General features: G+C 35.3%; 3 protein-coding genes and 1 long non-coding RNA gene across 6 annotated transcripts; 3 read left to right on the plus strand and 1 right to left on the minus strand.

Moving 5' to 3' along the window:
• Positions 1-6,415: 6,415 nt before the first annotated feature.
• On the minus strand, positions 6,416-29,839 carry LOC130745435 (DNA-directed RNA polymerase V subunit 1-like). The gene is made up of 19 exons (XM_057597673.1): positions 29,682-29,839; positions 29,458-29,538; positions 28,496-28,601; positions 27,842-27,968; positions 27,635-27,750; positions 26,922-26,975; positions 25,333-25,503; positions 24,026-24,184; positions 22,049-23,941; positions 21,774-21,949; positions 21,415-21,487; positions 20,781-20,905; positions 12,995-13,134; positions 11,517-11,791; positions 9,534-9,707; positions 9,311-9,451; positions 7,692-9,217; positions 7,088-7,202; positions 6,416-6,928 (listed from the first exon to the last, which is right to left on the minus strand). The coding sequence occupies exons 3-19, from the start codon at positions 28,574-28,576 to the stop codon at positions 6,668-6,670; spliced, it is 5,607 nt and encodes a 1,868-aa protein (XP_057453656.1). The 5' UTR covers positions 28,577-28,601; positions 29,458-29,538; positions 29,682-29,839; the 3' UTR covers positions 6,416-6,667.
• A 4,902-nt stretch (positions 29,840-34,741) lies between these two features.
• Positions 34,742-36,514, plus strand: LOC130709565 (uncharacterized). The gene is made up of 3 exons (XR_009010039.1): positions 34,742-34,880; positions 35,410-35,785; positions 35,865-36,514. It is a non-coding gene; the product is annotated as an uncharacterized LOC130709565 (long non-coding RNA).
• Positions 36,515-57,272: 20,758 nt separating this feature from the next.
• Positions 57,273-61,987, plus strand: LOC130745436 (pentatricopeptide repeat-containing protein At5g24830). 3 transcript variants are annotated; one of them, XM_057597674.1, is made up of 6 exons: positions 57,273-57,826; positions 58,270-58,351; positions 58,449-58,646; positions 58,725-58,952; positions 59,801-61,379; positions 61,873-61,987. In XM_057597674.1, exons 3-5 carry the CDS (start codon positions 58,489-58,491, stop codon positions 61,224-61,226), a joined length of 1,812 nt encoding a protein of 603 aa, XP_057453657.1. In that variant the 5' UTR covers positions 57,273-57,826; positions 58,270-58,351; positions 58,449-58,488; the 3' UTR covers positions 61,227-61,379; positions 61,873-61,987. The 3 variants fall into 3 exon arrangements, with proteins under 3 accessions (XP_057453657.1, XP_057453658.1, XP_057453659.1); XM_057597675.1 differs by having other exon boundaries at positions 57,274-57,826; positions 58,746-58,952; XM_057597676.1 differs by having other exon boundaries at positions 57,274-57,826; positions 58,758-58,952.
• A 3,612-nt stretch (positions 61,988-65,599) lies between these two features.
• On the plus strand, positions 65,600-67,463 carry LOC130744566 (uncharacterized). The gene is made up of 3 exons (XM_057596740.1): positions 65,600-65,788; positions 66,046-66,833; positions 66,920-67,463. Exons 1-3 carry the CDS (start codon positions 65,600-65,602, stop codon positions 67,461-67,463), a joined length of 1,521 nt encoding a protein of 506 aa, XP_057452723.1.
• The last annotated feature ends 4,626 nt before the right edge of the window (positions 67,464-72,089 follow it).

The following is a 72,089-nucleotide window of genomic DNA, read 5'->3' on the forward strand; positions in this document are numbered from 1 at the left end:
TCAAATTTGTTTTTGATAGTACGAGGACAGATTTCAGATAATTTTCCGGCGAGGGACGGTTTTCAGATTTCGTTCAAAGTTCAGGGACTGTTATATATTTTAACCCTATAATTTATTATTTATTATCATTAATTTTTCTTATTCAATTATGGGACCCATTAATAATTTGACTGTATATAATTATTATTATTAATTTCAATTTTTTACTATCAAAATTCAAAGAGGTACTATATGATGATCATGACGAGTATGCTAGATTTGTTTCAACTGGAGACTTTGGTGGATGGGGCAGCTTTATGTGCTTGTTGGAGGCAGCTGTCGTTGGAGTTTGTGAAATTAAACACGGATGGGAGCTTCTAGGAGGACAATAACTGTTTTGGTGGTGGCGGGCTACTTCGTGATAGCTCTAGAGTTTGGATTTTGGGATTTATGAGTCATGGATCAGCGGGAAGCTCACTTCCACCAGAGGCGATAACTTTGACAGATAGGTTGTTCATGGTGTGGAACCATGGCCACCGTCGAGTTCTTTGTGAAGTGGATTGCTTTGAGCTAGTGGTGATTTTGGAGGATGGCGATATGGTACATTTTCTTGTTCATTCGCAGGTGATGGGAGAAATCTGTGAGCTCCTGGATAGAGAGGGTGAAGGGCCTGGGTGTCGTGGATTCACTGTGAGGGAAATTCTTCGGGTGATTGACTTACTCCTCAAGGTGCTATTTCTCCCTCAGTGGGTATTCGAATTATTTTCCCCCTTCTCCCGAGCTAGAGACTATAATGTTGAAAGATTCCCTAACCGTCCCCTAGTTCGTCTTTTTGTCTGTTGTTAATTTTCTGATGCACCAAAAAAAAATTAAAGAAGTAAAGATTTTGCTTTTACAATTGTATATCTTATATCAGATTAAGGTAATTATTCAAATTCAAACTATTAATTATTAATATTAAAAAAATTTGTGGACCATACTGCTTTTTTTTTGCAAGGTCTCTCCTAACCAGAAGACCCGAGACTAATTTCAGAAAGATAACTTAAGTGGTAAGAGCTGAGAGACATATGAGTTAGGGAAGGGAAAGACCAAAGATCAAACCCCTGAAGGAGAAATTTGGCCGATAAAAAAATGAGAATAATCCCCCGAGGCTCTATGTTAATTGGGTAGGTCTCTCACAACAAATCATTCTCCATATGCATTGCTGATGGGTCGAATCCTAAACTAAATCCTTAAGGAACTCAGTTATCTACTAGTTGTGCTACATCATGCAACATATTAGTTATTTTGTTTTACATAATTATTACAAATAGTTGATAATTTGCATAGGAATAAATATTCAAAATTTAACTTAAAGCAATTTCAACTCATTTAATTGTTTCAATGTGTGACATATTGCAATAAATAAAATAAAATAAAATTACATAACTTATTAATTATTATCATTAAATTTTTTCATTTAATTATGGGACTTATTAATTATTTGACTATATATAATTATTTCTATCAATTTCAATTTATGTTATACAAATTCAAGTGGTTCATACTTTATTCCCCTTAAGTGAGGTCTTGGGTTCAAGTCTTGTGGATGAAAAAAAAAACCTGATGGGGAGTTAGCCCCACCATGATGTGATGTTCCCAACTCGAACAGGATTACTTCCGAAGGAGGACACCTACCTTACACCAAAAAAATGTTTATGTATTATTCAAATTCAAACTATTAATTCTTTTTTTGGGTTGTCTACCGCCACCATTTGCTTCGCGGAGGAAATGTCGTTATTGATTATTTGGCCCAACTTGGATCTTCTACTACGAGCATTATTGTTTTTGGGATCCTCCCTTAGCAGGTGTCACATCTTTATTGCACATTGATGCCCTTGGTGTTGCCTTTTTGAGGCAGTAATTTCTTCTTTTGTTTTCTCTTTCCTTTGCTTCTTTTATCGGAATAAAAAAGCTAGTAATATTTCAATTTTCGTGGAACTTTTTAGTTAATTCATTTTAATAATTGTTACAATTAATTTACTATTTTCATATGAATTAAAATTCAAAATATAACTTTACACACTTTCAACCCATTTAATTTTTTTGTCCCTGAATGATTGGGGATGTTCGTAACCGAACCAATCCTAATAAAACTGAAAAGTCGATAAAAAAACCGAAATCCAATCAAATCAAAAGTCGAACAGACCGAAAATTGAAAAAATTGAAATTATATGTTGGATTGGATTTTGGTTTAGATTTTCAAAGCCGAACCAATCAAATCCAAACCAAACATTTGCAAATATATAATTTTATTTAAATATATATCATATGATTCACACTAACATATTACATTTAACACATGGTTTTATGTTTTTTTTTTTTCGAATAGCTTATGTTTGAATGAAAACAATTTGTACAATATAACATGCATCAAAGTAAACAATTATAATAATAATTTTAAAAAAATATTGACTATGTTATAACTATGAATCCTATATTAATGCCATAAATTATATATCATTGTATTTAGTATTTACTATATATTACTTCCTCCGTTCATATTTATCTATCCAGGAAGAGAAGGTTCACACAAATTAAGAAAAACAATTAATTGTGTTGATTTTCATCAAAGTATTATTTGATTTCCTATATCCCCCTTTAGAATGTATTTTATCTTTCTTCATTTATTGTTTATGTTAGGGCATTTCTTGGAAAAACATCTATTAATGCTCTCTTGAAACTCTAAATGGACACTTATATAGGAACAAAAAAAATTCTTTAAAATGGACAGGTAATAAGGAAAGGAGGGAGTATATATTTATAGGATTTATACACTACAATTTCAAGGTAAAAAAATTGAAACAAAAACCGAACAATCTAATCCAATCCAAACCGCTATAGATTGGATCGGATTTGAACTTAGAGACAAATTCATTGGATGATAAAACTGATTAGATTGGATAAGATGGTTTTTCCCTTCAAAACCAATTTAATCCAATCCGCGAACACCCCTACGAATAATAGATCAAGTGGTAAGAGTTGCAGACATATGGGTTGAAAATGGAAGGTCCAATAATCAATTCTTGGATGAAGTAATTTATCTTTCAGATGTACCAAAAAAACTAATTTAATTGTTTCAATGTGTGAGAGATTTCAATTAAATTAAAAATATACAATTATGCAATCTATTTAATTATTGAATCTATTAATTATTTTATTGTATATTTGTTTTTGCATGAGGAAAATTATTTTATTGTATATAATTATTACTATGAATTTCAATTTGTATTATTTAAATTCAAATGTAAAGATTTTTCATTTAAAGTTATATATCAAACTAAGTTTTTGAACTCGTACGATGCACTCCAAAGATGATTTTATTTTATTTTATTCGTTAAAGTTGTGAACTTTTACAAAATAAAATCACGTGTCGGGCCTACTAGTGCTTGACCCAGTCGTGCCATATAGCAGTAATCTTGGCATATATTTTAGCAAACCAAAGTTTAGAAAATATAATTATTTAAAAATGTGTTCATGACAAAAATGCATCCAATTACTCACTCTAATTTTTCTTTATCAGTCAAATTTTCCCTCAGAATTTGATCCATGCACCTTCCTCGCTCTTATAATACATTCAACTGAAGGTGAAATAGAGCATAGTAAGTTTAATCAATGTCGCCACCCATATCAATTAACTAAGAGCAGTGCTATATGACACGACTGATTTCTGTCGTGTCATGCACGAAATGCATTTTCTTGCGGTTTCAAACCGTCAAAAACGCACAAGTGCCACAAATTGCGAAAACCCAACTCGCAATTTCTGGCGGTTTTAAAATACAAGCGGCTTATAACCGCCACAAATTGACTTCGTGCATTACACGAGAAATCTGTCTCGTGCACTATGGCATTTTCCATTAACTAAATTGCCACTTCTAATTTGTAACAAAGTTGTCTAAATGACCCATTAAAAAGTTTAGGTTCAATAACTCATCATCCAATTACATTGAAGATAAGTGAGTTGAAATTTCTATATTTTATTTATTAATTTATTTATAAAAAATCCTATTGATCAATTGGGTTGTGGATTAGTAACCCACATAGGTCATTTAGACAACCCGAGTTTGTAACACATTCTCTAGATCCCACAAGCAAAATTAGTACAAGAAAACTTGCATAGTTAAACCATATAAGTAAGGTTATAAACTAAACCAATATAATGGCATTCTACTTCATAAAATATTCTGCAAGACCTTTAAATGAAGATCCCCCAACCACCGCAATTGGGCTATGCACTACATGCATTGACAAGATAAAGGAGATAGACCTTTAACTCAAAGTTGTATTTCGTAACTTAAATGAAAATGTGAATTCAGCTACTAAGTGTACGCAAGAAATGGGGTAAATAGCTAAGTTGGTCCCTGAAAGTGTCCACCGCCTTCAATTTCGTCCCTAAACTTTTAAAATGACGCATGTGGTCCCTGGATGTGCCAAATCTCCCTCATCAACAGTCCTCGGGTTAAAAAAAGTTCACGGCCGTTAACGGAAGACCGAGTAGGATTTTTTTTTTTTGTCAAGACTAGGCTTATGTGGCATTTGAATTTTGTGAAAGTTTTTAAAATTTCGATTTAGTCCCCATGGTTAAAAAGAAATCCTTTTTCTCCCCATCTTCCTCTACCTCTACCTCTCCCCACCACCATCACCCTCTCTCCATCTCCATCTTCTTCATCCAGATTCAATAACCCAAACAAACCAACCACTCATCCAAAAATAATACAACACAGAGCTCAGCCATTTTTTCTCACCCAGACAACCTAGATCTGAAACGAATTAACCCAGATCTGGCAGTTGTTCTCCACCTTCCTCAGCCACTCATCCAAGCCACTTCTCCATCCCTCTCCTTTCTTCTACTTCGGTACCCATCGGTGACTGAGTGCCTGGAAACCAATTTATCCCTAAAGCAACCATTTTACCAGTTAATAAAATTACAAACACGTTCTAGATTCAATAACAACACCAAAACATTGAAAATTTCCAATCTTTGAACGAAAAAACCAAATATAGAAAGAATCCACAAACCAAAACATTCAAAATAGATGAAATTTACAAGACCCATGGTTGAGGAATGCAGACATGGACATTGTAGAGGCCTTGTTGAATAAGAGCTTCAACAAGGTGCGTGAGGTCAGGGGATTCAACCCCATGACTGATGTTGCTGTTCAATTTTTTTGCAAACGCTTTCACCAACCAAACAAACATTCAGAGGATTCAGAAATACAAAAACTGATTATCGGTTTTATTCATCAAATCAAAAGGGGATCGGTGGAATTTGGCTTGTTAGAAAGAGGAACCCCATCGAACCCACCCATCACCAGAACCCCATGGAATTTGGCTTGTCTCTAGAGTTGGGGGTCAACAAACCTAGAATCCCATAACACAAAATTGTGAACAAACTCAAAAACTCATGAGCAAACCCAGAACACAATCATGAACAATCCCAGAAAAGTCATGGACAAACCCACAAAGTCGCCCCCAACCCCCAAATCGCAGCAATCAGATCTAGCAATCCACTATGGTGGTCTTTGAAGACATGTCCGAAGTAGAAGAAGAAGGTTAGAAGGGAGGAGATGGTGATGAAAAAGAAGAAGATGAAGTGGTGATTTTGGTTCGTTTGTGGAAGTGTACTGGGTCCAGTGGTGGTGTTAGGTGGAGAGAGTAGATGAAGGGAAGAGAGGAGAGTGAGAGATTAGTGGATGAGGATGAGAAGAAGAAGAAGAAGGAAGAAGAAGATGGAGATGAAGAGAGGTGATGGTGATGGGGAGAGGTAGAGGAAGATGGGGAGAAAAATAATTTCTTTTCAATCATAGGGACTAAATCGAATTTTTTAAAACTTTCTGAACATTCAAATGCCACATAAGCCTAGTCTTGACAAAAAAATAATCCAACTCAGCCTTCCTTTAACTGCTGTGAACTTTTTTTAATCTAAGGACTATTGATGAGGGAGATTTGGCACATTCAGGGACCATGAGCGTCATTTTGAAAGTTTAGTGACGGAGTTAAAGGCGGTGGACACTTTCAGGGACCAACTTGGCTATTTACCCCAAGAAATGTTCCTATGAGGGAATATACTTGACGTACATTGCATCGGTGGGTCTCTATCAGGTAGTGGATTTACCTGTCACGAAATGTTTGAAACCTGTGTCCAGAAATCATTAGCCTAGTTTGCTGTTTCCACAGAGAAAAAATAATGTTAAACTTTAGTTGTTAAATGCAAAAAAGTGGCAGGAGCTGCTGCTGGAAAGAAGCTCTAAGGGGCATCCGAGGTTGGTTTATTGCCTCAAGATACCATATCATATTGTTAGAATATATATATATATATATATAGAGAGAGAGAGAGAGAGAGAGAGAGAGAACTGAAACTAGTGGATATCTGAAAGCCGAGTGTGTTTCAGGAATATCATAAAATGATGAGCAGGGTAAAGTTTGCAATGCACATCACATGCTATCATCATTTAAGAGTTGAAATATTCACATCTACACAACTGTTTCATCATAATTCATATGCTTCAAAAAATTAACAAGTGTTGAGAAACCCAACGAAATGGGAAAATTGGTTAGTTGTGAGTTGTGATAAACTGTCTATTCAGTTGCCTCAGCAGCCAGCGCATTTTCTGTACAATATTATGGACACAACTCTTCTAATCTTCTTCTACTCATTGGTTTCTGCAGGCACCGGAGTTTGAGGCTGATCCCCCACTGGAGTTGAGGTCTGATCCTGCGTTTGATTTGGGGTCTGGTCCCTAGGACGGGGCTTCCGGAAATATTTGCCTAAGAATGATTCAGCAATCTCAGGATATTTTTTCCTTATCCAGCTATCCAGGCACTTTCGGTACGAGAAGTCTTCCCTTCGCCCATCCTTTAAAACCACATACAGGCATCTGCTATCCTGAAAATTGGTGTGCCTGCTTACCTGTCACAAGTGCTCCCAAAATTAAATGAAGGAAAGAAAGAAACCAAAATAACATCACTTGGCGAACATCCTGGAATATTTGGAAATAGCAGCTAAGATCAAATAAAGTATAACTGTTCATGAAAGCTAAAAAGGCAATGAAATAGAATCAGAGGATACCATGACAAAATCAATGCCAGCGCCCATTTTGGTTTCTTTCTCTGGATGGTGTTCAAAGACATTCTCCAGGATAAACCGTTGGTCATCAGCACCCAGCGGATCCCCATCATTGTACCTGCATGCAGGAATATATAAGAAAATTAGGATAAGAATGAAACAGCTTAAGATACAAAATTCATAGAGGAAGTAGAGGAGGGAAGGAAAGCTCTAAAGGCCAAGATAGAATAGAGAAATGTACCAACAATCAGAATTGACCAAAAATGATCTGTGATAGGTAATATGATAGCTAATGGTATCTTATTCACACAAAAAGTAACTTCCTGAAAAAACTATGGTGGCAGTAAGCAAAACTGGTGAAAATAGAGGTAAAGGTTCTAAAATGGACAGGAATAACACCCACAGCAAAACTGTTTGTTTAAGCTAAAAAAAGTGGTTTGATGATCGTATGGTTTTATGCAAAGAAAATGTTGTCATTTGATTATCATCATAAAAATGCTTTTTATTATAACATATAATTACAATTACAACATTCTATAACATAGTAAAAACCTTTTTTTTTGTCAAGACTCAAGAACCTTGTAAAGACCTGCCTTAGGGAACTTACCCTTCTTGTTGCATTATTCGTCTGATGGACTGGACAATAGGTTCAATATCCTTGAGAATATCCTGTTCCTCAGATGAATACATATCCAACCTTGGTCCAGGTGCTCTGCCAGGACGATTCTTATTTTTCATGTCACCAGCATTTGATCCCCAACCTTGACTTTTCTTAAATGATTCTCTTCCTTGCTTTCCCCATTGAAAATTTCTATCACTGTCAGAATTAGCAGAAGCAATTTGTGAGTCCCACCCACGTGAACCTGCACCTTGATTTGTCTCTTTCTGGGGATCCCAAGCTTGAGTTTCTGGAAATTTGGGTTTTCCCCAAGAGCTATTGCCAACCTTCACATTGTCAGAATTACGTTCCCAGGCTTTGGATTTAGAAGAGTCTTCTTGCACCGTATCAGCTTCAACTTGTGATTCAGCTTTCCACTTACCCAAGCTTGATGAATCATCTTGGGCTCTCTCTGAACCACCATCTTGTGTTCCATCTTTATTTTTCCCCCAGGCTGACCAATCATTTGACTTGGGGTTTGATGCCTCATTATTTGCACCCCATGCATCAACCTTAGAAGAGCTTTCTCTGGTAACATCTTTTTGAGAGCTCCAAGAATCATCTTGGGCTCTTTTAGACCCACCATCCTGTATTCCATCTCTATTTCCACCCCAGCTGGACCAATCATTTGACTTCGGCTTTGTTGTATCTTTGTTACCTCCCCAAAAGCTGAACTTGGAAGAGTCTTCTTGGGTAGCATCAGAACCAAGCTGTTTCTTAGAGCTCCAAGAATCATCTTCGGCTCTTCTAGACACAACATCCTGTATTTCATCTTTATTTCTTCCCCAATTGGAGGAGTCATTCGACTTGGGTTTAGCTCCCCAAGAGCTTGGCTTGGAAGAGTCCTGGATAACATCAGCTTTCAGTTTCTGAGAGCTCCAAGAATCCTCATCACTACGTTGCTCTATGTTTGACTTCCAAGCATTGGACTTGGAAGAGCCTTCTTGGATAACAGCAGTTTTCCACATTTCAGAGCTCCCACACTCCCCTTCGGCCTTTTCAGCCACATTATCCTGTATTTCCGATTTATTTTTCCCCCAAGCAGTCCAATCATTTGAAATTGTTTTGGTCTGTTCCACGTTTCCATCCCAAGCGTTGGTCATCTGGGAATCATCTTTCATCACATCACGAGAAGTCCAAGAATCCTCATGGACTCTTTGAGAACCACCATCTTTTGTTTCTGCTTTATTACTTTCCCAGGCTGACCACTGTGTTGACTTTGTTTCAGTCCGATCAGTAGTTGAACCCCAACCATTGGATTCTGGACCGTTCATTGCTTCAAAAGTCTCTTCAAACACAGCATCAACTCCGGAGGTATGCTGTGGGGACAAGCTGTAATCAGCATTCTCCTCTTCTAGCAAATCATCAATGTCCTCACCCAAGCAAGCATTATTTTCTTCTTCCCCATTGGTAAGGCTTTTCACCATGTGAAGAAAATTGTAGACATCCATCCCGTCAAGGTCATTTGACTTTATCTGCAAAAGAAAAATCAATATAAAATCAAGTTTACAGAACCCCAACTGTAAATATTATCAAGTCCAACATTTAATCTGATTATAATTAAATACCTCTTTCGCATCCCATAGAACATCAAATTTTGATCCTGTTCCAACTGCCACAGGTTTACCCCAGGAACAGGAGGCAACGATGCTAGATAAAGAGTCTGTATGACATTTCTCAGCAGCTCGCTCAAAACATCTTTTAGGAGTCTGCATAATCACCATGTGCTAAATAAGAGAAAAATAATGGCATGATGCATCTCATGATTTTAACAATAACCAAGGCACTTACAAAAAGAGTTGCATCAGTGAATGGCACTTGAATATTTAATTGACGAGCCAGTGCTTTATATCCACCTGTATTGAAGCCCACCAAATTCCCGCCACAAGTCATACTGCTTGCTAACAGAATGAGATGCTCTCTAAGAACACCTTTTGCCACCATTTTTACAGATGCTGCAAGACGCTACAGAGACCAAAATGGGGGGAAGAGAACAAGGAAATGTTTAGCCCTATGACCAAGGCTCTTTCATGAAATTAGGTTCAATAATCAATGTTATCATTCTCATAATTTTTAATAGCAAAACAACACTAAAGAAAACTAAGGAGGATGAAAAGACTACCAAAAGAGACAGATTACAGACAAGAAAACAAGCAAGTAAGCATTGGGGGGGGGGGGGGTTTAATGCATGAAACAAGCCATCTGCCATCCAAAAATCACAATCTCTCAGCAGATACAACTTAGCAACATTCCTAAACAAAGAATGAAGACGGGTAGAATTGGGCACAATGCTGGTTTACTATAAAACACAATAGATGTACAATGTTTACCCCTTTTAAGGCACTTCATGGCAGAGATCAATTCATTATATTCTAAGGCCCGATGTACCACTTGAATGAATGAAATATTCTGGCTGATTATTCTATGAACAATGTACAGTATATATATACAAGAGTAGTCCCACAAGTTTTGGGATAACAATCACCTAAAATAAGGAAAGAATGAAAGAATCTATCAATCCTGATTAAGATAATAAAGATGTAATATACAAATATATATATATATATATTTACCCTTTATTTACTCTATTTAGGACATTTCCATCAGCAGTGCAGAAGATTAATCAAATGATGGAAGTGAGGGATGTTATTCTGGATGTGATATGGACTAAGTTACTGTTGGCACAAACACAACGAAGACACAGCTTGACACACAGGAGGTGCATCACTAGGTTGGTGATTGGGTATTTCTCAAAACACAGACGTATAGGCTTGAGAGTAAGACTTTGGCCAAAGGAAGAAATGTGAAGCTGGGTCCGTGATTTTATGGGCCTTTTCCGATCACTAGGTAAGGCCAGCTGTTTTGTTAATTAGTTAGTCCTTTAGTTATGCTAGTTAGATAGAAGGGGAATGGGAGGGAATGGGATTGGTAGATAAATAGGGGGAAATCAAGTTAGGAATGGAATCATTCTGTATAATTGATAGTTTGAGAGTGAAACGAGAAATCCTTTGTGAAGAGAAACCCTTGGGGAGAATTTAATTCTCTCTTTTCTTTCAGTTATTCAAAAAAAAAAATGGCATTCCTTTAATTCTTTCGTCAATTCTTCATCTTTCGCCGAGGTCCTAACAATATGAGCTTGAGTTGCGGCAGGACGGCATTCCACCCTTTCTTCCATGTCTCTCTTTCAAAGAAGGCAACTTCCCCCATGGCTGTTGCTCAACGCCTCAGCCCTTGCCACTAGAATTATGCGGCTCTGTTTGAATAAATGGAACTGAGTGTATGATAATCGAATTGGCTTAGTTAGGGATAGTTGTTATAGGTAGGAGATAAGAAAGTAGAAGAGCAATTTTGGAAGTTGTGAAATAAAGTGAAGAGAGGCCAGGCTCTCAAACGTCCGGGGCAATTGTACACTTGATGGTATCCAGAAAAATCCTTTTGTTATTCATTCTGTTATTTTCCATACCAGAACCTTAAACAAAGTCAAGCACCTGATCAACAACACCAGGTACCATACTATACAAAGACTAAAGCCAAAATCAATGACTCCCTTAACTCACTAGAAAATGTAAGCATAAGCTAGTAAAGATGAAGCTCTAAAAAAACCTGCAGGAAAACACAAGTTTAGTGTTTTAAAAGAATCCAAACAGGCTCCAGTTAAATACCAAGTTCTGCGTATTCAATGCATCCAGTTAAATGTATGCTAAAAGGTGCATAATCCCAAAAAGAAGAAGCAGACACTGAATATTATATTTAATATATTATTGAGATATTTACCTGAATTGCTTGATCAAAAGTACATGATATTCCCAGTAATTCCTGAATCTGCTTTATAGCATAAGGAATAGAACGCCTGGTATCAATCAGATGAAGGACAGGAAGGCAGGAATCAAGCACTATCCTCCAAGCATCACCATTTTGTTTAATAGATTCCTTCTCAAGAATGATGTCTAGTGCCAATTCACCATTAGAAGACTTGGATGGGTTGCGCACCCAAGTGTTTGTGTCAGGATTAACCCAGATTATATTTGCAGAGTTAATACGGGGGTCCCCTATATATTTAGGAGAGAAAATAGAAAGGTTATTAAAAAGAATATATGTAATGTATGCATGGATGATTATGAATGCACTAAAGCATATGAAAGAACAACAAACTAATAAATTGCTAAAAAATATTGAAAAGAAAAGTTGGAAGCAAATTACATTCTAAAAGGATAAATGAAAGTAAAAATTTCAAACTGAATCGAAATGCATGGGTGTGCCAAAGTGACACCCATGGGCTCATGCATTTGAGTACAGGACCAGTACAACAACCTATTTGTGCTTTCTGTGAAGGGCAGTGGAGTTTCTGACAATGGATGTATTGTCCAAAGGCAATTTAAAAACTAGAGGAGAATGGTCAAAGAGTTCTATTTGAATGAGGAATCCAAAGGACGCTGGCAAGATTATATAATTCAGAAAGAATTCCCTAAGTTGTCTATTTGGACGAGTTGACACATATTAGATTTTAGAGTTCTATGTTTCTTTCTCTTGATTAGTTATTCGCAAGCTTACTCAGATTTAACTTGAGGATAAATATCTTAGGAGTCTTATTGTTACTAGTTGGTATTGACAGTACTGGATTGAGTGGATTCCACTAGTAATAATAATACTTGACCCAATCAATAGAAGAAATAAGAGCAAAGAGAATCACTATCACACCGAAGTATCAAGTAAATCACATTCATTCAAAGTATAATTTTCTTGCTTTCACCTTCAATACATAAACTCTATATTAATAAAACAACCTCAAAAACTTGTTAATATCCCGTCCGTTACAGGTACAGATCTATAAAAATTAAATTCAAATATGTTAAAATAATTTATTAATAAGAGCAAATAAAATATATATTTAAAACTCAAATTTTAAAAGACTCAATGATTCTAAATGATAGAAAAAATAATTCAATGACGATTTACAAATATTCTATTATACTACAGTCAATGTTGATTGGAAATATTAGTATGGACTATCGGAATTAAAGAAAGTAAAAATATTTATTTTAATAATTTAGATATAAATTAGGATTTATTTAATGTGATTTAATATGAAGGCTCATGACACGTCATAATATACGAAACACATGTGGCTTCATGAGAAGAGTGAATGAATGGGTTCTCAAATTTAACATGCATACATATATATTACATACATGCAAATCTAAAGGGGTGGATATAGTACTTCATATTAAAAAAACTGAGTTGTAAGGAAATACCTTGGATTATTGTATCTAACAGAGCCGGGCAGATTGTGTCAGCTAGAATTTTAGTGGTTTCGTGTAAATCGTTACCATCACCAGCTGGCCAAATGAATGTCAAGCATGGTGCAGAAAAATTTGGAGAAACGCAAGACTCACTGCCAAGAAGAAATAGATAAAATAAAATTAACTACACAAAATAGCATGCGAAAAGCAATATAGACTCCAAGTACCTTGGAGAAAGCATGTGATTACAATGACCAGAGAAGGGCAATGCACATACGTAACCTGCTATCTTCTATGGTACCCCAGGAGGGAAAAAGACTTGAATTGTTGTTCATACAAACAACAAATATAATATGTAGGGGAGATAATAAAGAAATGGATATAAAAAATCCTCATAAAAATAAAATAAAAGTCAAAATGGATTGTCTGAGTATATACTTATGTCACACTCACACTTGGATCATGACTAGTAACAACTTAGAGCTGTTAAACATCTGTTAGCTTTAGCAAAAGCTGTTATACAGCTATTATTCAGTTTGCTAGAGTAACTAAATTTACTAACTTCAGCTATTCTATATAAAGTAAACAACTCTCTCTCTCTCATGGATTGGCTCCGAAACAGAAAAAGAAATCATAGGTTTTCAACGGAAATACTAGGGAACATCACACGAATATTCAATGTGTTGCGTCTTAGTAGCAGTATTGTCAAATATCCGCCATGAGATCTCATGGTGAAATTCCAGAAAGCCACCATGGCCGAAAATCTGCCATCAGTATTTATCAAATATGACCTGTTTTGGCTTAAAGTCATCTGCATTAATAGCACTACTTAGTAAAATAGAATTGGAAAAGTCAATATATGGTAGTTACAGTATGTTGGGTACTTCATAATGTAATCATCTATTTAATGTGATGCATAAGAACACACTGGAATTCCAAGTTTCAAGTTTCAACACCATACTTGTAACAACCAAAAAACTGCAAACTCATGAGACACAGGTATAATATAAAACTAACCCAAGAATATGAGAAATTTCTTAAAATTTCAAGATCGGATGTCAACTAGATACGTTAATACAAATTTATAAATAAAAACATATATGTTTACACAAATGGATAATTTTGTGGAGAGAATATTTCTCATTATATGAGCATATTCATATCAATAGCAAGTCATCATATTTTACAAAAGGATATCTGTGTAATAACAAAAGAGAATAGAAAAAGTCTTTCCCTTGCCCATATCATTATATACTCTTCCACCGACGAACATGTAACAAAATTACAAATTATCCTCGTATGTCGTATCCCAAGTGAAATGCTAGCAACACACTCTTTAAATGACACACTCCAACACTCTTTAGTGTGTCCATTAAAGAGTGTGTTACTAGAACTCCTCATTATCCTAATTCATGTAAGAATGTCACATACAGAAACCCTAGTTCTATTCAACAGAAGTTTAGCTCCATCAACTGCCTGTACTCTAACCGTATCATTTTCATACCCCTCCCCAATCATATCATCCCTAAAAGCACAGCTTCTAGTTTTAACTTAAACAGGGAAAACTCTTCTAATTCTATGAAGTGGATTATGTCTCTCTACTAATGTTCACGATCTAGTCTCTGCTGTAGTTCATCTTTCTTAGACAAAAGAAACAGGTTACAAAATTACATATTTTTCCAAATCTACGTCAGAATGTCACATACAGAATCCTTAGTTCTATTCAACATAAGTTTAGCAGCATAAATTGCCTGGCATTTCCTACTTAATAGTTAATACTAACTGTACTATTTTCATATCCCGTCAATCCCATCATCCAAAAAAGCAAAGCTTCTAATTTTTACTTGACCTATTAGAGTACATTGTATGAATGTGTACAGAGTTACACTTTAGTAGTTGCTGACTGTACTAACAGTCAGCACTAGGGTTGTTATAATGAGCTGGCAATTCAGTTAGGCTATGCGGTTATGCTTAGCTGTCAACTGAGTCAGTTAGATGCTTAGCTGCCAACTGAGTCAGTTAGAGTTTGAGTTTGTTAAGCTTGTTGAACAAGCTATAGAGTTCTATATAAGTTGTAATCAGTCTCTTGTATCATTAGCTTTTCAATCATCAATGATAAACACTTTTTACAATTCTGAGTTTCTCTAACATGGTATCAAGAGCCTTCTACGATCCTTGAGATCCTTTTCTGATTTTTCTTCTCTTCTTCATCATCATGGCTGATGAAGTTCATGCAGATCATGCTTCTGCAATTCCTATGCCAGTTCCGGTTGCTGTTGCTCAATCACAGTTGAGTTCTTCTACGTTGGTTCACAAGCTCACGCTGAAGCTTGATGACTCCAATTTTCTCTCCTGGAAGCAACACGTTGAAGGCATTGTTCGTACACATAGGTTACAGAGTTATCTTGTTCATCCAGAGATTCCACCGCGGTTTCTCAGTGAGCAAGATCGTGAGAATGCAGTCGAGAATCCTGCATATCAGGTTTGGGAGCAGCAGGATTCAGCGTTGTTCACGTGGCTTCTCTCTTCACTCTCGCCTTCTGTGCTTCCAACTGTGGTGAATTGCAAGCAGTCGTGGGAAGTGTGGCAAGCTGTGCTTGATTTCTTTCAGGCTCAGACGATTGCGCAATCAACACAGCTTCGATCTGAATTGCGAACCATTACCAAAGGATCGAAGAGTTCATCTGATTTTCTCAAACGCATCAAGTCGATCGTGAACGCTCTTGTCACGATTGGCGACCCGATCTCGTATCGCGAGCACTTGGAAGCGATCTTTGATGGTTTGCCAGATGATTATAGCTCTCTGATGACGATTGTTTACAATCGCGATCAACCTTGCTCGATCTCGCAGGTTGAAGCGATGATCATCGCGCATGAAGCGCGTTTGGAACGCACGCGTGTGCGTCAGATGCAAACTTCGTCTCCAGCGGCGTTTCTCGCTCACGCATCTGCGCCACCACCGTCGCCTCAGGTTGCGCCATCACCGGCGACACCTATTGCACCACCTCCGACGACAGTTGCGCCTCCACCGCCGGTGAACTCAGAGGTCAACTACGCTGCTAGTAGCGTTGACTCGTCAGGATCTGATGATCGCAATCGCTCCAGTGACTCACGCGGTTATGGCGGCGATCGTGGTGGCTACAATAACTACGGTGGACGTGGTGGTCGTTCCAATCGTGGTGGACGTGGCAGCGATCGTTCCGTTCAATGTCAGATCTGCCACAAGTATGGCCATGACGCAAGCATCTGTTATCATCGTGGTAGTTCTTCTTCTTCTGCGTCTCCTTCACACAGTGGTGTTCTACCACAGGCTGCCTTAGCCTCACTTCTTGGTTTCAATCCTAATTTTGGCATGCTACCACAGTTTGGTTACTCTCCTTTCAGAGGCATGTCTCAGTTTGGTTCCTCTGCACAGTTTGGAGTTCCGTTTACTGGAGCAGGATTTGGTGCTGGTTTTACCTATCCTTCAAGTGCTATGATGTATCCTACTGCACCTGCCTCTCTTCCCTTTGGCATGTTTCCTCGTGCTTCTGCTCCACATCCTCGAGCACCACAGGCGTTGCTCACAGGACCAACATCTTCTGCTTCTAACCTTGGCACTTGGTTTCCAGACTCAGGAGCAACACATCATGTCACTCATGATGCCTCTGCAGTTTCAGATAGTGTGTCTGTGGCTGGTAGTGATCAAATCCTGATGGGAAATGGTAAAGGTTTGGCTATAAAATCTGTTGGTTCTGCCTCTTTTCCTTCTCCTTATCACACACAAACCACTCTTACTCTTAAAAACTTGTTGTTAGTGCCTGATATAACCAAAAACCTTGTGAGTGTTAGCAAATTTGCCAAGGACAATGGAGTTTTCTTTGAGTTTCACCCTTTTCATTGTGTTGTTAAATCACAGGACACTTCTAGAGTTCTTCTTCGTGGCTCACTTGGCAAGGATGGCCTGTACTCCTTTGATGGCATGCACTCTTCCACATTTCTCAAGAATTCTCTTCCTGTTCAGTTTCCTTCTGTTTTTGCTGTTTCCAAGAATAATTCTGATGTATCAAGTCCTAGTGACTCTGCCTTTAGTATTGTACCTAGCCAAAGTTCTTATGACTTATGGCATAATAGATTAGGGCATCCTCATCATGAGGCTCTGCACAATGCATTGTCCACTTGTAAGATTCCAATTCCTAATAAATCAAAATTTCATGTTTGTCATTCTTGTTGTGTTGCTAAGTCTCATCGTTTACCATCCTCATCTTCTACTACTAGTTATTCTACACCCTTGGAATTAATTTTTACTGATCTTTGGGGTCCTGCATCGGTTGAAAGTACTTCTGGTTGCCTTTATTTTCTAACTTGTGTAGATGCCTACTCTAGGTTTACTTGGATATATCCAATTAAGAAAAAGTCAGAAACCAGCTCAGTTTTTCTTCAATTCCAGGCAATGGCTGAGTTAAAATTTGGTACAAAACTGAAATCAGTACAAACTGATGGAGGTACAGAGTTTAAGCCTCTCATTCCTCACTTTGTCAAAACAGGTATAGATCATAGAATTACATGTCCTCACACACACCATCAAAATGGAAGTGTGGAAAGAAAACATCGTTATATAGTGGAAACTGGTTTGTCATTACTAGCTTGTGCTAACATGCCTTCCCAATATTGGGATCATGCTTTCCTTACAGCTGTCTTTCTCATCAATAGGCTTCCAACACCAGTTTTGAGTAATCTCAGCCCTTATCACAAACTGTTTAAAGTTCCAGCTGATTACTCTATCTTGAGAGTGTTTGGAAGTGCATGCTATCCTCACTTGAGGCCCTATAATTCTTCCAAGTTAGAGCTCAGGTCTAGAGAGTGTGTGTTCCTTGGTTACTCTTCTTCTCATCAAGGATACAAATGTCTAGATAGTGATGGAAAGATTTATATTTCCAAAGATGTAAAATTCAATGAATTCAGATTTCCTTACACTACATTGTTTCCTTCCTCTGTATCTGACTCCTTTTCTTTGGGAATTTCTTCTTGTATACCACTGGTCCCACATGGTCACACACTGGCTCCTCTCCAAGAGCAGCAACATTCTGCTCCAGTGGTTCCTTCTCCTCAGCCAGGTACACCTGTTTCTGCAGTTGGGTCTACTGCGTCTGTTGAGACCATGCCCTCTTTGCAGACTGCTTCAGGTGCTTCTCCAGCTGTTCCAGGCACTCCTACTTCCTCAGGGTCCATATTTCAGCAACCAGCAGCTGTTATTTCTCAGGGAAATGTTCATCCCATGCAGACTAGAGCTAAGTCAGGGATTGTGTTACCTAGGCTTCACCCTACATTGCTTCTTACACAAGCTGAACCTACAACAACTAAGCAGGCTTTGAAGGATCCTAAATGGCTTCAGGCTATGCAGGCTGAGTATGATGCTCTCCTTGCTAACAACACATGGACCCTTGTTCCTCTTCCTTCCAATAGAAGGGCAATTGGTTGCAAATGGGTGTTTAGGGTGAAAGAAAATCCAGATGGTTCTGTCAATAGGTATAAAGCTAGGCTAGTGGCCAAGGGGTTTGATCAAGTGCATGGTTTTGATTATGCTGAAACCTTCTCACCAGTTGTAAAGCCAGTCACAATCAGGCTTATTCTTTCCTTGGCTGTTACTAAACATTGGCATATTCACCAACTTGATGTGAATAATGCCTTCCTTCATGGTGCCCTTCAAGAAGAAGTTTATATGGTACAACCACCAGGTTTTCAGCAAGAAGATAAGCAGCTGGTTTGCAAGCTTAATAAAGCTTTGTATGGTCTCAAACAAGCTCCAAGGGCTTGGTTTGAGAAATTGAGGGCTGCTTTGGTCAGAAATGGTTTCAAACCTAGCCGTTGTGATCCCTCTCTCTTCACTCTCCACACAGCAACAGATTGTGTTTATGTCCTAGTCTATGTTGATGATATAATCATCACTGGGAATTCTCTTTCACTGGTTCAACAAATTGTTACTAAACTTGATTCAGAATTTGCTTTAAAGCAATTGGGCAAGTTGGATTATTTTCTTGGTGTACAAGTCCAACATCTTCAGGATAGATCTCTTCTTTTAACTCAGTCCAAGTATATTGGTGATTTGCTGGAAAGGGCAGATATGGCTGATGCTAAGGGGATCTCAACACCAATGGTTAGTGGTGCAAAACTAAGTAAATTTGGTGCAGATTATTTTGAAAATCCAACTCTTTACAGATCTATAGTTGGGGCATTGCAGTATGCTACCTTGACTAGGCCAGAAATTAGCTACTCAGTTAATAAAGTCTGCCAGTTTCTTAGTCAACCTCTGGAAGAACATTGGAAGGCAGTGAAAAGGATTCTTAGGTATCTCAAAGGGACTATTCATCATGGTTTACACATTAGGCCCTGTTCTCTATCTTCACTAGTGTCTTTGGAGGCTTTTTGTGATGCTGATTGGGGCTCAGATCCTGATGATAGGAGGTCCACTTCCGGATCTTGTATTTTCTTTGGTCCTAACTTGGTTTCATGGGCTTCCAAGAAACAAACTCTAGTAGCTCGTTCTAGCACTGAGGCAGAGTACAGAAGTCTGGCCAATACATCTGCAGAATTGCTTTGGATTCAATCCTTACTTCATGAGCTTCATGTTCCATTTTCTACTCCAAGAATTTACTGTGATAATATGGGAGCAGTGGCCTTAACTCATAATCCTGTGTTGCACACCCGCACCAAGCATATGGAACTTGATATCTTCTTTGTCAGGGAAAAAGTTCTCAATAATTCTCTTCATGTGCAGCATGTGCCTTCTATTGATCAGCTTGCTGATATATTCACCAAGGCTCTTTCTCCTACTCGTTTTGAGGCTCTTAGAAACAAACTCAATGTGTGTGAGAAACTGGTTTCCCACCCACCTTGAGTTTGCGGGAGGATATTAGAGTACATTGTATGAATGTGTACAGAGTTACACTTTAGTAGTTGCTGACTGTACTAACAGTCAGCACTAGGGTTGTTATAATGAGCTGGCAATTCAGTTAGGCTATGCGGTTATGCTTAGCTGTCAACTGAGTCAGTTAGATGCTTAGCTGTCAACTGAGTCAGTTAGAGTTTGAGTTTGTTAAGCTTGTTGAACAAGCTATAGAGTTCTATATAAGTTGTAATCAGTCTCTTGTATCATTAGCTTTTCAATCATCAATGATAAACACTTTTTACAATTCTGAGTTTCTCTAACATGACCAGAGACAACTCTGCTAATTCAACCAAGTGGATTATGTCCATATTTACTAATGTCTCACAATCTAGTCGCTCCTATAGTATGCCCTTCATCTTTTCTAAACAAAAGCAGAATGTTCGAATGCACATAAACCAAATCCCCGTCTCTTATTAGGTTACTTTGTTTACCTTCAAAAATGTAACAGAGTATATACTCTAACTCCTCACACGAGACAAAGAACAAGGCTGTGCAACAAACTTGTAGACAAAAATACCCTTATTTAATTATTTAATACTACTACCACTAAATGAATCACATTAATTCCACTCTCTCCCTTCCCATGCTTCAATTATGCGTGTAAACTATAAAGGGTAATCTTGTAAAGTTAATATATGTTATTATTTTATCAAATTCAAGTATATAAATTGAGGACAAATTTAATGCTAGCAACTACATTAACTATATTTCCTAATATAGTTGAGGTACTTATTTGGATCTTATAATAAAAGTGAGGTTCAACGTCTAAGGGTATTGATCATATGTTCAGCAATTAATTACATCAGGTAAGCATGAAAGTTAAGAACTCAGCAGCCAATTAAATGTATATGGTCAAAACTAAAGATTCACCTGAAAAATAATTCAGTTCTCTTGAAAATTTGATTAAATTTCCTTTTCCGATTGAAAGAATCAAGTTTTTCCTGACATCTTTGAAAAACTTCAGCCATATTGATCTTAAGTTCCTCCAACTTCACCTGATAAAAAACAAAAGGTTAATAATCAAAAACATTAAAGCAATAATAGTAATAATAATAATAATAAACGATGGTTACAATATTAAGACAAAAACAATCAACTTCAACCCACAAAGTGCCATCATTTGCCGCTATGCTACATCAAAATCATACTTCGCCTTTCAAAAAAAAAATCAAAATCATATTTTCAAAAGGTAGCATCTTTTTCAGTGGTTACTCAGGTTTTCTCTTAAGAGACTAATTATAGGAAAATCTTGTAAAAGCAAAAGAAAACATTAGAAAAATAAAATGCTTGCTCACATCTGCTTTCCAACACCACAGCATGCCAGATAAAGAAAACACATTTTTATGAAGCAAAGAAAAATGTTCAGGCATGTTGGTTAACTATATTTTAGGAGGAAATTTCAGTAAAAGGCATGACTAAGGGACATGGATGCACCAATATCTAGATTCAAGTAAGTAGCAAAATTTAAATAGGCCGAAATTTGACATAAAAGAAATCCAATAACCTCATCCAAATGAATATGACCAACAAGGCCAGCATCAATTTCAGAACCTTTACGTTTCCGCTGTTGTTGGTATCTGCAGCCAAAAGACAGTTGCCAAAAGAAAACATTAATACATACCATCCCTAAACTATAACAACCTGTTCATTTCATGCATAGATTATATGTTTTACAACCAACAAAATAAGGAGTCGACAGGTATAAGTGCAATTGACAATATTTACAGACAACTCATACCATAAGACATAAAGTAATAAATAGACAATGGTTGATCTATTCCTAAACAATAACACAATTATTCTTAGATAAAAGATATGTGCAGAATAAAGCCGCAAAGAATAACATAAAAAGAGGAAACTTACTCAACAATGAAATCTACAGCTGTGTCCTTAAGGCTGACTTTTCTCAATTGATTTTTAACCGCATACGCTGCATTTTCCCGGCAATAACTCCTTCCACAATCACAGTCATTCAAGTATAAAATTACTCGGCGATCAATTGGTTCATTTCGAAAGTGGACCTTGCAGAGTAGTATTTCCTGAAGATAAAATGCATTGATAAAAAAAATCAAGACTAAACTCTATTCCAGAGATATGAAAAAAAAAATGTCCATAAAACGCATAGATGAAAATATTACCTTCATAAGTTCCCAAGAACAATTGCTGCTAGGACTAGCATCAAGAACTGCCTTATATGCAGGATTTGACATTGCAGTTGCAGCTAAGACACCTACAGGCTCACCAGCAGGGAATAAGTAGCTAGCATTGTCTCCGGCTTTTAACCCATACTCGAACTGAATGATGGAATTACTACATACATTTCGCACAGTTCCATCATAACAAACTACAACATCCCGAAGGATGGCCATCAAGTTTTTAAATAAAGTTCCAGGCTCAGACAATCCTCTTGAAGAGCGAACCATTATCTCTCTTGTGGAAATTGAATGTACTAACTCTTCAAATGGGTCCAAACCATGGAAAAAACAACCTCTGAGTAATCCATATTCAGCTGAGGGATAACCATCTCCATCATAGTCACATTTTAATTTAAAATGTGACGCAACATCCTCCAACAACCCCTTGGAATACAGTCGCCCTCGCACAAAGAGTTGCTGCCCAAGGAACCCTATCTGTTGTGTCACCTTATCAAGAGCTGATTTACTTTTGGAATCAATCATATCCCCAAGTCGGGATGATTTTGAAGCAAATTTTATAGCAGGAAGTTCAATGTCTTGCATGTGCTTCTCTAATTGCTGTGCCACCAACTCATTGTATATAAACCTCAACTGATACAACAGTGGGGAAACTTTCCCTATGTTTCTGTCTGTAATCCTTTTCACGGCCCCAGATATTGAAAAGTCATGTAAGCCAACGCTAAATCCATTACTGAATATGCATTCCATCAAAAACGGTTGTAACACATCAAAGAAATTCAATGCCTCTTGAGGACCCTTCCCAAAGAACACTGACGCTGCTATTTCATTTATAACTGCAGGAAGAACATCCCTACCCAAATCAAATCCTAAGATATCACTCTCCCTAATCAAGTAACGTCCCCCAGTACAATCAAAAGATAAAGGCAAAGCACACTGCAAAATTTGGGTTGATGTCCAATAACAATCACCAGAACCGGCCTTCAGCAAAGCAGGCTGTGGCAAAGGCAAGGAAAGAAACATTGCCAATTGATTAGCTGCTGCTCTATCCATAAAACCTTTCTTCACTAACATCTTCAGTGACAATAAGGAATCCGAGGATAATTGTAGGTTCAGATTACCACTGTGAGAGCTGAGGAGCTGTTTCTCCACCGAGAATAGCTCCACTACTTCAGCCTTAGCAGCAAGTGACTGTGGATAAAATAGATGGACACAGTCACCATCAAAATCAGCTCCAAGGGGTCCACAAATTAAAGGATTTATCTTCACTGTGTGGTCATCATGTATGTAGACTACAAGTGCTTGTAATGAGTGTTTGTGAGTTGTAGGTGGTCTGTTAATGAAGACGATATCCCCATCCATTATCCTTCTATGAACTATCTGACCAGGCTTAAGATATGTGTGCCCCTTTGAGCCCTCCCTCAGTGAGTAAGTTGACACACCTTCCTTGTAGGCCAGACACAAATTTTCATCAACCAACTTCTGTAAATAACACATATTATGGGAATTTACTCTCTCTTCAAACGTTATCCTCTGAGCAATTTCATGCGGAATTCCTACTTCATTTATCCTCTTGTACCCATCTCCAGTTATCACACTCCTTGAAGAAAAACCTGAACCCTTACTTATAAATAGACTTTTCATTTTATCAAGCCATGCTTTGTTTGATGCATCACTCAGCTCTTTATTGACACCGAAGTGTGTTTCTATATCACGGGCAGGTTTAGCACAGCCCCTAATTTGAAGATACTGATCAACCACAGACTGCAAGTCATTTGCTTCCACTTGATGAGACTCAAAGTTTGGTTCACCAGATCTTGAACTTCTGATGACTTCAACCTTCCTGAGCAATTTTCTCAGAAATGTCATGGAAGGATCCTGCAAAGCAAGAAAGATAAGTTACTTTCAAGAGCACTATAAAATAATTTTACAAAGCAACCAATCACATTCTCATTTCCTCACCGAAGACATGACACTGACGCCATCGGAAACAACAGGCACAGACAAGCAATTTGGTGGTACAGGAAGATACTTTATTACATATCCATCTTGAGGAAAATATCCTTTTCCAGCTAGTTTTTTCTTGGTTTCTAGAGGAAATCTCTTGATCATTTCCATCACCTGTTAGATATGTAGTGAGTCAACTATAAATCAAAAGCCAATGACAAAGTTCCCCTGAAACGTATAACAGCTAGAACTGAAACTCTCAAGTATAGACCTCAGACAAAGCAAAAACATTTTACAAGTATCAATTTCAAATCATATCGAAAATGCAAATACCAATTCAAGCTGCGAGATGAAATCAAAAAATAAAATGGTCAAGCTAATATCAGGTCCCACTATAAAGATCCGTGAATTAAAAGGAGCATTACACCGTTCGTAGGCAACAGAAGAAATAAAGAACAGATAGAAAAGAGATTAACTTTATCGAGTCTGGCTCTTCTCTATGAATCTGAATCAAATACAATTGCAGAACCAAAAGATAAGATGTGGAATGGAAAAAATGAAAAACACAGAATGGTGTTTCTCACAGTTGACAGCTCCAGGAAATTTGAAAGTCCTGAGCCTCCAACCAATCTCTACTTCAAGTATAAAACCTAATTACTAATATTTCCCTCCAATCATTTATACCCTATCATCTCTCCCACTCGAACTAAATTAAATGTTCCAACTAACTATTAGAGTCTAAATAACTATTATGGTCTGCTAAAAGATATCTTTGAATTACCGAGGGTGAAAATGACCAAGCCCAATGATAATGTCACATCCAAAATATGCAATTTATAAATGACTCACTTTGAAGGATGCTTGTATGTGGATTGCAACATGACATTTTAAAGAACATTGTTGGAGTATGCAGTTACTATACTCCTGTTGAACAGAATTATGAACTCTGTTACTATTAATTAAGCTGCTGTAACAGCTTGTATTAGCACATGGATGCACATAGAAAGTTGTGATTCGTTAGTTGCTCACTGATTAGTATATAGTTGAACACATGGTCTCAAGGTTATTCATTCAATAAAATAAGAGATTCAGTTCATGGTCTCCCTTTCTCTCACTCTAAATGAAATCAGACAAACACATACATAGACAGTCATGAGGACATGTGAAAAGGAAAAAGAGAAAAATATGAATCATAGATGCCAAAAAATAGAGAATACTGAAAGAAAAAACATAAAGTAAATTAGATATATAAAACCAAACAAGTAAAAGAAACTAGCCACTGTAAGAACCACAGCAACAATGAAAAGCAGTAGAAATCGAACCTCACAAGGAAGCAAAGCTCGAGTATGATCAACCTCATAACGATAGCCATATTTGTCCAAAAACCTCCAAAAACCATCCTGCATCTTTGACTTAGACACTTTAAGTACTAAGTAGCAAGCTCCATCACCTGTTTTGACTTCCCGTATAGAAACTTGTGCAGCATTAGGCTCCTAAAAGGGAAGAAATACAGATCTCAGGCACCTTGGATAGGAAATAGTGAAGAACTAGTTGAACAATAAATTGATCATTAATAAGAGAAAGCAGCATAACCAAAGCAGAGATTAAGTAAACGGAGGACAAAGAAATTTATAGAAAAACTGTTTTCACATCCCTTCGGGTTCTACATATGACACCTTTATAAGATAGAGCAAAGGAAACAAAACGCCATTTGGATGCAATGGACAATCTTGTCCCGAAAAAGGCCGTATTATAGTTAAGATATAGTCAAGATCAATATCCACTGCTAGAAATGTAACTAGAAAGAAGATTATCAGAGAGAATTCTGTATTTTCATTTTTAATGAATACAATAGTACAGTGCTACTTATAGGAAGTAGTAGCTGGCACTATAATCTAGGTTTCTGTTACAAGTTACAACAGAGTGCTGAGTCAGCATAACAGAATCATAACAAAGCTATTCTGTTTTAACTATAGCATGACTTAGCACTAACACAAATACAACGGAAGCTTACATAATAAATACAACGCTAAATAAACTCTAACATTCACCCAGCTGGAGGACTTTTAGCTTTGTTCTGAGATCAGCAAATATTTGCTTGGAGAATGCTAACATTCACGCAGCTACATGTACATGAGCTGGAATATGAGATGATGAGAGTCTTAGACTGAAAAGCACAGCCATTGTGCTTTAACTGAAAACAACTGGGGTAGAGTTAGCAATACCAAGTTCACTAAGAAGTGATTGTATCCATACAATCTCAGTTGCTGTAAGTGCTAAATTTCTATATTCGGCTTCAGCACTGGATCTTGCAACAAGGGACCTGGAAATATTTATTGGGGGGACCAAAAGCTATAAAAAAAAATTGAGGGGCCAATTTAGGTGCGACCCTATATTACAAGGACCTGGAGCGTATTTAACCCTACAGAAATTTAGTGGCAAACAATAATATTAACAAAAAGCACAAAAACTAATCCCTACAGAAAAGGAGGAAAATGTCATAATCAACCGTAAGAACACAAAACTCATTACAGAATATCTAATTCCAGGGAACATCTGCAAGAATAGAATCTATTTTTAAATTTCTAATAAAAAAGAAGTGTATTTAAATATTGACAGCTCCTGTCCTGCCTAGTAAAACCTAAAGATCCAAGCATTGTACAGGACTGTGTTACCAGGGCCTAAAAGGAAAAATCATTTACTTGTCTGTCCATGTTAAAGGAAAAAAGAACAATATTATTATCATCTTAATTTCACACTTCTCCGGTGCAATCTAAATACTCCCTAGCCTTAATCCGTGATACAATATTAAAAATGTACCCATTTTAAAACAAATTCAAATATGAAACTATGTGACAACGGACAATATGTCAATAAGAAAAAGGATATTATATGATAGGTTCATGCTAACCTGACAGCAGGGAGACAATAACCTCTGTGCCAAACCACTGCTTGAAGATGGAAACTGAAAAGTTGTGAACCAGTACGATCAACAATACAAATGGCAGAAACAATTTACAGTACAGTACTACAAACAGTTTTCTGTAAAGAAAAGTATGCAATATTTTTTTCTTTAAAAAAAAAGTTAAGGCAGAAAATGGGTTATGTAAAACAACTAATTTGCAATTAATTACTTAATTAATTATTGACTACTTATGCACATAAAGGACATTTAGTAACTTGAGTATTAAACTTAATTCATAAACTTAAACTAAATTGAACCAAATTTGTTACAAAGTAGCACTATATGCTGATATGCCAGCCTAGGTTGTCAATCCCTGCAGGATCCCGCAAGATCCCGGTATCCCATCCCATCTCAGCCAAGTACTAGGATGACCACCACCGTCCCATCCCACTTTGCTGTCCCGTCCCCATTATCGGCATTTCCCGCACAATCCCGGAAGGGTCTGACGTTTTCAAAGATGTACTCCAATTTTAAACATTGAAGTTTTTTTAGGGCATTTCCAGTTTTTTGTGATGACAAAAAATGCTAGATGGGAGAAAGAGTTCGACCCTCTCCTCACTTCCGCTGCACTCTTTTCCCTTTTATATTTAAGACATAAAAGCTAATAGACATGGCAAAAAGCAGAAGGATGTCAAGTTCATATTCCAGTTGAGTGATACCTTGGTTTTCTTCATCTTTAAACAGTTTAAGCAGACCAGGCTCAGCATTTTCTTTAATTCACTAACATGACTAGGATGATATATTGGAACTGGAAGCTCAATATATCCAAAGTGACCTGAAAATTAATATTGATACAACATTAGTTCATCGCAAATGCATCCTTTTTCTACCATTGACATAAAAATACCAAAAATAAGAAAACAGACCTTCACATTTTCCTGCTTCAGAAGTACCACAAGATTCACATCTGCCATATTCAAGGGGTAGCCCAAGGAATGGATTTGAAAGCTGACTAGCATGACTAATTGAGGAGTCACTTATCGATGCTGTACACTATCAACCAAGAAAAAGAAAGAAATTTGTCAATAAATTTATCGAATCCAATAAATTATTAAATAGGGCATAACATCATAGTAAGGCTTATATACATATACGTTTATCAGAAACTATTTTTAAGTTTGGTGAGAATTTAAAAAAAAAAAAAAAAACTGACTGTATCCCCAGAGAGAGAATAGCATTTTTAGTTTATGTTGAAGTTTTAACTAAAAAGCCGCACTGTAGATTAACAATGACAAAAACATTCAAGAAATATTAAAAAAAAGTAACAGTCCAAGGCAACCCAGCAGAAAAGACCATTAAATTTTTAGTAAGTATTTCCTAACATCCAAGCATGCCATCCTCCATCCTCAGCACTTATCACAATGACACTGTCTAAAATTTATACTAGTTAACCTCAACCATATCACCAAATAGATGGTGCTTTCCATCTGCAGAGTACCACAAAGAACTCAACTGTTCTGGGGTGCAGAATCTGATAGTCACGCAATTTAACAGAGAAATATAATACATTATGTACTCACAATTTCCTGCCGAGTAGCCATACCAAATTGGATCCCCACAACGTTCCCATCTAAAAAGCTCAAAGTTGGATTCTCCTCCATCACTTTCTAGGTAAATCTACAGTGCCTGTGAACAGATAACTCATGATCATGGTCGTCATTTGTAAATATTGCAAAACTTCAGCACAATTCAGACAGGAAATCAAATAACAAATAATGGAACGGAAAACACTAGAAAGGCAGCCAAGTGTAGACACACATAGTCTCCCTTTTACGAATAATTTGACAGAATTAAGCAAATAAAACAAATCTCCAAAAACTGTAGAGATAACATGTTCATAATAATTAAGTACCATAAATGTCTGAAGGGATTGCTAAGATATCATATAATATCCAGAATATCAAGCACCCAAACAAAGAGGATATGCTGCCATTCTTACTTGGAAGTACCAGAAAGTGTTAATTACTTCAAATTTCAACCACAACTACATGAGTAATAATCTCTTGTGAACAAGATTACCCCTTTACATGGTTTTGCATACATAAATAAACTCACTAATCAACTTCTCTAGAGAACACAAAGTAACCTAAGAACTCATCTACTAAGTAACACCCCAACAGACCCAAAAATACATAACATGCAAGATAACCATCATCTGACCCAACCATCTAAAAAGACACAGCTCCCCCGACACTTCGAATCCCTTTTCACCAAAACAAAAGCTCACTCGCCTACGCTTCCATTTCAACGAAGCTAGACGCATTCCGAAAATTTTAAAAAATAAAATAAAATCAAAAGCAAAGGAGTGTGAATAAGGTATTTAAGAAAACAAAAGCCCTAAAAAGAAAGGAAATGAGTAATGCATTGAAAATTTCCCCCAAAATGATGATGATCTCCGAAGGAAACACAGCTAGTCAAACAAAAAAAATCCAGGAAAACAAACACAAAATACAAAATGAGCATAAAATATTTCGATTTCGACCTGTTTTTCTCGCTTCTGAGAAGCGAGAATGTGTGGTGTGCGTACTCTGAGCGTCTCACAGAGCTGGCTGAACGAAAAACCCTAAACCCAAACAAAAACAGAGAAATGAGAAAGCGAAATGCGAAATGCGAAATGCAAGAATCGGAACCGAAACGCGACATAGATCGAACCGATTTTGCATGAAACGAAAATGCAGAAGCATGGAAGAAGGAAAATCGAAGTACCGAGTCGAGAGCGTTCGATTCTGCAGCTGCTGAGAGAGAGAGCTTGAGGGTTTTGCAGAGAGAAGTAGAAGAAGGGAAATGAGAGTGACTGAGAGAGAGTGTGTGAGTGAGTGAGTCAAATGGGTTTTGTTGTATTTCAATTTCAATTTCAATTTTTGTGTGAATTTTTGTAATTTCAATGAATTAAAATTGGGGGAAATTTGTTTTTGCGTTTTGTACTTTTTGCAGATTTTGCAGTCCTGGCTTTCAGGAGCGGGGTTTTGGTTCAGCAATTATGCTTTTGTCCCCATTGACTCTTGGTTTCTATGTTTGGTTGATCCTTGCCCTATGTGCATGATTGGAATTTCGTTATTTTGGTACGTGAAAATTATGATACGGTGGCTACTAACCATGGTTAAAAAAACTTTCACTTGGGTTACTAAGCTAGTAGTTAAATAAGTTCTTGCATTTTTTTTTGAAAGTAGCATTTTTTCTAAAATGCGTGTTATTTTTTTATTTTTGTTTATATTTTGTTTCCTCTAAGTTTCTACTCCACTTACCTAAAACTTAAAAAAAACTCCATTTCATTACTCACACCTCACCACATCCGACCACACCACACTCTCCGTTACCTTCATTTTCCTTCCTTTATCCTTCAACTTCTTCTTCCTCACTCACTCCTTCTCCTCTTCCACTAACTTTCGCTTCCTCATTCACTCCATGTCCTTACCACAATCACTTCATCTCGATTTTCTTTATCGCGTTCTTCGTCAAATCATTTTGAGGTTGACTCATATCTACGGGTTATCAAGTTCTCGGTACGTAATTATTTTTGACTTTTAACTTTCAGTATGTATTTTGAGAAAATGTAGTTGAAACGTATATCGGATTTTTAAACTTGGTATTGTTGAAATACAATACTGCTTTTTCAAGATCCCGATTTTTTTGGCTATTTACTTCGAGAAGTGAAAAGCTCAGAACATATATTTGAGAATTTGTACGTTCGAGTTTCCAAGAACCTGAAACAGGTAAATGTGTCATACCAGGAACATAAGATCCTGAATCGTAATCTTCAACCAACCTAAAGAATTGGTCTCCAGAGAGACACTTTCCCTAGGAGCTTGGACCATTCCATTTAGCAAGTTTAGGTACTTTGAATAACCAAGGATGGTCACCCATACATTAGCCAGTTTGGCACTCTGAATTTGAAATATCACTTTCAAAGTCCACAAACTTACTAATGTTGGGGATAATATCCGCATCACCCCAACCATTGAAAACCCAAAACCATAAGAGGTGTGACAAAAAGAAAAGCATAAGAGGAAGAAGAGAGAAATTTGTGTGAAAATTAAGGATTGGGGAGCCTATTTATAGAGCTCCATCAGCCATAGGATGTAATGAAAAACATAGGAAATATCAGATGCATTTAATGGCTTTTACCGGTTGTTGAGTTATGGGCAATGGTCGGTGCATTTTCACCGCACTCTCAAAGTGCGTCTCCGTCGCATTGACAAAATGGGGTCTTAAGTGCGAAGGTGACGCTCTTTAAAGGTGCGTTCGACAAGGGTAATTTTGGGTTTTAGGATTTTTCTTGGGTCAGAATAATAATTCCCGAGTTTTAAACAAGGCATTTACTAACAACAAATCCTACAGGCGCTAAGCAAGATCAAGACTTTAAGCGTAAAAAAGTAACGGTTGAGTAAAAATGGGTTTTTAGCTCATATTTCATATCTACGGCACTACGCCGAGAATCTAAGGGCATAGATCATGAATATGAAGTGTATAGAAGGTATAGAAGACATTTGAAAGAAGAAATCAAATTTAACGGACCTTTTTACAAAAAGCTCAAAACTTTGAGCACAGAAAGACATGTGAAAAGACACGAGAAAGAAGAAAGGGATGCAAGGGTTATGATCCTTACCTCCGTGTCTATCCAATACAACTGAAATCACGACGATCCGGCAAGAAACGACGAAGTTCTCCCTTCTTCTCTCTATCTCTAGTCGCGGCCTCCCTTGGTGGAAATGAGGAGAAAATGTGAGTTTCTCCTTTTATAGGAGAAGGAAAAAGAAGAAAGAGAAAGATTTCGCGGGTCCGATTGTTTTGGTACATTCATCTGCTGATAAAAATTGAGTATTCGGCGATAAAATGTCGAAACTCATTTCAAATGAGAAAATGACTTAAACGCAGTCTGCTCCAAAAACTACTGCAAAACTACTTTTTGCAATTAACATCGGATGAGAAAACTTCCTTCACAAGAAAGATTCCTAGCAGCGAAGGAAATTGGACTACGCAGGTGGAATTTCTGAATGGAGCAACCTTTTGTATAGGGTCTCGCTCGAGTCACCTGCGGAGATAAAATCTAACTTAATCGAGTTTCTAGAAAGTGAAAACTATCGAGTGTACAGTCGAAAGTTCCGTAATGGAACACATGTCAAGGTAAAAATACCCTAATGGTATAATCTTTCTGGCGATTTGAAATATAACCTAAACGGTGCTTTAGAAGCGAAAATAACCTTTTTTGGACACTCCGAACCATAGTCGGGTGCGAAAACGGCTCGTGCTAACATTCAAACTGGCTATAGTCTCATAATCAAACATATTCTAAAATTAATTATCATATAAATAATTTCCATGACTCGCAATTAAATTCGAGTCCGGAAAATAACATAAAAATAATAGAATATAAACACTCAATTAATTAATAAAAAAATAAAAAAATATTCTCGTTATTTATTTCAGGGTCTTACAAGCTTCCCCTTCAGACCTCTCTCTCGATCTTCAGATCCATGCAGTGGCTCTTTCTTCTCCTTGATTCAGGTAAGATTTCTAGGTTCTCTTCACCAATCTTTGCATTAGTGTTGTTGTTATTGATTTATCGAATATGATTTTGTTTTTGGAGTTGAAAATTTATGTTGATTACTATACGAACTTGCAGGTAGATCAATGTTTTTCTATTGCTGCTTGAGGGCTTGTCATGTAGTTTTCCCTGTTTAGCTTGTTAGAATTTAGTTGGTTCATCATGTTTGAGTGTTAGTGGTGTTCAGTTTTCTACAGATTACGAAACTAAACTCAATCATTTTTCATTTTCTATTCTTAATTTATGATACCAGTCTCAGTCTGAACCTAATTTGGAAAAGACACTGATCCAAACTTGCCATAATGTTTCAAATTACTTATCACTTCTCTATATTAGTGTACTGGTGCTGAGTATCTGTGTGCCCCAATTGAGGGAGTTGATTTTATGCAAGTGTGAAATCAATAAATCAGAACCATTATATAATTAAAATTTGAACTAAGTTGTTTAAGTGGTAGTTTATTATAATCTTGGTAAAATTATTTTTTATATTTGTGAATCTCTTTGTATCTGGCCAACACTGAAGAGTACATTGAGGGACAGTTTACTTGAAATTTAGGAGAGATATAATCAGGTAACTTGCATCCCGACTATTCTATATGCTATTGTTTTTTGTGTATTTCCTGCATTTGCATTGATTTAGTATAGTCTGTAGTTATCATTCCGTGGTCACTCTTGATGGGTATTGTTGCTGACAATACATCTTTTACCTAAAGGTTCTGAAACAACTCCTATATCAGTTTTGATTGTGGTTTTTCAGTGTCTTCATAGTTACTGGCTTCCTTTTTTTCTATGCATGATATTAATATCAGGCACTTGTTGCACCTGCTGTAAAAGTTGTTGAGAAGGTTCCTAAAAACCTTATGAAAAAGCTGCTGAAAAGAAAGGTAAGAAAGTAGAACCAGTGAAGGAAGAACCATTGGATCCCTTAGTTGAAAAACTTCGCCAACAAAAGTATATTGTTTACTGTGTTCTTTCTACTTTGTCTACCATGTAGTTCCTTTTGGAATGTATTACTATGGATACAGATATCATATATTATTACACACTACAATAGTGCATTTGATAATGTGTGAGTTTTCCATGTACACTGGTCTGGAAAACATGATTATGAAAAAGTGTAAATTGATACATGTCCATTCACTGAATCTTCTTTCTTGTTAAGTTGCATTCATGTACTTTTGATGGCAGCTTGGTTTTGTTTGCATACCATGGAGAAGCCTAGGAATAAGTTCATTACTCTATAAGATCAGAAGCCTAGTCGATACCATGGAGAGGCATAGGAAGAAGTCCATACCATGGAAAGTTCAATATATCTAGTGCATTACCAATTTACAATAGGACTTAGACTTAAGCTAGAAAGTATAACACCGTTGTTCTAGTGAGTGTGTTTGCTCACTTGGGAGAGCCTTGTTCCCAAGCTTGTTATCCTATTAATATTGGCTATGTTTGGCATGTCATTTCAACTAGCTTATAGCTTATTTGACTAGCTTAAAACTTATTTGACTAGCTTAAAAGCTCTTCAAAAGTGTTTGGCAAATGAGCTTATTTCAGTAGCTTAAAGCTTTAAGCTATAAGCTATAGCTTATCTCAGGTAGCTTATAGCTTATTAAATTTATTCTCATTTTTATCCTTATTATTTTATTAAAATTCCACCACTACCCTTATATATTTATAAAAATACTAAACATATTTTCCCCTCACACTTACGTATGCAGTTCCCGTCACACCGCTGCGCACCATAAGTATTAAAAATATTATATCAATAAAAATAAGTAAAAATCAATATTATATTTTTAAGATGATAAATAACTTGAGTTAATAAAAATATTTAAAGTGATAATAATTTTAATATTAATATCATATAGGTATTAATATGAAAATAAAGTAATGTTAAATATAAAAATATTTATATAAGTATGTCCTTTTATATCCTTTTACAATTTCAGCTTGTTTAACAGCTAGTTTTACCAAACACTTTGTTTCAATCACGTAGTTTTTCAGCTTTCAGCTAGCTTATCAGCTTTCAACTATCAGCTAGCTTATAAGCTTTCAGCTAGCTTTTCAGCTTTCAGCTAGCTTATCAGCTAAACATGCCAAACATAGCCATTATCTTCATCTTTCAGAACTAATTGTGTCATACTTTCTAGCTTCAGTGCAACATGGCATTGCCATGTTCTATTGACTATTTACTTGTTATGCATCTATTTACTTGAGGAAGGATATTGTATTATTTATATTTATGCTAAGTGTCTAATGTTTTCTTCACTTTGTTTCAAATCAGGTAAAATATAGCTGTAATTGGAGGTTGTCGTGAGTATATAAGTGCCCCATATTTTGCTGCAATTTCAGCCTTAAAAATTGTTAGTACACGTGCTCTCTTTTATTTACCATTTCCCCCTTGTATTGATGTCTTTCTTTGAAATTTTCTATTTGAAATTTCACTTTCACTGTCCCACTTAAGGTCATTCTTTGTAGTTAGCAGCACTTTTAAAATCATGTTTAGGACTCGTTTATACTTGCTTGGTTTTTAAGCAAACATAAGCATAAGTTGGTATAAGATACCTAGAATTTGTTAGCACTCTTTCATTGAAAATATGTGTCCTGTGTATTGTTTGTTAGCGTTGTTGGATAGATTCTTTGGGAAGAAAGCTTGTGGCTTATCTTTTGACAGAGTTTAACTTCAGGATATTTATGATTAAGTTATTCAACAAGCTGCAACTTTGACTGGTTTCAGATTTAGTGTTGTTCTTTGGTTACAGATTTCGTGGTGTTTTTATTTTTCAATTGTGAATCAGGTTTCTTTGGATCAAATTTCTTCCAGTTATTATATAGTCTTACTTGCTGCTGATCTTAAAATATTAATTGTCTAATGTTTGTCTATGTTTGAAGGACTAACTTGGAGATGAGGGGAAAAAGGAAAATGGGGGAAGCTAATAATGAGGATAAGAAAGATGATAGCAAGGCTTACTTTGCTTGGAACTTGGAGATGGAGTTTGCACTTGCTAATATACTTAGAGATCAAAGAAGCTTGGGAAACAAGAGTGATGGTGCATTGAAAGCAATGGCATATAACACTGCCGCTCAAGTGTTGTCTTCACGCTTCAACGTGCAACTTATTGGAGAGAATGTTAAGAACCGCATCAAGCTATGAAAATCATGGTATGTAATTGTTAGTGACATCCTTAGTCAAAGTCGTTTTGATTGGGATGGAACTAAACATATGATTTGTATTACAAATGAAGATGCATGGAATGAGTATGTCAAGGTAATCATTTTTAATGTTATTTCTATTTAATTAAATTAATGTTGTGTTATTATTAATATGCTTCTTGTTTTCTTTGTAGTCACATAATGACGCTAGGAGGATTCGATTTAAGGTGATTGCTAATTGGGATGACATTGTAGACTTGTGTGCTAAAGATAGAGCAGCATGAATTGGAGCGGAGACATCATTGGATGCAGATGACATCATGAGCAAAGAAGCAAATTAGGAAGGATCTTACATTGTGGATATTGATGTTGATGAACAAAGCTCTACAACAAGGAAAAGCAAACAATCAACTGGTATTGAATTCAAAAAGGGAAAAAATGGAGGAAAGAATGAGATAATTACTTCAATGAATAGAGTAGCTGATTTATTGAGTGAATTTGAGCAAGCAATTAGAAAAGGGGTGAAAAATGTCCAAGAAGTGGTTCATGATGTGATGAATGAGCTAAAGAACATTTCTGGCCTTAATGACACTCAGTGGCTAAAAGCAATGAATTGGCTTTCTGAAAATCCAAATAAGTTAGAGATTTTGAAAGCTCTTCCGGTGGAGAAAAAGAAAGACTACATATTGACTTTTATGCATTGATTCACAACTAGGAAGAAAGACCAAGTTCTTCCACATTTCGATTTCCATTAGCAATTGTTCCACCTAGAATGTTTTGTTTGTTTGAATACTAGTCATTTGCTATAGTTTATGGACTCATTTGTAGTGTTTCTATTATGCCACTATTGAGACTTTTGTTTGGATTGCTGTTTGTAATTGTTGAAAACACAATTCTAAAATTAAAGTAAGAAAATGTGATATCTATATAAATTTATTAGGAGTTTGTGATCCAAATTTAAAGTTTATTCAGGTGTTACTCGTTTGGATTTTGGGATGATTTTAAGATAAGTTTTTTTTATTATAATTATTTAAATAACATTAATTAGATTAAAAAAATAAAGATAAAAATATTAAATGAAGGAAATTCAATTACATTGCCCAAACAAAAAAATTTACAGGGATTTCATCACCTTATCCAAACAAGGGAATTTGAATATTAAGGGACTATTCATTCAACTATCGCCTAGCTCTCATCAAAACGAAAATTAATTAAAGAACTACATTATCGAAAATGATTCAAGCTTCTTCGTCTAAAAGGAAAAGGAAAACAGGGAATGATTTTAACTCTCATCTCCCGTCGTCGTCTGTTTCATCATCGACTTCTATTGTACAACTTCAGAAGGTATCATATTATCTGCATCTAATTCAGTGTAGCTTAGTTTCTGAATTTCCTTGATGAAGCATATTTTCAAAGACTAGTCCTTTTTGGCGTTCTGGATTGTGGTTTATTGAACAATGTAATTTGGGATTAAACATTCAATGCTTACACTTTTGCTCTTTGGACTAATTCGATGAAACATATTTTCAACTTTGCTTGTCTTTTAGAATTGAAAACCCAGCTAGTGTGCTTAGTTTCTGAATTTCCTTCTCAAATGTGGTACCTTCTCTGAATCTGAAAGCAAGGTGACTAACTCTAAAACCCTAACATTCCTTTTTTTTCATTGTGAATGGATACTGCTTCATGTAGAGATTACTTAATTTTACTTTCTCTGCTGTGTTTTAAGTTTTATTGATTGGTGTCTTTGTTTTTCTTTTCTAAAATTATGAGTTTTATTGATATATTCTTCCTTAACAACATTTAGATGGATTTGTTCTAGTAATGATGTGGATCAAGTTCTACTCTGCTCGATCTGTTTCAATCATTATTTGCTATTGAGAATTTTTCTGTTTGATATTGATGGTTTCTGAAATTGCACAAAAGACTTAATTATCTGCTTCAACAGAAAGCTTCTACCTAGCTCAATCTATTTCAATCATTATCTACCATGGGCGGATCTACTTATAAGTGAGGGGGTTCAATTGAACCCCCTGAACAATTTTTTTTTTGCACTTATACCCCTATATAATATATTTTTTGAACCCCTGAAATTTTTAAATTATAATAGTAGACTAAGTTGTGCACCTATTTGCACTAAAGACTTACTCCTCTCACTCTCTCACACACACTCATCCTCTTTCTCTCGCTACCCTAAGTCCCACCAAACTGACATGTGAGAACTGCAATCAGAATCATCATATGCAAAATAATTCAATCTCAAATTATGCTTCCTTTGTTCAATTTTTCTGTTTCGAGTTAGTTACTTAATTCTTGAAGACAATCGAATTATTCATTTATCTGATCTTTACTGAATTGGAAACGTTCAATGTGAACAATATATTTTTCTGGTGTTTTCAGTTTAGATTTCTCACCTCAGTTGGTCAATTTAAACTAAGATATTTTGCATGTGCATATATACATAAATATTAATGAATCATACATACATATACATGTGCATATATACATAAATATTTGCAGATACAAAATTTCAAGTGACAGGTACTTTTTCCTCTGTTTTTACTTATTTGGGCTGCTATTTTCGTTAGTAAGTAAAATAATAAGAGAAAGTCGCTTTTATATATTTCTGCAAGTTTTATGTAAGATTTAACTTTATTTAGTTTTCCTTCGATTGAGGGGAGAAAAGAATCGCTACTGTTAGTGTAAATTGTTCAACGATTTCATAATATGAAATCACGTAGGGGACAACTATGACTTGTATAATTTATGATGTATAAACATATTAAAGTTGTTTTTAATTATATTTTTACCGATGTGTTCATGTGAAAAATTTGAACCCCCTGGCCGGGGGGTCCTGGATCCGCCACTGTTATCTACTATTGAGAATTTTTCTGTTTGATATTGTTGGTTTCTGAAATTGCACACAAGATGTTTGTGCAATTTCAGAAATGTTAAATTAGTTCTGAATTGTGACATTTGTAATTGTTAGAAAAGGTGCAAAATGAGTAATAGAGAAAAATAAGATGAATGGACTGAAGCACAAGACTTAATACTTTTACAAACGTTCATATTGGTCAATAAATCAAGAGGTTGTTTTGAAAACATGAGTCCTACTACGCACGATACATGAGAGTCAGCAACCCAGTATTTGAACGATTCATGTAGTGCCCTATGCGAGACTGGGTATACTACCAGAATAATAGATGATGTGATGAACAAACTCAAGAGGTTGAAATCAAAAGGCAAGAGATATAAAAGTGCATGTTTCTTTTCTTCTTCTTTCCTTCATGACAAACTACACGCTACACACTGTTTTCTTTTTGGAATTTAGCATCAAGTTTCTTTTATGTAAATTATGGTAACTTATAATTTTATTTTTTGTTTTTTTCGATCAACGTCTTCCTTCCCGTGCATGGGGTCTAATGGACAAAGCCCCACAGTTGTTTGAGAATTTGAATATGACTTTCCCAAAGTTTCACACCACTCAACCTGAAGCTCATCGCCCCGATTCGGACACGAGGAGCAGAAGCATGAGCCCACCAAGTAGAACTTTAACTGATCTTTCAGAGCCATATGCATGTGCCTCTGCTTCCACTGCTTGGACAGGAGATGCCCTCGATAATCTAAAAACCCGTAGCGATTTTGTTGGTTTTGTTCAACTCAATTCAGTGAAGATAGGATTGAAGAGTTTTCCTACCAATTGCTGGATAAGTGTTCTCAGGACCAAAGGGAAAGTATGGTCCTCTTTTGTACATAACGTTATCTACAACATTTTTTTAGAAAGATGAAATATATTCAGTAGTAGATGCGGAAATATGCAGGATACACAGTCCTTCTCAAAGGGACCAAAAAACTGGCACATCCATAAAAATACCAATCCCAAAGACTAAAAAGCTTAAAAAACTACCCATAGAAACAACAAAACCCCAATAACCAACTAAGAACAACCGAAAGAACCAAAGAAGAATTCTAATTCTGATTCTAAAACATTTAATGACATATCACAAAGTATTTTTTTTCTTATGATTCTAATTTGATTTGAAGGGTATTTTTTCTAATTTGTTTTTTGTTTTGTTTTCTATTGTAGATGAGACCGTAAGATGAAGGCAAAGATGGTGGTGGTGTGGTGTGGAGATGGTGGTAGCATGGCTTACTCTTTTATGAAGTTGTGTTGTGATGATCTTTATTTATGTTGTTTTTTTTATTGAATTGTTTGTTCTGTCTTCTAGATTTATCTTAGAAAACAAGTAGTTTAATGTGTCGATTTCATTGGAAATGTATTTGCATATAGGAAATATAGCATGCAACACTGCAATCCAAACAAGACATATATTGGGGTGGCGTCATAACATATATTAGGGTGGTGTCAAAACTATCACCTAATTGATTCAATTGAATTTCCTAGCATTTAAAATCTCTTGGATTTCTACAATCCTCCATCCAAACACAATGTAAAGAATCAAGTTCATTGTTTATTAGCATTTGTTATTGAGTTTAATACATATACATTGTCTTTACATTATCATAATTAATAACATGTAAACACTAGTAGTTAGTTAGTCTCTATGAATTGATAATATAATATTGGTGTTTGTTGTGTTACCTTATTTTAAATGAAGGTATGGTACCTTAATTAGGTGGGCTAATATGAGACAGTCACAATTATATAAGATGAGCAACTTATTAATGAGTAGATTATATCTAAAACCTCATATTTCAAGGTTTCTAATGACACTATTCATGCAGGAAAATGAGACATAAAGAGGTTCAAAATGGTACTATTCATTCAATTGCAATGCACCTAAGAAAGTTTTTAGGCAACTGTTCATCCAATTTTCGGAATATGCACCGGATTTTTGTTGCCTTTGATGTTTGGTCTGGCCCAAAACACTCTTTCTGAAGTCATGTAACTGAAATATCATCCGTCTTCTCAAAATAAAAGATATCCAACCTATACACACTATCAGATCTTCGATGGATATCTACAGGTTCAGTATCTCAACCAGATCTTCCATGGATTTCCTTTAGGGGCTATTAAATCCAAATCTGTAACGTTATGTAAACCTTTCCTCCCATCTCTCCCTTTCCTCTGTTTTTGACAAGTTCTTGCCAAATCTCAACCGAATCCTCCATGAATTTCCCTATGATTCACCCAAATCTCAAGCCCTAGCCGCCCCCTACATCCAGTTGGAGATATCATCAGGTACAGGAACAGATTTCATTTCGCTTTGATGCATATTTTTATCTTCCCTTCCTCATTCCTCTGATTTATGTTTGAAATTTATTTAGTTGCAATCAGAGCTACCTGTGATATGGAATCAAGTGGCATTTGTTGCAATAGGAGCTACAATGGTTGGTTGCATTACTTTTACGAAGAAAAATGGCGATCATATGTCAAGAATGGAGATGAGGTTTGTACATGTTATAGTTGATTATGGTTTTTCCAATCTTAATAATATATTAAGCCCATCCACCAAAGTGGGCCACATTGCTACATAATTTCCACATGTTTGCATTCTATTGGTTGTTATCATTGAATTTCCAAATGTCTAATTTTGATTGGTCTATATTGTTCACTCAATAAAAATAGGAAATGAAAATATTAAGAGAAATGATTTAATCATCCAAATCAATCCTCCAAAACAATCTTCCGAAATCTATGTTTGACATGTGGCCACTATTGATTTTTTAAGTTGTTAATTAATTGTGACGGCTTTTAGTTTTTAAAGTTTTTCCAATCTACTATTTTTAAGTTTTACAACCCAGTACCTTTATTTTCACTGTAGTTTACATTTCTTTTTAAGTTTTATGATTAAAATAAATTATTAACATAAATAGAATAAAAAAACATTAATTTTTGTGAAATTATTTCTAACGTTATACTAGCATTACTTATTTATAGACATTTGAAATTATTTAATTGATTTTTCCACATGAATAACTATACTTTTATTTTAATTAAAATTAAAATTAAAATGTAAGGTAATCATTGGTAGTATAATTGAGTTTTAGTGTTCAAACAAAATCTAGCACAACTGATAGATAGCTGAACTACTTAAGTATATAGTTCAGAATTTGATCCTTAAACGATACGTATGAAAAATAATTTATTTAATGAGCCCCACTCATTTAACGTATTCTCAGAACCTTAGAGATACTTTGAGAAATAAATTGAGTGTTAGTGTAAAATATTCTTACACTATAAAAATTAAACTATTTAATCAATTATTCATTAAATAAAAAATTAATATTCAAATGTTTTTAGTATTTTTACGTTATAATTACTTAAATTACTAAAAAGAAATAGAACTAAGAAAGAAAGAAAGTGGCATTTGATTTTTTTAACTTAAACATTCAAGGCGTATATTTGGTAAAAGAAAAAAACTCAAAAGCAAATTAGTTGATATTAGTTTGTATCTTGAACCAAGAATTCTACAAGGCTCATTAACGCTTTTTCGGAGATAATTCGACTCATTGTTTCGGAGGATATAACAATCCTCAAATATTAAATTATGGAGATGACGCCTAATAATGTGTTGGGCTTTAGCATTAGCATATAATATACTAAACAATATACTTCGGTATTATAGTTAACATACAGTTTGAAAACATAGTTAGTTTTTTTCAAATATATTGGGGGAAATACCATATTAATTTTCTTTTTAGATTCAAATTTAAGTCAAATTAGTTATTGTTTCAAATCAGCATCAATATGCTTTTCTCCTGTAACAAAAAAAAATCAACATCAATATTTTTGAATTTTGAATTTTTCAACAATATTCAAAACAAATAAGAATTTCCTATTTTAGATATCCAAAATTAATTAATAGACTTAATTAAAATTTTCAAATTCAAAATCAGAATTCAATATTTACTTTAAATTTTAATATTTTCAAATCAAATCTTGTGGGTCATATTGCAACTTAAATGCCACATGTTTTAATCTTCTTGGTTGTTACAATGATTTTCCAAATGTTTAAATTTGATTGGTTTATATTAATGCATTTTCATTGATACATATTAATGACTCAATAAATAAAGAAATTAATTTGTTTCTTGACTTCTTATTCCAAACTTACCCTTTTCAACATAATAACCGTATGAACAAATCTTTTCGTTTAAAAAATAACATAAAATAAACAAACCATACTTTTCAATTTCAAACAAAAAATCAAACGTGACTTCCTTTTCAATTGCTGTTTATTTTTAATAATTTAAATAATCACTAATCTTAAATATAATTAACGTTAAAAACATTAAATATAATTGAATACTAATGTTTTATTTATCCGACGAGTGTTAATTATAATGGTAAAAAGTCGATGTTTGAACTCTTAGTTGAAAGTTCGATTCATAAGAAATCTACTCTTCGGAGATCTTTGACATTCACCACATCAGGATTGAAATTGAGAGAACAGTTTAACACAAAAAAAATATTTGATGAAAGTTAAAAGTCTCTCCAAGATACATAAATATTTGAGATTAATAACTCTTTAATAATTATAGTTAATTATATTTGTCAGATAAATTTATAAATATCTAAAAATTGTAGATTTAGAATTTCTAAATTGAAATGATGAGTAATTTTTATGATTTATAAAATTGATCTCATAATTTTAATTTAGGTGTGATGAAAGTTAAAAGTCTCTCCTAGATACATAAATATTTGAGATTAATAACTATTTAAATTATTAAAAATAAATAAACATCATTCAGGAGCAAAGAAAGTCACGTACTCCCAAGAAAGTAATAATGTTTGTTGACACTCTTATGAGGTTGAAGGGGTAAGTTTGGAAAAATAAAAAAAGAATTAATTGTATCAGTTATATCGTGATCCAAGGAAAAAAATAGCAATGCCAGTTGTAAACAAAATAAAGCTTTCGGAGGATGATTCGGAATGTTACTTTGGAGGATATATCACATCTCTTTGAATCCAAAAACTTTGTTTAAATTTCAAATTTCAAAAAAAAAAATTATTGATGAGTCAAAGAATGATGCTTCGCTTCCTATGTTCAGTTTCTCACGGCTCTGAACTTCGATCTCTTCTACTGTCCTCGAAGAAAGAAGGATCGAGAGAGAGAGAGAGAGAGAGAGAGAGAGAGAGAGAGAGAGAGAGGGGAAGGGAGAATATGGGTGAAGATCACGAGAGAGAGAGAGAGAGGGTTGATCGTGCATCATGTCCCTTCTCTTCTATTTTCGACCCTTTTGGTCGTGGGTTTACAGTCTCACTGCTATTTCTTCTACATATTTGATTTCAGAAGCCTGCCTTTTTCGCAATTGACATTGCCTTAAGAATCGTACTACACTAATCGTCTTGGCGAGAGGGTCAGTGGCGGGGGGCCTGTGACGTGTTTGAGTTGACGGAGTGGACATCGTCTATGTGATTTTTGTTAATGAATCAATCAATTGAGGTTGTGGAAGAGAAAACTGTATGGAATCAATCACAGCCTTAAAATATGTATTTGAATTTTGTTATTTAATAATGATGTTCTCCAGGAAGCCTAAATCTTAATTTATGATCTGGTAAGCCAACTAATGAAGTCAGAAGATCAAAAAGAGCAATTGGTTTCTCTCAACTTCTAATCAAACACATTGTTTGCATAACATATGCTTGGAATAGTCATACTTCCAATGAGGAGATCATGAAGAATTACATAGACACGGCATCTGACAGGGAACTAGATACAACTGATGCCTCTATAAATCTTTCGAAGTATTATGTTCATTTGGAGAATTCTATATCTTCTGCACATAGTTTTATGATTCAACCTATTTCATGCCTCTACGAATCTTTCAAAGTAATATTATCATTTAGAACATAGGTCATAATTAGTATAACGAAAGCTTTATTTGTCAACGGGCATTTCATCTCTTGCAGTAGCTACAAGAGGTGTTTTGTGTCCTGCTTAGTTAAGGGTGGGTGCACTAAATTCTTTCCAAAGAAATTTTAAAACACCACCACTATTGATGAAGAAGGCTACCCGCAGTATAGAAGAAGGCAAACAGGGATTATAATCAAGAAAAAATACATTGAAATTGATAATAAGTATGTTATTTATTACAGTAGTAATATGCATTGTGAATACAGTGAATTGATACCAATTTGAAATAACATAACTTCGTGAAAAAGTGAAAGATAACTCAGATATGTTATTTATTAGAATTGTAATCTGCATGTGGCATGTTCTAGATTGCAGGTATGTTGTGCCTTACAATCTCACTCTCTGTATGAGGTATCAAGCTCACATTAATGTGGAGTAATGTAACAAGTCCAATGCTATAAAATATTGGTTTAAATATATCAACAAAGGCGCAAAACGAGAAATGCTTGAATTTTTAAATAAGGACAACGATGCTCAAGCGAAAGAGGCAGGGGACGAGGTAAAGCAATATTATGATTGTCGTTATTTTTCTCTGTGTGAGGTAGCTTGGAGAACATTTGGCTTTACCATACGCAAACGATGGCCGTTGGTGCAAAAACAAAAATTTCATCTTCCAAATGAATAGACGTTGGAGATGTTCTTGAAAAGAGTGGTACAAAATCCACAATTTTTATGGCTTGGTTTGCAGCTAATGACAAATACCGGGACGAGCATAATCTAATATATGCTGAATTTCCCAGTAGATTTGTTAATTATGAAAAAGATAGAATCTGGAAACCAAGAAAGAGATGTTTTTAACTTGGCAGACTACAGTATATCGCTTCAGGCATTGGAGAATTATATTACTCCCTCCGTCCCTAATTATAAACTAAAGTTGAAACTTTTGTTTTGTCACTAAATATAAGCTAAAGTTGTAAAAGCTAATATTTATTTCCATATGTATCCTTGCATTTATTGGTAGTGGAGCACTATTAGTAGTATAATGATTAAAAAGTGTTATCTTAAATAAGGGTAGACATGAAAAGTTGTATCTTTTTTTTAAAAACCAATGCATCAATTAAGACTTTCTTAATAAGCGTGATTTTTACAACTTTAGCTTATAATTAGGGACGGAGGGAGTACATGAGAATCCTACTAACTATGAAAAAGGGTTTTACATCATATAGATGTATCAGAGCGGTAAAGCGAATAACATATGATACTTTTAAGTAAGCATGCGATCAATTGGGGTTGCTAACAGATGGCAAAGAATATATAGATGCAATTAAAAAAGCAGTGGCGGAACTTGGGTGAAAATCTTGAAGGGGCTAACATAAATTTAACTATATAAATTAAAAACATTTTATATATAACAGGGAAAAAATGTCATTGAGAATGAGAGTAATTTAGCCCAGGTACATAATTAGGTACATGATTAATAAGCTACAAATACACTGTGTTGTTCTTTGTAAACTTCAAATACATAAAACAATTTATGAAAAAACTCCCCAAAGATTGTTGCTAGAGCCCATCTTGATGCATTCGTGTAGTAGAAATGTAAGAAAATGTTTTGGTGGTGAAAATTCAGTAAGTTGTTTTTATAGAAAATACATCAAAAAAATTATAATCTACTATTAGATTAAAGTAGTCTTAAAAAATAAACAAGTCATTCATGTTATTTTAGACAAGAAAAAACTAATAGAGTTCGATGGCACTGCACCACTAACTTCGTTGATAAGTTTCGAGTTTGGATGATGATGAACTTGTGAACCTGTTCACAGAATCATAGTGGAGATGAGTCTTAAAAGGACAAAGCTTAAAGATATTTTTTTAAGGAAATGTTTTGTTCATATTTAACCACCTTCATTTCTCCATGAGATATTTAGATAAATAAGAAGTGACGAGAGAGAAATAAGTATATAAATGACGTAGTAAAAAAAAGATAAAAAATTAAGTAGAAATGAGATGAAAGAGATATTGAGTTGTGAATATATTAAATTTTTTTTTATTAACTATGTTCATCTTTTGTAAAGCTTTTTGGTAAAGTTTCCTCTGTTTTTAACGTTCTAATTCAACTCTTACATACAACACATACTCATGTAATATTAAATTTAGAGACTATATTATGTTTTCTATATATATAAATGAATTTTGCAAAATTTTTGAGGGAGCTACAACTCCTCTATGTCATATCAAAGGTCTGCCACTGTAAAGAAGTCTCTGTTTTAGCTTCCAGAGAACAAATGAGGAAACTCTTTGCAAGAATGTTAATGATGATTTCAATCTCAAAAAACCTAATGACGTTTGGGACGTATGTTGGCTTCTCTTATCAGAAGACATTCTACACCATAGAAGAAAAACATTTCATAATCCAGGTATGTGGGTTTTCAAGTTATATTATTAAGATTTGAAATGTTGCTCTAATAATATAATTATTTCTTGGATTTAATTTAAATAAAATTCAAAAGATTAGAAAATCATGTTGCGCATGAAAATCATGCAAAGTGTGTGAACAACATTAGTTATATTCGATACAGGTAAAAAACATTAGATAATCTTCCTTCTCGACTGCAGAATTATGAATCGCAAATGCTGATTTGAAAAATTTATGTATCATTGAAATTGAGAAGTTGCTCCAAAGAAATGGTAGATCATTAAATGATTACTCATCTTTGTCATCTCCAGAATATGATGAAGTACTGGAATTTGACAATAGATTTATTGTCGATAACCTAAACTATGACAAAGATGCATTAAAGGTACAATATGAAGAGTTGCTTAGTATGCTTACACCTGAGCAAAAGTCTTTATATGAGAGGGTTGTCAAATATGTGCCGTCAAACTCAAGAGACTTCTACTTTTTAAATGGCTATGGTGGAACTGGAAAGACTTTTGTGTTGGAACACTTTATCCTCCTCACTTAGATTCAAAGGATTAATTCCAGTGGCATGGCATCATTATTCTTCCTTGGAGGCAAAACAACTCATTCTAAATTTTGCATTCCATTAGATGCTACTAAGACCTCAACATGCAATATAAAGTAGAGAATTCTACAAGCAAAGCTTCTGCTTGAAACAAGCTTTATTATATGGGATGAAGCTCCAATGTTGAAAAAGTTTTGTTTCGAAGCTCTAAACGATACACTCCGAGATTTAATGAGGTTGAAAAATGAAGACAACGTACATAAACCTTTTGGAGGAAAATTAGTAATACTTGGAGGTGATTTTAGACAAATACTACCTATAATAACTAAAGGAAGTAGACAAGGAGTTGTGGAAGCTACTATACACTCTTCATCATTGTGGAAGCATTGCAAAGTTATGAAATTGTCCAAGAACATGCGACTAACCGCAGTTGAGACGGCTAATGAAGCAAAAGAAATCAAAGAGTTTGCAGATTGATTTCTTAAAATTGGAAATGGCGATCATCTTGATTCCGGAGCAGGAGAGTCTGATGTTCAAATACTGCCGGATCTGCTTATCACAATTAGTCCTGACTCATTAATTGAATTGATTAAATATACATATCCTGACCTTCCGCACAAAATGAAAGACCCGCAATTCTTTGAAGATAGAGCAATACTGGCTCATACATTGGAGGTTGTTGAAATGATAAACACTTACATGCTTAGCATGATAGCTGCACCAAAACGTGAATATATGAGCTCCTACTCTGCCTTGCGATCTGATGAGGACTCTGAAATCCGAGGTGAGTGGTTTACCACATAATTTTTGAATGATACTAAAAGTTCAGGAATCCCTAACCACAAATTATTATTGAAAGTTGGTACTTCAATCATGCTTTTGAGAAATATAAACCAAGCAGCAGATTTATGCAATGGAACCAGTTAATTATGGATGAAATTGGTGAACGTGTTATTGGTGCAACTGTTATCACGGGAACAAATGCTAATGAAAAAGTGCACATTTCAAAATGGACTTGGTTCCTTATGATTCCAAATTTCCAATTAAATGCAGAAGAAGACAATTTTCAATTGCAGTATGTTTTGCGATGACCATAAACAAAAGCCAAAGACAAACACTATCTCAGATTGGGATCTTCCTTTCGAGGCCCGTTTTCGCTCATGGTCAATTATATGTAGCTCTCTGTAGAGTACGCTCAAGAAAGAGTCTTAAAACTTTGTATGTTGGATGAGTCGGACATACAACAGACCAGTACTGAAAATGTAGTGCTTAAGGAATTTTTTAGAAATGTTTGATGTATACAACACAATTTTATTTATTTATTCCATTTTTCTCTTCATATGTTATTACACGGTTAACTTATACACGATTGAATTATTTATAATTTAAAAGTTACATATATATGAAAACTAATTTATTTATTAAAAAATTCTATCATAAAATTTCGTGCAGTGCACGGGTCATCGCACTAGTTTTATATGTTGTTTTTGTTTCTAATTAGCATGTGTTTGCTTATAGTTCGGATATTTCTCATTTGGTAGAAGCACTGTCATTTGTATTTTTGAGAAGGTAGGTATAATTTATCCATGTTGTTCATTTTTTTCCAGGTAGTTCTTTCTTTGTTTGAAATTTATTTCGCTGGTTCTGATTTTTAATTTCACTAACCTTAATTTATATTTTTAATATGACTTGTCTATAGGGCACCCATAATTCATGCCAAATCATGAAATACATGTATGTAGTGACATTTTCTTTCTTTTGTTTTACAGAATTCAATTACAATTGATGAAGACCTTCTAATAAATAGCACCAAGCTAGAAATCAGATCCTAATATTCCAATAAAAGCTTTGATTGCTGAGACTAGAAATCAATTCGAGGTTTCTGTTACATATAGAAAGACTTAAATGGAAAAACAAAAAGCAATTGGACAATTATTTGGTGGTTGGGAAAAATCGTACAGTCTTCTACCGAGATGGATAAATGATGTTCAACACTTTGTACCTAGTACAGTTGTTAGTTGTGATACTTATCAATCAATTGTAGAAGATATGTGAGATACTTCTAGCATGATCCTTAATCGAGTTTTTTGGTCATTAAAGTCATCCATTGAAGACTTTCAGTATTGCAAACCCATTATTTAGGTGGATGAGACATTTCTAACAGGGAATACTATGGCACATTATTAGTTGTAGTGACTCAAGATGGAAATCGTGACATCTTTCCAATCACGTTTGCAATTGTTGAAAGAGAGACAAAATAAGCTTGGATGTGGCTTTTATACAACTTACGCATGCTTGTTACACCACAACCGAATCTTTGTGTGATATTTGAGAGAGGAAAATGGTTGTTAGCAGCTTTGCAAGATCAGGGAGTCGGGTGGCTTCAGCATAATGCACAATCAGTGTTTTGCATTCGACACATTGCTAGTAACTTAAACAAACGATTTAAAAATGTAGAGCTAAAGAAAAGATGTCATTAATATGGGTAAGTAGTTTTTAGTTTTTGTGCGAATAGACTCTGACTTTGTGAATACATACCTTATATTTTGAATGTTTTTTTACAGGATTTGAGGTGAGACAACCAAGATTTGAAGAAAAGCTAACTGTACTAAGACCAAAGAATCCACAAGATGTAGAGTGGTTAGATAATATTCCAAAGGAAAAATGGACTCAAGCTTATGATGGAGGGAAAAGATATGGCACATGACTAGGAATCTTGCTGAGTGCATGAATTATGTATTAAAAGGAGCTCGAGCATTGCCTATAACGACCTTGGTGAGGACAAAATTTTACAGGATCAATTCAATGTTTGAAGAGAGAGGATTCAAAATACTCAACATGATTCAAGCAAGACATGAGTACTGCGAAGATGTATCTGCAATGCTGCATAAGAACCGACAAAAAGCTACTTCTCATCATGTTCGAAGATTCAGCAGGGATTCAGGGGAGTTTGAAGTGGAAGAACTTGTGAACCCAAATGTTCGTAGACGTGCAATGGTATGCACTGTTAAGTTAAATGAGCAGTGGTGTGATTGTGGAGCGTTTCAAGCATTTGGGATCCCTTGTTTGCGTATTACAGTATGAATTTTAGTCTGTTTGTTAACCATGTGTACAGACTATACTACATCCACAAGGCTTACAAACATGAGTTTCACCTTGTTGGGGATGAAGAGTATTGACCATATTACTTAGTTCCCAATTGCATGCCAAATCCTCAACTTTGGCGAGATTTTGTAGGTAGACCAAAGACTTCTCGCATCCATAATGAAATGGACACAAGTGTTCCTCGTAGAGCAAAAAAAAATGCAGTTTCTATCGATCTGAAGTACATAACCGAAGTCATTGTCTGTATAAGCAAACTAGTAATTAGTGTTTGGTTTGTTTAGTGTAATTTTAATTATGTGTGTTAGTGTAATTTCAATTATGTGTATCCGTGTAATCCGTGTAATTTCAATTATTTATCTATGTCACTGCCATTAAACTGCTAACACTATTTTTTTAGTTCCTAGACGAGTTCAATTAGAGAATCAAAATAATAGAAAATAATTAAGAGATACTAATTTCTAGTTCTTAGCATGTAGACTTTTAAGAAAGCTTAAAACATCATCGTTGGGAAAAAATTAGGATTTGCAAAATGTAATTTTTTTTAATTAATCATGGTATATAAAAGATCTTAATGTAAGATGTTTGTGTCAATTCAACTTACTATGACGTGCCATAATGCAAAATATAAAAGATCTTAAAATATGAATTTTTTTATTTTCAACTCAACTTCTACAGGAAGAGAAGCAATACAAGATGTTTGTACCATCACTCAATGTGCAATAATGCATAAGAAGAATAGAAATAATGCAAGGAGTCTATGACATGTTCAGATCATGATGCACGTAATCTTTGAAGAGAAATAAAAATGTAAGGAATCTATGACATGTTAAGATCATAATGCATGCAAGCTTTGAAGAGAAATAACAATGCAAGGAATCTAGATATTGTTCAAACTATAACTTTGAATGACCATTACATTGGTGGATTAGGAAACACGATTCTTATTTTGCTCAATTTCTTTATCTTCTTACGCATGGCCATAGTTCAATTGGTTCATATATCTCATCCTCAAAAGCACAATGACCATGATATTTTAAGACATTAAAAACATAATTGACCAACGTATAAATCAATTAATAATAATAATGCCAAGTTTTAAATGCATAGCCATGAAACAGTGAAAATCAAGTTGCATGTGTCCATTTGCATGAATGACCATTGCATGTCAACTTTTGCATGAATGACCATTGCATATGTCCTTTTGCATGAATGACCATTACATGCCTCTTCCATCAAAGCCAAAAGGTAATATGGCAAGAATCTTGTGAATTATTTCAAAGTGAATAGCAAGAATATATATTAGTCTTCAAGAATATCATGACCATTGCATTCAGACCAAAGCTTTTTTTAATTAGCAAGAATATATGTAAGCTACTCGTATAGTTACTCAATCTCTCTTGTCTTGCAATTCCACTTAAAGTACCTACTAGTCTTCTTCCTCAATCTCCATTGTCTTGCATTTTTCCTACTTCTTTAGAAGCTACTCTTATCTTATAAAATATGGAACCTGGCCCTGTAGATGGATCATTATTGCACCATCAATATTCACATGTATCAAATTCAATATGGGATACAAAGAAAGGTTTGTCAGGATAAGACATCGTCGCTTTAGTGAGTTACATTACAATCTAGATGGTCGTGTAATGCACTTAATAACCTTGGCATGTTTTGGTTTGGCCAGTTCTATTGAAGATGTCAATATTGATCATCACTTGATAAATGCACTAGTTGAGAGGAGGAGGTCTGAGACCCATACCTTTCATTTTCCTTATGGTGAGGCAAGTGTTACATTACAAGATGTCTGCTTGCAACTTAGCCTTCCCATAGAGGGCCAGGTAGTTATTGGGTTTCACATTGCTGATTGGGATAAGAAGTGTCAAGAACTGTTAGGTCTCGTTTCTGATGATGATAACTGTAAAGAGAATTTGGTGAAAACTAGTTGGTTAGAAAGCAAATTTGCAACACTTCCAGCTAATCCTACTGATGTTATCCTCGAACAACATGCTCGGGCCCACATCATGATACTAATTGGTACTCTTTTGTTACCAGACACATCAGGGTCTCGAGTCCACTTGCTGCATCTTCTACTTTTAGCAGATTTATCATATGTTCGCCAATACAGTTGAAGTTCAACAGTCTTGGCTTGCTTATTCAGAGGTTTGGATCGAGCTAGTATTTCAACTACAAGCGACATCGGAAGATGCATAATATTGCTTCAATCATGGGCATGAGATCGCATTCCACGTATTGCACCACATATAGATAAGAGATTGGTTAAGGACGTGTCTCTAAATGAATTCTTCCCTCTCTTACGAAGGTTATTACCATCAGCTCTACTTGTTATTGAGTAACACTATTTTTTACAAAAAACTATACTCTATTTACATATAAGTTTGCTTATGTATCAGGTGGGGTCATCCCCTATGTGCAACCAACATCTCAAACCATGCTGTGAAGATCTATAGAACCATGTTTGATCGAATGAGCATAAATGAGGTTTGTGATTCAATTTAAAGTTGTACTAATGTTTTATTTGTTAATAATTTGTAATAATGTTTTAAAATTGTATAAACAGTTCACATGGACACCATATGATGCACCTAAAATAAGGAGGATGATCAACGATTTTTGGGTGTCTGATATCATATATGCAAATGAAATGGTACCACTCATATGCTATGTCATTGTGGAGTGACACCCAGTCGATAGGGTGATGAGACAGTTTGGATTTAAACAAGGCGTTCTGGATCCCCGCGAGATTTAGGCAAATTCCACAACATGGATTTTCGTGGAAAAAATGAATTTGATTACGGTGACTATCATCGTGCTTTTATTTTAGAATGGAACAATTGAAATAATACACTGATTCACGGGTAGCCATATACCAGTTTGGAACATGAAAACTAGGAATATATGAAGTGGTATATCGCACACACCCGTCGATACATATCTTGTGAGGGGGGTCATTTTAGCACTTTCTACAGTTGCGATATGTTTATATTGGCCATTTTATAAATGTTAATGTCTTATAACATTTGACTGTATTTTTGAGTTTTTAGTGTTTATATTCAGCATAAATTTGCGCGTTCAGTCATAAATGCCATCAGATCATCCAATGCCTTCAATTTTCCTGCTCAAACAATCCAAGACATTAGGGAACAAGCCCTCTCCTTTTCAAGAACTTTACAATTGATGAGTCCATCACCTTATGCAGCAAATGATGAGGAAGCTGGATCCCCATCGACATGTGCCACTCAAACACAACACTAATCACCACCACCATCTCCCACTCAAACACAACATGATTCACCTATGCATGGAGTTCAGTATGAAGGAGAAAGTTATAGTTTTCAGCCTCAAGTGCCTTCACAGTTTGACCCAAGATCATTAATGTTTGCGACATCATTCGCCACCCCTCAGTCTGCATTTCAGATGCCATCGTATTCGTATCCAATGCCATATATCATACTCGATGTCATCACACCCGACGCCATCGTATCAGTCGCCATCATACCCGACACAATCATATCAATCCCCAACAATCACAACATTTCCACAACGAGATAATGATGCTTATCGTCTTGTGCTTCCAACCGAAAATGAAGGAAATGAAAATCAAGTGGTGGAAAAACCTCAAAGGCATCGACCCTAACATGTGCGGAATCTATTGCTGCTCGACTCCACAACAAAAATAACTTTCTCTTGAATATATATATATATATATATATATTATGTAAAGCACACTTGAACTTTTGCATTGATTACTTTACATTTGTATTAAATACATTAGATAATTAAAAAAAAAAAACGCCTGTAAAAAAAACAAAACTAAAAAAAAACAAAACTAAAAAAAACAAAACTAAAAAAAACAATATCTACATTATTATTCATTATATTAATTAATAATTGTTAAAGTTTTCAATTTCCCATATTTTAAAATAATTTTTACTATCGATTAAATTTTAGTTATTAATTATAACTTGAGGACAAATTTTCAAAGATAATAATAATTTAAATTGACTACCTTTACATTAATAAAAATATATAGTAAAAACAACTTTTACATTTATAACGAATTGTAAAAAAATTCAAATTCTTATATGTTAAAATTAAAATTATTTAATTATTAATCATAAGCTGATGAATTTTAAAAATTAACCAATAAAACTTATTACTACTTTTTACGTATAAATAACAAATTAAATACTAAAGTTAGATATCATGTTAATAAGTTTATATATATATATATATATATATATATATAACAGAATATTTGACTTGAGTTCTACATTACTGGCAAGATTAATTAATTTTTATTTTATTTTCATTTCAATTGATTATCAACCTGAGGTTGAAAAAAATAAAAGATAGAAAAATAGCACAAACTAATATCTTTAAAATAAAATAAATATGTTAGATATTGAAATTAATTAATGGTTGAATGCTTTTTATAAATATATATTTTGAAATTTACTTTTAAAATATGAAATGATTTTGTATGTTGTTTAAATTAACTATAATGTAGTTGCGTGTTATTTTAAAAAATAATTTTAAATTTACTTGTGATTTGTCTTAATAATGATAGTAATAATTTATTGATGAATATTTTATGTTATTTACTTTATTAACTATTAATTGTCAACTTTTCAGTTTCTTATACAAAAGAATAATTTATGAAGTAGTTTTTAACAATAAACTATCAATCATAAATTGAGGGGAAAAATAAAAAATAAATTTATAGGTAGAAAATATTAATAACTTAAATTAAATAATAGTCTAGATAAAATTTATTAATGAACACTCTAGAAAAATAGTTAAAAAATTAAATAAATGTCTCTATAAGATATTTACTATTAAATATATCGATCGCATGCGTGTATTATTTGAAAAAATACTTTCACATTTTTTTGTGTGACCTATTACATAGTAGTAAAAATATATTCTTAAGTTTTCTTATGTTATTAATAAGATTTTCCTTTTCAAAAAAAAATTAGAGTTATTGGTCAAACTAGTCCCTGAGTTCGTAAGCGAGTTTGATTTTAGTCCATCTGAAAGAAAAATTACTTTTAGTGGCGTTTTTTTATTATTAACCCAAAAATTTATTAAATTTCAGTAATAACATTTACTGACATAAAGATAACTCTAATACAAACAATTTAATGCACAAAAAACTGTAATACTCTCTATTTAGAAGTCTAAACACAATAATTTTTCTATTATATTTATATTGAAGAAATATTTTAATATTTATTATTTATATAATTACTCTATAGTAATTTTCATGTCATATTAAAAAATATTGTAAATAAACCCGTGCAACGCACGAGTATATTATCTAGTTAAATTATGTAATGCATGTGTTTATCTTTAAATATTGGTTCAAATATTTATGATCATAGTGTTTCAAAAGTGAGTGATGACACAAAATTGTGTGTGAGTATCAATTGATTATTTACCATTTTAATTGCTAATTTTTTTTTTAAAAAAAACCAACCAACAACGATTAAAAAAAAACCAAAAAAGTAAAAAACACCAACATATACTATGTTGGCGATTGTTAGAAAAAAAAAAAAAAACACCAACCTGGTTGGCGATTTAGTTACAAAACGAAAAAAAAGTAAAACGCCAATGCTATTGTCGAATCTATAAAATAAAATAAAAAATAGAATCGCCGCTGTTAGAGGCGATTTATATTAGATTGGTAAATAAAAAAAAAGTACCTCAAAGGTGTAATTTTGTTACAAAACTATACTACTTGGGTACAAAAGTCTCGCAGAAGTATGCAGGGTGTTCGTTGACCAAGGTAGCTCGACAATCATCCTCTTCAACATCTGTTTTTGAAGAATGAGCTGAAAAAGATCCGATTCTTTCGCCTAGGATTGGTTAGAGTTCAAAGGAGAACACATTAATCCCCTTGGAAATATATTATAAGACTCAATTGAGATTTAAATTCGCCATTTTTCATCTCTCACTACAAGAAATAAGAGTTGGTAAATGTGGCAAAGTTTTACGCTATAAAGAATCCTTATTTCATGGTATTATTCTAGAGTTTATGTGTCAACGTGAAGGTTTTACGAGTTGAAATGGTACATGAAGAGAGTCAATTTACGAGTCTTAGTTTCCTGGTGAGAATTTCAAGCTGACCTGGTTTTATTTCCATGATAAATGTTGGACCCAAATACAATTTGAGAAGCTTGGGGAGGGGAGGCGGAGGTTGAAGAAGTCATCGAAAAATGGTGGAGCCCTAGAGGTACTGTTAGGGTTTGAGGAATAGAATGAGAAACAGGAAGAAAATGAAGAGAAAATACCAAAACTGATTTGGAAAAATGTGCAGGGATCTAAACTATGCAAAAGTTCATGTACACAGCTAGAGTTGTTACTTTGGATTCCAATCTCAATTGACCATAGAGTACCATGTGGCATAGGTTTTCTAGAAGAAAACCTTATTTTCATATATATATAGATATAGATATAGATATAGATATAGATAGTTATATCATATTCTAGAAATTAAGTAGTATTTCATGCTCCAAATTTTTATGCATATTAGCAATGTTTAGAAAATCATACCAGTCATTGAGGTATCGATTCAAGTTTCAATCCAATCGGGGTTGAATAGAACTTGGTTGAACAAATAGTAATTAAATATTTCAAAAATGATTTTTCCCATTTATATCACGTCCTAATCCTAACATGTCCCAGCTTCTAATTTTTAGTCAGGTAACACGAAAAAACGACGTCGTTGGCAGTACAGCACTATTTCCCTAGCCAGAGCACTTGTTGTCCACTGCGTTTGGTGCAAGCGCTTCGTCTAATTTTTTTCCGGCGAAGGTGCGCGTTTTTCCGATCATTAACTGCACGGTGATTGGAGTTTTGAGATTCATTCATACATTTTTCTCCTTTTTTTCTTTTTGATTTAGAATAAAAAAATAAAAATACTTTTAACACAAAACTGTGCTCTTTGAAAAACTGCAATTTCTTTTTTCTTCTTATCCTCAAATCGAGTTCCGGAAAATAATAAATGAGGGTGAAGAATAACTACAAAATATGCTGCACCTTGATGCGGTTTCCCTAGGGTTTGTTTTGCCTCCGCCGCCAATCAAATCGCGCAAACCAACCGCCCCTCACCACCGCCAACCGTCGTAATCCTCGCCGCCGATCCAAACCTTGTCCCTCCTCCGCCTCAGCCTTCAGTTTCCGGCCTCCACCGTGCAATCTCGTCGATCTTCTGCCACATAGCAGCTGAGGGTTATGCAAATGTTCGTTTAGGTATATACATTTTTGTTTATGTTTGCAATTTTCTGTTATTTCAACTTAATTTGTAGGTGGATGAAATGATTTTTTATAAATAATTTATAAGCTGATTTATTGATCCGAATATGGATTGGGCTGAATCCCCCACTGTTAAAAAGAATATGGATTAGATGCCAAACTTGAATACAGAGAGTTTGATGATTTTGTCTCATATTGGATGATGCACATTTCTGCTTTTCTGTGATTGTATGCAGTAGAGAGGCTTGTAGACTTGTTATATATATATTCAGGGATATATGTCTTGTAATGATTATAATTTCATGATGAATGATGCTGATAGATGATATAGTCGCGATGTCTTTTTCTTCCTATCGTTGCCCCTCTCCCTCTTTTCTTATCTGCGATTAACGTTTGCTTGCCATTGTTTGGTTCTGACTTAATTGCTCTCGGTTTGGAAGGTTCCTGTTGCTAGGTGAAGGAGGACGCCGAGGGATACGAGGAGGAGGTCCATCTTCTCAACCATAAGCTCACAATTGGGAGGTAGGCGGGAGGAGATGCCAATTTTGAAGCTTTTAATATAGTTATTGTCTTCACTATTTTTTATACTGTTTGCTTTGTTTTTTCAAATAATTGTCAGATGGCTTCAACTTCTATCTGAGATAACTTGGGTAAGCTGGATGGCAATGAGTGCAAGTTTATATGTTACCTGCGGTGAAACACATTTGTTTCCTTCGCATAATGTTTTTCAAAGATTCTTGAATTCTGCCATTCAGTCCATCCAGCAATGTGTTGCTCAAATTTTCGGCTCCGAACACGATATTATCGAACATGCCAGGTAATTTTCCCACTTGACTAAATTATGTTACATTACATCTTTTTCGAGTTTGAAACTGAGATGTCTTTTCTGGAATAGTGTTGGTGATACTGGGCTTAGTTTTTGTGGTAGGATTTGCTGGGAAGAAGATATGGGGCTCTCATCTACTAATTATCTAATGTCAGCTATTGGGAGAAATTGCCAACTAAACTCCAAAGATTGTTCGTCCTATGACATGAGTTCTGGTCATGAGAAGGGCCAGCATGCTGTTTTCAATGCGTTGGATAATATGCTAAAGGGTAGTTTAGAGCGTCTGAAGATGATGAGGTTAGCCTTGATGTCATAAAATTTCAATTAATTAGTATCCTTTGTATGGCATGTCATTTTTCAAATTTAAAACTAGTATAGAATAAATATTTGAGATATAAAATATGTGAAGAGATATGTATGAAATGTGGAAATCAAACTATTTTTCATGAAGAAAATTCTGAAAGTAAATTACGTGAACAAAAAAGCACCATCATTTGTGTCTATTAATTTGATCTGGTGTATCAGAATTTTAATTTGTAACTCCAAGAAAGTTGACATTGACAATTGAAAAATTCCCATGGTTGATTAAATTTTAGTGGAATAAAAATATGTATGAAAAGAAGAGATATCTGATATAGAATGAGTCATGTTGTGCAGTCAGGAGGAGATTAAATTAGGATAAATCTTGCGTTAGACACATTTAAGAGTGATGTCTCATTTAATATATATGGGTTGATTTCTTTCAACGAGTCAAGTTTGAACAAATTTATGCTAAGAATTATTGCAGAAATATGTTTCTATTTGGTTTACAGTGGCACTTTGTAATTACTAGTGAAGAAAAAAAATGGAAACAGAAAGCATTTTCATATGCCAAATGTTCCAACCCTGAATGATGTTCTGTTTTATTTTTTGAGCGGTCAGATAAAACCTTGTTTGCATCCCATTCTACTCTATATTTTGGCTCTAATGTCCAATTTTGCAAGTTTTTGGTAGAGAAATTTTATCTGACAATATTATTGAATAACCATTGGCATGCATGTATGTACATTTGCTTTTTGTTTCTATATGTTTGTATTAGTTCTCAGAAGAATGATGCCACTGATTCCAGAACAAATGACTATTGGGTTTTACATGAAATATTGCAGGGAAAATATATCTTTGGTAAAGATAGGTCTTCGTGGATATGCATGTGAGTATAGCTACACTGAACATGCAGCCACTGTTAGGTTGTTGTGCTTGGAAGGTAAGTTGGAAGCAGCTATACGGCTTCAGAGAATAATGGTGCAGAAAGGTTTTCTTCCTGACGTCTTTACCCACAACCATATTGTAAATGGGTTGTGCAAAGTTGGCCTTATGGAGAAAGCGCATGATTGGCTTGTTAGAGAGATGCTGGAATTTGGTCCTCTTCCCAACCTTGTCACTTACAACACTTTAATTAAGGGCTATTGTACTGTTAATAGTGTAGATAAAGCTTTGTATCTGTACTCCAGCATGGCAGATACTGGTATTCAGCCAAACAGGGTCACTTGTAACATACTGGTACATGCATTGTGTGAGAATGGTCATCTGAAGGAAGCTAAAAAGATGCTTGAAGAAATACTAAATGATGATAAGGACATACCTGATTTAGTTACCTCTACTGTATTTATGGATCACTACTTTAAAAATAGAGAATTTATTCAGGCTTTCAGTCTTTGGAACGAGATGCGTCAAAATTCTATGGAAGTAGATGTTGTTGCTTATAATGTTCTTATCAATGGATTATGCAAGAATCAACTGATGAATCTTGCATATGGATATGCATGTGAGATGCTTAAGAAAGGTGTACTTCCTGATGCTTTTACATATAATATCCTTATCGGTGCTCTTTGGAAGGAAGGGAAAACTAGAGAAGCTTGCTATATTCTTGGAGTTATGTCTAAGATGGGAATTGTGCCAGATGAAATTTCATACAAGGTTATGATTCGAGGCCTTTGTTTTGATAGAGATATTGTTAGAGCAAAAGAGTTGCTTTGGTGTATGTTGAACAATTTAATGGTGCCCAAGCCTATAGTATGGAACCTAATAATTGACTTGTATGGAAGATGTAAAGATGTCAGTAATGCCATTTTGACAAGAGATCTGATGCTGAAATTCGGTGTTCACCCAAATGTCTTTACTTATAATGCTTTAATTCTTGCACACGTGAAGAGTGGAAATATCTATAGGGCTTACTCTCTGAAGGAAGAAATGCTTACAAAAGGTCTCTTTCCTGATGTGGTTACTTATAATTTGTTGATTGGTGCTGCTTGTAACTTACGAAGTCATGATTTTGCGCTTCAGTTACGTCGTGAGATGGTTCAAAAAGGGCACAGACCAGATTTAATAAGTTATACTGAACTTGTTAGGGAGTCCTGTATTAGAGGCAACACGAAAGAGGCAGAAGAGCGTTATGCGAAAATACTGAAATCTGGTTTAATGAATGATCATGTTCCAGTGCAGATTCTTTTTAATATGTACTGCAAATTGAAGGAACCAGTCAAGGCATTTAACTTATTTCAAGACTGGTTGGAAAGTAAACGGGATAGTTAACCTTACTAATCCAGTATTATGCTTGTTGTGACTTCAGACATCACAGAGCAAGCCATGTTTCCTTGAAAGCTACTCTTCACTTTTATGAAATTCAGACTTTCATTTAAATGTTGGTTGTTTTCAGGCTGTGGCTCATGATAACAAACACTCCAGGTACATGATGACATTTTCTATAACAATATTTGCTTTCAGTGAAATAATTGTGTTCTAACTATTGCTAAATTTGTACCTAAAATCTTAAAATAGATTGTGTTACATTTTGCTAAATTGTTTGGTTCTGAGCAAATTGCATTTATGGAGGTTGTACGACATAATTGATCCTAGTGGGGGCACAATAGAGAACACCAACTAGTAATATAAACTTCCATGTTTTGATTTTCATCGTTTATAAAATCTGCCTTGTCATAATATCTTTTTTGGTTTGGAAATTTCTTTTTGCCAAAATGAAATTTGTGCTTCTGTTACTTGATGAGTTTTTTTTTTGTTTGGTCCAACGTAGTTATGCTTCCGGACACAATTCTCTGTTCTGTATTTTGGATTATAATGTTAAACAATTTAGTGGCTTGGTGTGAAAGGTATCCTGTATTCTAGGGTCATTGTTTTTAACGATTTCAGTTTGCTAGTTACTTGTTCGTTCTGTTTGCAGTGACTTGTAGGTCCTTTTAATGGGATGCAGCATTCTTCCCAACTTCAGAAGATGTTATCAGCAGATAAAAGTGGAAGTATAAAATGAGTTTAAGGTTCAGTATGCTTCTTCTCAGGTTGGGTTTTAAAACTTACTATTCTTTTATTGCAACAATTTTTTTAAAACATTTAATCACATAATTAATTATTATATGGAGGGAAGATGAAAAGACACCAATAGGATTCTAGAGTTCCGCATAATCAGTTGACTCGGAGGTTGCGTGCTCTTTGATAATACTGCTTTTCTTTTTCTTCTGACTGTTATATATTCACATTGCTGCTCTCATTCTCCTTATGCTTCTACATCTTTTTTTTGGTACTGTAATTTCATCTCACCATGCACCCATGTATTGCCTTCTCTTGCAGACAAAATGCCACCTGTCCCTCTCCATGTGTGCTTCCTGTTATGGTTGTTGTATCATGTCACTGCCTATCAGAGGAGGCGACTTCCTGGAGAGAACCATGAACACAACAGCAGGGAGATACTACCGTAAATACAATCCTATCCAATAACAGGTTCTGGGGCAAAGAAGCATCCTTAAAGAGGAGTCCTAATGCATTCAGACACGAAATGTCATTGAGCACACTACTGAGAAGGTTAGCTTCCTTGTTTTTGGCTAAACCTTTATAACAAACCATCATTAGTTTATCCACTCTACCGTTACTTCTGCAGCTGTTTATCTGTTTATTGGTCTATTTAAGTTCTAAGCTCTACCAGATCTTTTACAATTCTTGGGCTCTGCATCAATGATGACAGTAACCCAGGTCTTTAATTGGAATATATTGATGCTACATACCTTTCTTGGCGCTAATTTCCTGTATTAAACATACAACATATATAATTGACCAGAGATGACTGAATTTGCAAATTCAATTGTCAAATCAATCTTCTTCTTAAAAAGGCAAAGAAAGGTTTGCCAGTGCTTGCTTCATTTCTGTATTAGAGTCTTTATTTTATTTTTATATATTCATATTTGTATAATTCCTAATTGTGATGATCATTATACATTTAATATTCTTTAGGAGCATTTGGAAGAAGTGCTGCATCTTTTTGTGGAGGTTACCATTTTTATGCTACCTGCACAAATAGTCAAATTGAGTCGACTTTGCCTGACCAAAAACCTGAGGAATTAAAGGCACTGCTACTCTGGCTCATAATGTTGAATGGCTCAGACAGCAGCTTTAGGTGGGTGTGCTAATTTTTTTTATTGTTTGCACGTGTTTGTTAAGCTGCGGCGGGTTTAGCTACTAGAATTGCTTGTAATTTTTCTTGGTTGATAAATAATAGGGCGCAACTGAAATGTAGCTTTATCTCGGTAGAGTCCTTTCCTTGATGAAATGCTTAAATTATTTACATTGCCCCCTCTCAAATTAAAGTAATGTATAATGTAGATAACCTTATTATGAACTTTTCCTCCCTCTGTATGATTCTCAACATTATTGACATTTAATTTTGAATACCGTATTAACTGTGGAACCTGTGAAGATGAAAATTTTGAGTGAAAGGGTTACTGTTGATGTGATGACTCTGAAAGTTTAGAGAGGAAAACTGTTCATGGGAAGCTTCTTTGTAGTTCTTCACCATTGCCATGATAATTGTTTATGCTAAAAAGGTAGTATAAGGTTTTATAGATTTCATCTGTGAGGAGAAAACATGGAATTTTTGAGAATTAACAAGAAGTTATTTGCGGCAGCAAGGGATTGGTACCCGGTGGCAGTGACCACCTATTCTTCAACTACATCCTAGCTATGATGGGAATGATTAATGACGCACTTGGAGGGATTAAGGTTAACTGTTGTAGGGCTTTTGCTTTTGTTTTGATGTATTTTCAGCCTGCTAAAAAGATGTCCAAATAAATTCCATATTAGTAGATTTACTGCGTTTTTACTGCTCGTTAGAACTGGCTAGACTCGCTTAAAGTTGCTTAAAGCTACTCACAATAGCTCAAGTTCTTACGTGATTATTGCGGTTCTTGACAGTCACATTTTCCAAACCTGAACTTGAAACTGCCTTTAGGCCCAGTTTGGAAGAGCTTATTTGAGTTTATCTGACAGCATAAACTCTTATGCCAGTGTTTGGGAGGGCTTATGCAAACAACTTATGGTTTGTCATAAGCTATTTTCAGCTTATTTTCATAAGCTACTCAGGATAGCTTATGAAAAACAGCTTATTCTTATATACAACTTATTTTTAATTTATTTCAATAAATTTTTAAGAATAGCTTATGTCATAAGCGCTTATGGTCATAAGCGCTTAATTAAGCTGTTTTTCCAAGCGGGTTATTATATTTCAGTAGCTTTTTCTGAGTTCCAACTCATGTTAATATCTTTCTTACTTTTATGGTACTTTTGTAAACAAGTAGTACATCTTTTATCTCCATGATACCTCAGTATTATTATAAATTTCCTTTAGAGTCTACAAAATACGAAATTGAATGTAAAGACCAAAATTTAATTCATTTAAAATGTAAAGTCTAGCACTCCAAAAATACTCCTAAAAATTCAATTCATCCTAAAAAGTGAAGTCATGAGTATAAACATGTAATTTTTATTCCAAGCTAAAAACCTTTTTGTTAAAATTAGTTTTTAGTTTGGTTGTGTTTTTGGCTTTTTATAATTTTGTATTTATTTATTAACTATTTAATTTTTTTATTAAATGTATTAGTGTATTTTCATTTATATATGTGGGGCGGAGACTAACTCCTATCCTTGTTCCTAAATTTGTCTTGAGGAGATTTTTATCCTTGTCCTTATCCCTAGAAAAAAAATCCCCAAACTGGTCCCTAAATTGAGCAATCCCCGCAATGATCTCCAGATGCATGTGAAAACCGCCATCTCTAGATAAATCAATATTTTGGAACGGAGGAAATACAACATCTGTTCCATAAAGATTGTTGTTTAAGGTTATGACATAAAGTAAGATGACAATTATTAATACTAGTATTTGACTAAAATACCATTGTTTATTCTTTTCTAGTAATCAGAAATAATAAATATTCCAATAGATAAAGAAGAGTTGTGGTTGATCAATATAAAATGCAATAGGTGAGATAAATTTTAATTAATGAGATTATAGATGGAAAGCAATGGGAAAAATTAGGGGTGTAAGTGGGTATCGTCCAATCCGTGAACTCGACCAAATCGAACCAAACCAAACACATTATGATGGGTTGGATTGGATCATTGGTTCGTTTTAGATTTTGTTTACTGCATGCGTACACCATCGGTTTGGGCACCAAAGTCGATGATCGAATATCCAATGAATCCGAACCAACCTAATGGTATCAGAGCAATTTTTTTTTTACCATTCAGTCCAAAGAACACCCACCCATTACACAATGTTTGTTTAAGTTAATGACACAAGTTACTTTGAGTTTAATATTATGTAGTCTATTTATATTTGTAGTGGACATGTTGGTTTTGGTTTGTTTATGTTGGAGATATAGATTATTGAATGTTTTGTTCTCTTGAAGATGTTGAATTATTGCAGTTTCTATAAGGGTTGGGTGGGATGAAGGGTGAATGGTGAAGGGTTCGAACCCTGATGATGACTAATTTACTAACATTACTAACAACTAACAACTAACATTTGTCTAAAAAGTACCAAGACCATTGCGAACAGAATGAAATTGATCTTGCATAATTTAATTTGTGAGGCTCAGAGTGCGTTTGTCACAGGAAGGTTAATCATGGATAACGCTTTAATATCATTTGAATGTTTTCACTATATAAAGAAGCGTATTTCAGGTAGGAATGGTATGATGGCTCTTAAGCTAGATATGTCAAAGGCTTATGACCGAGTGGAGTGGCCTTTTTTGAGGAGTATCCTCACTCATATGGGTTTTCCTATGCATTGGTTTAATTTAATTATGGATTGTGTGAGTTATGTTATTTTTTCTATTATGTTAAATGGGAAACCGCAATCGAATTTCGCATCCCAGCGGGGTTTGCGACAGGGAGATCCTCTCTTTCCATATTTGTTTATACTTTGTGGTGAAGCTTTTTCAACTTTGATCCAAAAATCCATTTTGAGTTCTTTTTTGCATGGGATTAAAGTTGCTCGTTCAGCAGCACCTGTAATTTCTCATCTTTGTTCGCATATGGTAGTGTTCTTTTTGCCCGGGCTAATGTTCAGGAAGCAGAATGTATCAAATCCATTCTGACAACCTACGAACGAGCTTCTGGGCAGGTAATCAATTTAGATAAGTCTTTGTTGTCAGTTAGCCGGAATGTGCTAGAGAATTGTTTTATTGATTTGCAACAATTGTTGGGAGTAAAAGCGGTAGATAGCTATGACAAATATCTGGGGTTACCCACTATTATTGGGAAATCAAAGAGTAGAATTTTCAGTTTTTTGAAGGAACGGGTGTGGAAGAAACTTAAGGGGTGGAAAGAAAAAACTTTGTCTCGTGCAGGTCGGGAGGTGTTAATTAAGGCAGTGGCACAAGCCATCCCATCCTATGTTATGTCATGTTTTATCTTACCAGATGACTTGTGTGATGAGATAAAGATTATGATATCTCGTTTTTATTGGGGTGGAGATGTTACTCGTCGTGGTATTCATTGGACTAATTGGAAAACTTTGTGCCAGCCCAAACGTATAGGGGGTCTTGGCTTTAGAGATTTTAAATCTTTTAATATGGCCCTTGTGGCTAAGAATTGGTGGCGCATTCAGAATTTCCCGGAATCACTTTTGGGGCGGCTTTTCAAAGCTGTTTATTTCCCTTCTGGTAACTTAATTGATGCTAAGAAGGGTTATCGTCCGAGTTATGCTTGGAGTAGCATTCTTAAAACTTCATCTATGATCCAGGAAGGTAGTTGTTGGAGGATTGGTGATGGTGAACAGGTTCGAATATGGAATGATAATTGGCTGCCTAGCGGGCCTCCCATTAATTTTCGTCATGAGGCTGTTGATGAGCATCAGTTGGTTAAGTTGGCGGATCTCCTGCTCCCGAACCATGGTGGATGGAATATTCCTCTTGTTGAGTGGACGTTTTGCCCTACCACAGCTGCTCGAATTTTATCTATACCTATTCGACTGCGATTGATTGTCTTTTCTGGTTGGGCACTGCTGATGGTGTATACACGGTTAAAACAGGTTATGGGTGGCTCCAACAGTTGGCTACCCAGAATTGTCTATCTTCATCACATGAAGTGGGACTTGAACCGGTTCAATGGGAAAAGTTTTGGAAAGCGCCGAGTTTACCAAGAGTACGAGAAGTAGCGTGGAGAGTGTGTACAGAGTTGATTCCGGTGCGTGTTAAGCTCCGCCGGTGTGATGTTGATGTGCATCTTTTCCTGAGTTGTAATGCGAGTCGTGGTTGCTGGTTTGCTAGCAATTTGGGCTTGAGATCTTTATCAGGTATGAAGATGGCTGAGTTTATGGGTTGGGTTGTGACAGAGATGGAGCTAGAGGTGGTGGCTGATGTGCAACGGATATTGTTTGCTATGTGGGAGGCCAGGAATAAGCTGATTTTTGAGGAGAAACCTTGGTCTATGGCTTCGGTTTTGGCTCGGGCTGCCGCGCTAGTATGTGTAAGGCCCAAGTTTTAAAGCTTTGGATAAGTGAATAAAATAAAAGAGTTTATTTGATTAAGATAAATTTGTGAAGGAAAAAGGTTCAGGAAAAGTCCAAGAATTTATCGAAACACCGATAAGAGTTATCGCACGACTAACATACGCCTAATCCTAGGTCAAAGGTATTAGTGAATAGTTAATTTACACTTTAGGACACGATGGAAACTAATTCCAAAAATCTTCAGAGAAATGTTAGAATTTCTATTTTTCGTCCTTAAACAAGTGGTTCGACGCGGAAACCTGGAAAGTACGAACGTCAAATTCCAATTCTCGGAAGTTTGCCGTAACGGAATCCCTGATAGTTCGAGAAACCTAAGATCGACAGACGATGAAGACTTTTTCTATTCGGAGCTTCAAATGAAGATTCCACCCGCGTTCTCCTATTTCTATTGTTATTTCTAATCTTTCTTCAGAAGGAAGTTTTCTCGTCCGACGATCACTGCAAAAAGTAGTTTTTCGGGATAAACCGACTTACACCGACTCATGCCGACTTTGGATCATTTGGTTTAATTCCAAGAATCCTACTTTGAGTTCTGGAATTCTGTCGCCAGAACCTATCTTAGAATTCGCAGAGGAACGCGCAGGAAAAATCGGAATCGCGAAAAAATCATTTTTCCGCATTTTCCAAAACCTATAAATAGCTCAAAAATTAGTTTTTTTGCAAAAAAAAAAATCACCCATTCCCTCCCCCAAAACCGTGAGCAGCTAGAGAGAAAGAGAGGATCCGGATTTTCGCGAATCTTTGCCCGTTTTCTTCACCGATCGCTGCTAATCGAAGACCTTGAGGTAGGTAAACTATATCTCACTTCTGATCGTCAGATCTGTCGACTTTTTCTATGTTTTTCTGAGCTCAAAGTTTGGAGCTTTTTGTAAAATTGTCCAAATAGCTTGATTTCTCTGTCTAAACATCTTCCCTACGTGCACTTCTGTCGGATTAGTTTTTCCGTAATGTCGCCGGAATTCCGTCGGGATCAATTTTTGCATCAAATACCCATTTTTGAGTAAAGTCGCAACCTTTAAGCTGAAATCTATCGACTTGGCTTAGTGCTAGTAGGATTAATCGTCATAAACGTCGTTGTTGACGTCCCCATCCAATTTGTTTTTCAAAAATCCAGTTTTGAAATTCTGAGTTTAAAATAATGACCAAACTACCCCTATATCAGTTTTCGATCCGAAAATTTTTCCGAGCTTAGAACCGTCTTAGTTACGGCGTATGTTAACCTAGGAACCAAGTTTGATCGAAGAAAAATCGACCCTCCCAATTAAGGAAAGTGGCCGAGAGCTATACCAAGGGGGGGAGGAAATCCGACTTTTTCGAAAACTTGTCTTAACGCGTTAGATTGTCGTACCGCGGAGTTTGTAATGTACCGTGTAATCCTAGGACTTATCGTTTGCTGAGTTTCTGATTCATCGTGTTAATTTCCGTGATTTTTGCTTAAGGTTATGTTGAGGAGGTTCCTGGAGATCAAGGCGAGGAACGTGAAGGAGTTTGTGAGGAAAACGCTGGAGGAGCTACAGGTGAGGGCTACTCTCTGAATTACTAGATAATGCTTTAGGTGTCGATGAAATTCGACTTGATTTATGTGTTATGCACCTAATTGCTAAATGTCTGAAATGATTTCTGAGGCTTCGGCCGAACTTGTTGAGTACTTGATGCCATGATATTGTGTGCTAAATGATTCACATGCTATGTGCTACATGGTTAACTTAGGATGTGTTGGAATATGCTGTTTATGCCTATTGGTTGAGCTGTTTCATTGATGCTATTCCACTCGTGCCTATGTTTCTGGAAAGTGAGGATTACGGGCAAGTCATGCCGAATTTTTATGAGATTTTGAGAGAGTTTGAAAGGACGAACGAAGTTCGGACCTTGTTATATTTTAATGGATCGAGACCTTCTCAGAAATTAATTGAGATTATGGGATCCCTGAAACTCATAGGAAGTATCATAAGACTAAACGAAATCTATTTTCTCAAAGAAAATTCATAAGACATTAATCAATCTCTAAACCCCTTGAACAATGATAACTGAAGGTATGAAAAACGGTAGAAAGGGAGGGTTTGAATAACGTTTTCAGTATAAAACTTCCACCTTAAAGATTTTGACAAATCTTTCGAGACTTTAAGTGCTAAAGATAAGAGATAGAAAAGCACACAAGGATTTTATCCTGGTTCACTTGATAAATCACTCAAGCTACTCCAGTCCACCCGTTAAGGTGATTTCTTCCTTCTTAGAATGAAGGCAATCCACTAATCAGGTAAGAGTTACAACTGCACTTGAAACCTACAAGTGACTAACAATTACACTGACTTAGCTCACACTAAGATTCACTCTCTTAGTCTTCTCTAGGATCCGATCAACCTTGATCTCCTAAAGGAACTAAACAAACTGTTTATCAAAGAATTGTTTACAAGAGATTTGCTTCTAAAAAGCTAATAGTAAACTCAATGAATTTCAGATGAAAGAAAACTTAGAAGATTTTTGAATATGTCTTGCGTATGTGAATGCTTCTTCTAGCCGTTTCTTTCAGTCTTCAGCCTCTTTATATACTCCAAGGATTAGGGTTGAGCGATGCATGGGAAATGCTACCGTTGGAGGGCAGTTCTGGAAAATCCAGCTTCTGCTGTGGCTGAGAACGTTAGGTAGGTCGTCAGGAAGGTAAGTAGCTTTTTTACTTGGATAGCGACGCGACCTTTAAACCTAGGAGACTTCTGATCAGGGGAATGCTTCATATTGGAACTTGTGAAGCCGGTTGATCAGAGTCAGAGGGAAAGTACAGATCCTCTGACCATTGTATCTTCTGATTCTGAACTCAGAGGGAAGAACATGGCCTTCAGAGTTTCTTGCTTCTGGACTTCAGAGTTTCCACTATTCAGCTTCTGGATCTTCAGAGTCTTCTACAGCATCAGAACATCTGAGCCTTCAGTGTTTCTTGGTTATCAGACTTTCTGGATCTTCAGAACTTCTAGTGACTGAGTCCACATCAGAGTTTGTATAACTTCAGAACTTCTGAAGCTTTTCCACTGTTCATACTGAACATGGTGAATGCGAAAGCGTTGCTTGGGTCACTCTTTATACACAGTGCTTCTGATTTGTGTGAGATTGAGTTGAGGTCAGAACCTGCAAATAGCACACTCAGAAAAACACGTTAGAGTACCACAATTGTTCATATCAAAAGGTTAACTTGTAATCATCAAAACATAGCGTTGTACTACTAGATCAAAACTTGATCTTACAATCTCCCCCTTTTTGATGATGACAAAACTAAGATTTTTGATGAACAATTCTTAAACATTAAACTGAATTCACTCAGAGTTTAGAGATATAGAATAAGACTTATCCTGATATGAATAGTTTATCTTGCTCATTCTGAATTCAAGTCACTGCTTGATTCTGAGCTTAGCTCCCCCTGAATCTACTACTTGATGAAAACGTTAGTAAAGTCTAGATTCTGAGCTAAATAATATAAGAGTTCAGAGTGAAAAACTTATGACATAGATGAAAATCGAGTAATCAGAGCGCATAAGTAATCAGAGTCATGGACAAGGTATCAGAGTCTTGGGTATCAGAGTCAACTTATAATCACTTCAGAAGAAGTGAAATGTATTCCTTGTATTTGCCCAGTGACACATCTATGGTCATGAAGGTGGAACTCTTAAAATCTCCAAAAGAAAAATAAATCACACTAACACATCTTACACATCAAAAACTGGGTTTACTCCCCCTTTTTGTCATAAGCAAAAAGCTTGGGGTGTGAAAAACTTAGCTTGAAGTACAAGGTACTCCCCCTTAGAGAAGGTCTAAGTTTAAAGGAAATGAAAACGATGCAAGAATCAGAGTTAGGCGAAATAAATAGAACAGTTAATGCAAGAGAAGAACGTTTACCACCGGTCAAGTGAGTAAAGAGAAGGGTCAGTTATCAAGAACTTAACCTCGAGAAACCGTAGGAGCATTAACTTTCAGAGAGAAAGTGAAGCCTATATAAAGCGTTGGAGAGAGAGGTAAGCTTCACACCTCGAACAATTTTCAGTAAGGAAAAAAAAATGGCATCATACATCGTAGCACTAGAAGAGCTGAGGAAGAAGGCCTTTGAGGAGGACTTGTTCCTGAACATCAGGCATCCAGAGGGTACAACGACCATCGCGGAGCTGACACGGACACTGCTGGAAGAGGACCTGCGTCCAGAGTTGGAGAGAGAGGTAAGGGAATTTCTTGCCTTCGTTGAGGAGGTGCAAGAACTCAGCTGGCTTGAACTCAAGCTGCTGGAAGAAAAAGAAAGTTTGGAAGAGAAGCTCAAGACTGCAGAAGAGATTCTGGAGAGGGATGAGCTAAAGGACAGGCTCAGCAACATCCAGCATGTACTGGAGCGTCTGGAGAAGGATAGGTCAGAGCAGCGCCAGGAGTGCAGAAGAATGAGGAGGGATCCTCCATTCTAGATTTTAGGGAAAGAATGTATGATGTAAACATAAAGAAATGATGAATAAAAAGATTTTTGCAAACATATGTGACACACATATATATATATATATATACATATAGAATCACAAACGAATAAAGTAGAATAAATAAATAAAAAGAAACAGAGTTTAACCAAAAATAAA

This window comes from Lotus japonicus, chromosome 3 (genome assembly GCF_012489685.1).
Source record: "Lotus japonicus ecotype B-129 chromosome 3, LjGifu_v1.2".
NCBI lineage: Eukaryota > Viridiplantae > Streptophyta > Magnoliopsida > Fabales > Fabaceae > Lotus > Lotus japonicus.

Excerpts from the sequence above, each read along its gene's own strand:
- LOC130745435 (XM_057597673.1), bottom strand. The coding sequence starts at position 28,576 with ATGGAGGAGAATCCAACTTTGAGCTTTTTAGATGGGAACGTTGTGGGG. Across the intron at positions 9,708-11,516 it reads CTTTTGATCAAGCAATTCAG|CGTCTTGCAGCATCTGTAAA; the intron begins GTAAATATCTCA and ends TGGTCTCTGTAG. Across the intron at positions 7,203-7,691 it reads CGAATAATGCAACAAGAAGG|GTACAATGATGGGGATCCGC; the intron begins GTAAGTTCCCTA and ends TCCTGCATGCAG.
- LOC130745436 (XM_057597674.1), top strand. The coding sequence starts at position 58,489 with ATGGCAATGAGTGCAAGTTTATATGTTACCTGCGGTGAAACACATTTG. Across the intron at positions 58,647-58,724 it reads GATATTATCGAACATGCCAG|TGTTGGTGATACTGGGCTTA; the intron begins GTAATTTTCCCA and ends TTTCTGGAATAG. Across the intron at positions 58,953-59,800 it reads GAGCGTCTGAAGATGATGAG|GGAAAATATATCTTTGGTAA; the intron begins GTTAGCCTTGAT and ends GAAATATTGCAG.
- LOC130744566 (XM_057596740.1), top strand. The coding sequence starts at position 65,600 with ATGGATAACGCTTTAATATCATTTGAATGTTTTCACTATATAAAGAAG. Across the intron at positions 65,789-66,045 it reads TTAATTTAATTATGGATTGT|GAAGCAGAATGTATCAAATC; the intron begins GTGAGTTATGTT and ends GCTAATGTTCAG. Across the intron at positions 66,834-66,919 it reads GAGGCTGTTGATGAGCATCA|CTGCTCGAATTTTATCTATA; the intron begins GTTGGTTAAGTT and ends GCCCTACCACAG.